Below are 72,089 nucleotides of genomic sequence, written 5' to 3'. Positions count from 1 at the left end.
CAAACGGACCGGTGCAGATCGTCTGGACCAGTTGATCAACGTACGTTGGTCCAGTCAACGGAAGTGCGGGTCGGGTCGACGGAGGCAGAGCGGGCGCGTGGGTCGCGAGCAGGTGGGAGACGTGTGGGCAGCTTCGAACTGGGTCGCGCGTGGGTGCTCGGGTCGGATCCGGCCGGGCAGGCTTGCGAAGCCAAGCGTGCGTGCGGGAGAATCCAGGTCGGAGCGTTCGGGCTGGCGGGTCGGGTCTGGGAGCTGAACTCTCGGGTCTGTGGCCAAATTCCGGTCTGTAAACATTTTTCTTCAACCTTTGATGTTGTCCTCTCTCCCGGAATCAATAATTACAATCTAATTTCAACTCTAATGACTCCAACAAATTTACAGACCCTTTTTCACACATTAACGCTCATAAACATGTGAGCAATTACAAATTTCCACTAGAAATTTAAAGAAAAACAACGCCAAAATCATAATAAACCCACTTTAGTCCATATTTCATTCAACACTTGAATAGAAAGGAAAAAAACACCCACCAAACGTATTTGAGCGTAATTAAAGCATGCTCTAATACCACATGATGGAACATGAGACATACGCAGCGGAATTAGGATCTAATTACACTCTAATTTCTTTTAATTTAAAGGAAATTATGCATGCAATTGAAGGAAAAACAATAATTAAAAATTACCTTTGAAGCTCTCGAAACGCTTTTCCTCATTGAATCTCAACCCGAACTCTTCCGAACTACCACTAGAATTAACCTACTATCCTTTGGACTCAGAACCGAGTTGTGGGACCCGGTGGATGAAGAAAACCGAGAGAGAGAAAGAGATGGAAATTTGGGTTAGGTTTGGGTTTTGGACTTCTATGAAACCCGGATTTCTATTTTCCTTACTTAAGCAAGTGATAAAAGGAATTAACTAAGTGAAAGTTAAATCCTAAGTTAAGGGGAAGGAAATTTCTAAGTGTTAAGTAGATTTTCCTTGAATAATTTAAGTTGAGCTTTAATTGATAAAACTGTAATGAAATTTGTATAATAAATAGGTTGTTGAAAACAGTTAGTGTGATTGGTGAAAGAAGGAATGGAGATTTGAAAGGAGAAAATAATATTGTAAAAGTTGGGGGAAAATATTAAGTGGGAATAAATATAGAAATTAAGTATGTGGAATTAATGTAGAATAATATGAAGATTGAGTTTGGAAAATTTGGGGAAGAATACGACTAAGTATGAAAAATTAGGTGAAGTACGGAGTAAGGAATTAAGGAAAAATATAAAAAATATTATTTTGGAATTATCTTGGAAGATCCGTATAAAAATATCATTAAGTGGAGAGTAAACGGGTAAAAAAAAATACGGGGAACATTTGTCACAATAGCTAAAGATTAGAGAGAAAAGTTGGAGAGAAAGATGGAGAGAGTAAGATCATTGAGATCGAGACCAGCGAGATTGGAGAGGAAATGGGAAAGAGCGAGATTGGATAGAAGATGGGAGAAAGCGAGACCAGCGTGAAAGCTGGAGAGAGCGAGAGTGGAGAGAAAAGTTGGAGAGAAAGCTGGAGAGAGCGAGAGAGAGAGAGCGAGATTGGAGAGAACTGACCAACGAGATTGCTGGAGAGAGCGAGAGTGAAGAGAGCGAAACCAGCGAGAAAGTGGGAGAGAGCAACATTGCCGAGAGTGGAAAGAGCGAGAGCGCCTATGCGTTAACCTTGCTTTGTCCGATTCGAACGTCACGCCCACGCCTCGCTTATGCATTGAACAGCCGAGCAAGTTTCTGGGAGATGTATTTGGATGCGTTGGGGTGGATTATGCATGTAAAAACCCTAATTTGAATACAAACAAAGCTTGAAGACGTAAGAGCAAACGTCAATTAAAATCTAGGTATTCAATTAAGAGAAATTCTTAAACCCTAAGAAATTGTGTTGGATGCGTTTGGGAAGAACACATTGAACTAAGGTGAAGTCAGCTTACGTTGATAAAGGGAGGATTAAACATTTGGTCATGCAGCCAAGTAGGTGTTGTCAATCCCACGAGCAATTTGAACGCCTATAAATAGAGAGTTGGGATTTCATTTTCAAATCACACAAAAATCATAAATTTCGTAGAGAAAGTAGAGGGCAATGAGGGTTCAGAGGAGTGTGTCAATTTTGGACGAGAAGATCTTCCAATCTACTCGTGTGTTTGGAGTGATTCCAAAGCCATCTGAAAGCTCTGGAAATCTAGTTTTCAGAGTAGGGCTGCCAGAGGAAAAAGCTCAAAGGAACTGGGCTAGAGGTTGAGAAGAAGGCAGAAGGGTCAGACTGTCGAATCAGTCTGGGCCAGTCTTGAAGATTTTAAGATTCTGGCAACAGATTTCTAAGACATTTTAGAATAAGTTTGTAGAAGGAAGTATTTCTAAATAAGGTTTGGAACTATGAGTAATCTAAGTTGTAAGTTGAATCTGGATTCTAGGGGTGAAAAAGGGACCCGAGGAGCTACTAGAGTGAAAAGTTCCTAAGAATTCGAGGTGAGTGGCTAAAATGTTTTCGAATTAAAACGTTTTTAAACTGTTTTGATTACAAACGTTTTACAGAAAGCATGTTTGCGAAAATAATTCTCATGCCTACTAGTTTTCTAAAGTGGTTTCCAAGCAAGTTTGAATTAGGATTTGAATGCATGCATATTGTTGAAAAACTATTTACATATGTATATGTATTGATTTTATCCAGCATGCGTTACCATCTTTAAAGCCATGTTGTATATGTGTTATACTGTACATGCTTTAAAGAGAAAAGTTGTTTATAAATAGTTTTGGTAAAATGCGATGCCGAAGTACAAGGAGAAGGCATCCACCCAACTAGATACTGAAGTACAAGGAGAAGGTATCTATTGGTACTGAAGTACGTTTGAGAAGGTACCAAGCCAACGGGATACTGAAGTACGTTGGAGAAGGTATCCTAGTAGCTCGATACTGAAGTACAAGGAGAAGGTATCTGAGCAGTAGTACCTAATGTGGCCACAGGTGAATAAAGTCAGAGATTGAGCAAAAGGGTTCTCTCTGGACTAGTAGTTGGTGTTGGGATTATTTTACCAGTTATACAGTACTTTGATTTGAGAAATGATTTTACTGTTTTATGTTTAAAACAGTTTTATATACATTACGCTTGGAAATTGTTTATGCTGCATTAAATTATATTTCAGATAAAACTATCTTCTAGAATTATGCATGAGAATTTACTATGTTTTCTCGGTCACTCACTGGGCGTAAGCTCACCTCGTTTTTGTTTCCCCCCCTCCCCCAGGTAGCGGTCAAATCCTCTGAAGATAACTCAGTATCTGCTCTGCCACTAAAGGACAAAAAGACTTGTAATCGTTTGCTAGGTGGTTACTGTTAATATTGTACACATGTTACTATTGTTCATATAGGGACTAGGGTTTGTGGGTTTTGCGACTTGTAAATCTAATGTTGTAAATACTCTAAACATATTATGTTTCTAAGTTAATAAATTGTGGGCCTACAGTCGTCCCATTGCATATAATTTGTATTTGGTATCAGGGTTATTCTGCAAGAGTTTTTAGGCTGTAAGTGTCAGCCTAAGGGTTGATAATTGCCGCAGTCACGCCCTTCTCTAGGCTAAAAGTGTGATCTGGGGCAGGGTATGACAACTTCACTCAAGAAAATGATTTTTCCAGCCCAAATTTAGAAAAAAAAATTTGGCAAAATTAGCAAAACCTTTTCAACTAAATTGAAAAGCCCAATTTATAGAAAAAAAAACCATGCAACAATTGCATGAACCAAATCCATAAAAACCCAACAACTATAATCCACTATCTTAGTGGGCTTAATGTCTCCATTATAAGCCAACACCTAGCTCACTATTTTGTTAGTGGAATTATCCAATAAAATTTTGGATTTTCCCACTAACTTTAGTCAAAGGGCAAAATAGTCATTTGGTCAAAGTCAAACTTTGACCAAAAAGTCAACATTTTGAATTTTTATGATTTTTTCCGTGTTGACTATTTTGATCTCCCGAGCATGAATCCGCATTCATTTTCTCGAAATTCAAATCACATTTGAATATAAGGTTGGTCAAAGTTTGACTTTTCAATGTCAAAAGTCAACTCTTTGACTTTTTACATCTTTGACCATTTCCATTATTTTCGAGCTTTCGAATATGAAGGTATTCATATTCTTGATATTTAAATCACATTTAAATATTAAAGCTGTATCTTTAAACTGAAAACTCGACCATTATATCACATATACTTGCCAGTTTCTCTCTCTTCACCTAATTCCAACAATTCGAATTATTCTATCATACTGTTCTAAGTTTATTTCATATGAGCTAGTAGGGGAACCTAATGAACCTATAGATCATGGGCTCTAACGATTCGAGATTAGCTAGCTAAACTCTTTAGACGGAGCTAATCAACATTCGTTAACTAACGGGTCATTCCACTATAGTCCCGTAGTTGCACTCCCCTCACTATAGATATATTTGTGTCCATTTGATATAACCATGATTAGTAAGCTAATCCTTCACAGGTTGTTCGTAATCTTGGCTGGGTCATAAAAATCGTTTTACCCCTGAGACTACATCTTATTCCTTAAGTTCCACTGATCCTCTAATGAACAATTGGTTTAAGGTCCAACCTATAAACCAAATCCCTCTCGGGCCAAGGAGAGGGTGAGGCTCCTTATTCAAGACCTGGATTCAGTACTAAAGGGAACAACCTATCTACTATCCCTATAACGGGTAGGAGTGAATACTATCTTGCACCCTATGTTCCCAGATATCCACCCGATCTTACCCTTGAAATGGGAGGCTTATTGGGCCAGCGATGATGAGCTGCCCTCACCTATGCAGATCTAAGGATAATTCTGAGTTAACAGGAGTTCATAGTTAGCTCATGATTAAGATTAAATTACCTAGGTCATCATGTAACGAAATAGTCAGTCTTACACATAAAACGGCATTTAGAACGTAAAAAGTGTCTATTTCATGGTTCAGTCTTATGCAAACTTTTTACATAGGATGCCCCCACTCACATATCTCTATATGAACGATTTAGGATCACATCGTTTGTACTAACTATAAAGTGGGTCGCATTCTTAGTGTCTCCAAAATAAGGTGCCCAACCTTATTCATATACTACAGACCATTTTGGCTATATATTTGAACTTGATCCACCTTTATGTCAGTACATAAAGTTCAAACTACATTAAATAGCCTCAGGACCTTAGTTTATTGGATTCAAGATTACAATTTCATAACAACTTTATTGAAAAACAAAACAAAATATGTTTATTAATTTACAAACTACGAGTTTTAGGACATAAAATCCAACAGTTCTCTTTATCGACCTTCCTTTTCATGTAACTCTGATTGAATTTAGAGGAACGACTTCGATCCGCCTATGTGGTCAAATGGTAGTTTCTCTTTATTCTTCCTGTTCGTCTCCGAAATTTCTACATTCGAACTAAAAAAAATAAATAGATATTCTATAGTAATTGAAGTAAATAATACACGCCTTAAATTATTCTAACCTGAAACTCTTTACTTTCGAAGCGGTCACACAAAAAATATCAATCTTCTGGTCTATTCTTAAGCCAGCTAGGTAAGTTGGCACATGCTTGCTGAAGATTGCTACATTTCCCATAATGTCTATGCAAATATTCTTTGAATTCTTTGAAGGAGTTTTGCATTTGATGTTCTGTAAAATGATTAAGTGGTTGACTGGAAAAATCAAGCACAAAATGAGACTACAAAAGAATTAAGTAATAATTAGTGTATATGATGTTCATGACAATATAAAAGAACAAACTTATAAACTTACCAACAAGTGACTATTAGCCAATTCTACAAATTTGTTTGGAACATCAGCAAAAGTATGACATCGTACTGAAAATGTAGATCTGACGACGACACTAATCACATTACTAAATCGTACAGAATGTTGAGAAATCGGCTTTGTCTCCCCCTCATTTATCACGATTGGAATTCTCCCATGTTTTTTTACGTATTTTTCCAACTCGATGTTTCGGGGACGTTCGTGTTTCCTCCGAATGGATGAAGAGCTACTATCTAAGGAATAAAAAATTTAAAACATTTTAGGATGTATTTCAGTCAATTGAAGATGTATACGAATACTAACTTGAAGTGTCACCCACAAAAGATCCCCCTGTTGCCTAGATATATACCTTGCTCCTGGAATTCTTCATCGTCTTCCTGTTGCCTATTAGGGGTTGACATCGTATCTATATAAACATCAAAAAGAAAAATAGTATAAAATTAATATGAACTATGTGTAAACAGAGAAAGAGAATTGAGTAGATACATGATTACTCATCATCATCATCTAAATCAAATTATTCATCAGCACTTCAACTATTATTTGGAGATAATTGTTCTTCATCATTGTTTATGAAGTCATAATCGCCATGTCGAATAATTGGTCATTCCACAACTACATGATCAATGTCAACTCTTCATAAAGTAACCTCCTCAATGGTTTCATCCACTCGAACTTCAGTTACATAAAGACAACCAGGGATTTTAGTTTATTGGTTTGTGGTAAAGCAAATAAATTATCCAGATGAGCAAAATCAAGAAGTGAAGTAAATATCATATATTATACATCACAAGCGTTCGTACAAAATGTTTACAAACTAAGGACACTAGGGCATCAACCCTAACATGGTAGATTTGCAGATTTTCTAACTAAGGATGGTTATACTCAAGGGGAAATAGATTAGACCTTGTTCATAAAGAGGGTTGCTAAACAATCCATTATTGCTCAAATTTATGTTGATGACATCATCTTTGGAGGAATGCCCTAAAGCATGGTAGATATCTTCGGTGATCAAATTAAGGGTGAGTTTGAGATGAGTATGGTGGGAAAGCTTACATACTTTCTCGGTTTACAAATGAAACAAATGGAAGAAGGTATTTTTCTATCTCAAGAGAAGTATGCTAAAAATCTGGTGAGAGAAATTCGTCTTGATAAAGCTCAACCCAAGTGTACTATAGCTACCACCCATGCCAAACTTACATAGGATTCTGATGTTGAACGCGTTGATGAGAGTCTCTATAGGAGTATGATTTTAAGCTTACTATATCTTATAGCGAGTTAGCCTGATATAGCCTTTGTCGTGGGTGTTTGTGCACGGTATCAATCCAACCCTAGAACTAACCATGTGACCATTGTGAAAAGAATTCTTAAATATAGGCATGGGACAAATGACTATGGTCTTCTATATACTTTCAATATAAATCTTGTTCTAGTAGGTTATTGAGGTTGTTTCTTCTTGGGAAATAACCTTATATCATTGTTTATAAAAAGAAAAACTGTGTATCTTAATCTACTGTGATAATATGAGTGGCATCAGCATATCAAAAAATCTAGTTGAACATAGTCTCACCAAGCATATTAACATCAGACATCACTTTATCTGAGAACTGGTTGGAAAAAAAGTCATCTCACTTGAACATGTTCAAACGAATAATCAGATTGCTGATATTCTTACCAAACCCCTTGATACCGTTACATTTGAATCCTTGAGGGCTGCTTTGGATTGTGTAAATTAAATTTGTAGCAATTAAGGTCAGTTATGACATATTGGAGAACGTGTGCCAATGGTTGGACTTCAGCCCATGATTGATGTCCTCTTTATTATGGTTTTTAAAGTGCTTGGTTTCTCTCCTTTAAATTGGTTGAAGGTTTCTCGGCTCCTTCATGTTGTTCCTCACGCTAGTTCTTCTGGGTTAATCAGTTTGGACTCTGACTCCCTCTGTATTGTGATTTCTCATTTGTGTTTCCTTGCTTTAATCATGGTGAACCCAAGAAGCCATGCTCGTAATGCCCATGATCCCCCATTGAATCCTCGCAAATTGACAAAACGGCCTCACAGTATTTTGTCTGATGCTTCATCATCTAGAGTTAATGCTTATGGGCTTCGAATGAGAGGTCCTTATTCCTCTTCCCCAAAATGAGCGTATGCGACTTCTTCCTACTCTTCTACTCCAACTAATCTGCATGTTGATCAAGGTATTGTTTTTTATGTTCCTAATTATATCGAGAACCCTGTGCATGTGACTGATTCGAGTGAAACTGTTGAAATTGGACCATTTTCTATTGTGCCATATGTTGGTTGTTTGAATTTGCTTAAGTTCGATCATGTCGATAATCCTCTGTATGTGAATGTGTCTTGGGCAAAATTTGTTGAGCATGATGCCTCTCAAACTTCTGTGTATGTATCTCCTAGATATAATATTACCTCTAATCTTCCTGGTTCTTCGACTTCCGTTGCTCTTAATTGTGGTATGTCTAGCTCTCTAGAACCTTGTCTGTTTACTGTGGTCGCACAAAATGATACTCAAGATACAAATGTTGTTGAGGATTTTACTGTAGTATTACCTCAGACGGTTCAAGATTCTACTGGTTGTGTGAATGATGTTGATCCTATTGTGAACAATATGAGTGCCCTCGATATAGTTACTCAAAATCCTTTTGTTGATGATCCTATTGTGAATCCTTCTACCATCGAAGCTGCCAACTCTTTGGACCCCGATGTTGATGTTGGTTTGGATTGTGATGATGTTAATGAGATTGGCCCAGACTCATCTGATGATAATGTTGTGCTTGCTCAATTAGGTAATCGTAAAAAGAAAAAGAAAATTTCTCTATCTCAGAATCCTGATCCTCCAACTCGGACTCGTTCTAGACAATCACATTTCCCTGAAAATACTACTTGTCCTGACTCAAGTGTACCTTCTCCTTCAATCTTTAATGAAAAAGATACTGTAGTGGCCCCAACAAGGGTTACTACTAGAACTGGTCGTCGTAAGATTCCTCAAAATGTTCCCTCTGTTTCAATCGATGGGGTCTCCTTCCATTGTGAGGAAAATGTGCACAAATGGAAATATGTTGTTCGATGAAGAATTGTTCATGAACAAAATATCTCTGATAAAATTCAGTCTTGTCTGGCTATAATGGAGCTTATTGACCAAGCTGACTTGCTGAAGACTGTCACTCAACTTGGTCTTTTCTATCCTCGTCTTATCCATGATGGAATGTATAAATATACAACGGAAGCAATCAAACTCAAATAAACACTCTAATTACATTTAATTTGAGTTCTAAAAGCATGCGTGAAAATAATTTTAAAGAAAAGGATTTCAAGAACTAATACCTTTGAAGAATTCCACTAAATCCAAGCTGCTCTCCACGAATTTGAGCTTCAAATTAACAATAGATCATCATGAGTGTCTTCTCTACTATTCTCAAACATGGATTTAGAGTGGTGGAACTCACAATTGAGTTCAATTGGGTGGAAGAGGTGAGGGTTTCTGGAGAGTTTTCAGAATTTCAGTAAGTTCTTCAGCAAAATCAAAATTCACCCTACAATTTCTGATAAATTGAAGTATTTAAGCATTTGATACATGCAAGCACCACTTCTTCAACCACTTTGACACTTCAAAGAGCACTCACATGAAGAGCTTAGGTGTTCAAAGGTGGAGAAATCCATTAAATGCTAAAAAATGTGGATTTCTCCACCAAGTCAAATTAAATCTCAAGATTTAATTTTCAATTTATATTGATTTAATTCAAAATTAATCAAATACAAATTTCAATTTCTAAAAAATTGAATTTGAAAATTGAAAATTAATTTGATTTCTATAATTAATTAAACAAATTTAATTAATTAATTAATTAATAATTTAATATCAAATATTAAATTCATTAAACACTTATATCATACATGAATCATATTCATGTAATTAATATTTAAATCAACATTTAAATATTTTTAATTCTTCGATTACATTTAATTTTGATAAATTAAATGTTAACTACATCGAATATAATTATCCAAACCCTAATTTGAAATTGAACCATTCAAATTCAAATCCTAATTTAAAATTTGAACACCTGAAATTAAAATCCTAATTTTGATAATGAATATTTCAAAAAAGCCCTTAATATACCAATCCAAGATTTATGAGTTAGTAGAGGGATCTTATGGACCTACAGATCATGAGCTCCAACGATTTTAGATTAATTGGTTAAACTCTTTAAACCGAATTAATCAATATTCATTAACTACCGAGACACACTACTATAGCTTCGTAGCTGCACTCTCCTCATTGTAGATATATTTCTGTCCACTTGATTTAACCATAATTAGTAAGTCGACCCTTCACAGGTTGTTCGTAATATCGGTTAGGTCAAATATTGTTCTACCCCCGAAGTTACATCTTGCTCCTTAAGTCCTATTGATCCTCTAATGAACAATTGGTTTGTGATCCAATCACTAAGTCGAGTACCCTCTCGGGCCAATAAGAGGGTGGGGCCCTTTGTTCAAGACTTAGATTCAGTACTTAAGAGGATAACCTTCCCACTAACTCTAAATCGGGTAAACGTGAATTCCGTCTTACACCCTATGTCCCCGCTATCTACCCGATCTTACCCCTGAAATGGGAGACTTATTGAGCCAACGCTATTGAGTCAACCCTTACTTATGCAAATCTAAGAATAATCCTGAATAAACAGGAGTTCATAGTTAGCTCAGGATTAAGGTCGAGTTATCTAAGTCATCGTTTTGAAATAGTCAGTCTTAAAAGTAAACAATGTTATAAAGTAAGAGTGACTTATTTCTTGGTCCGATATTATGCAAACTCATCGCATAGGATGCCCCTGCTGCTCATGTCACTACATGAATGAATCAGGATCACTTCGTTTGTAACACTTTACAACAAATTGTAACAACTACAGACTTGGCCGCATCCAATAGTGTTACCAGAATAAGGCACCCAACCTTATTCATATACTAAAGACTGTTTTGGCTATATACTTGAACTTGATCCATCTTTATGTCACCAATTAAAGTTCAAGTATTCATATAATAGTCATGGATCTTTAGTTTATTGAATTCAGTTTTTATAAATGCAATTTACATATGCAACAACAGTTTTATTTAATAAACATCAACAACATCTTTATTAATAATAGAAAATGTTTAACATTACAAACTGCGAGTTTTAGGACATATAACCCAACAATCTGTGTTTCTTGTTAATCTCCCTACTTTATTTGATGATCCAAGCAGTGATGAGTACAAGAATGTGCATGATCGAGGTGTTTGCTTTACTATTTCCCTACCATTATCAATGCTTTTCTGAATCGTGAAGATGGTGCTACTCTCGGTGAGTCTGACCCGTCTATCGAGGATCTGGTGTCTAAATTGACCAGAGGAACTTGCTCTACTTGGCCGCAAGCTAGTCAATTGCCCGTTGATGCCTTAAGTGTGAAGTATGCTATTCTCTATAAGATCAACATTGCCAATTGGTGCCCTTCTACTCATAGCTTTTGAGTGTCACCTTCTCTTGCTAGCTCGCTATATCAGATTAGGACTGGTTCACAGTTTAACTTTGGTGTGTTTGTGTACAACCAGTTGTTGCGCCACATTGATTCATATGTCATCAAGCTCCTCATCTATTTTCCTCGTTTCTTATGTGGTATTATGTTGTCCCAGTGTCCCACAATTCTATCCACTAATAATGCTCCTATTCCTACTGCTCGCTGCATAAATCTAAGTTACAAGCTTTTTCAAGGGTCTCATTTGCTTGACATTATTCACAACATTCGACCTCCTAAGGCTAATGACATATTTCTCCATATTTCTAAGGGAGGTCTTCTGATTTCGCCTGATCTTAGGAATCACATTCTACAAGTTCTCTCTTTTGAATTGAGGACCTTGAGTAGAATTATTCACTCTCTTATTGATTTTCATGCCATCGTGAACTTTGTAGTACATTTGTTGAGCATATCCTTGCCCACAGCTGATGTTTCCTTTACCTCTTGGGGGTCTACTTCTTCTTCTTCATAATTTTCTTTTCTTAGAAATCAAGAGGGAGTTGGTTTGAATGTTGTCTCCCTTGTGGTTGTCCATTGGGTTTTGGGTTTGTGGTTGGTTGCTGCTGTTGTATGATGGTTTTTGTTACTACTGTTGTTTGCTGGGTTTTGGTTTGAATATGGTTAATTGCTTCTCTTGCAGTCTTTGTTGCTTGCCAATAAAAGAAAATGTTTCTACCAAAGGGGGAACATGTTATTGTAGCTGGTTGGCTTGTAAATTTTCTTTTATTGAATTGTGGTCTTCTTCTTTATGACTTTTGTGTTTGGTTGTTTGGTGTGCTTTTGGAATGCCTTTATTTTTACCCTTTTGATTTAGGCATTAGTTCCCTTATCCCCCCCTTACCTTTTTGGGTTGTGTTATAAAAGGAAGTGATCGAAGTTTGCTGTCGTAGATTTTTTTTTTGGAAAGGTTGTTCCTTTTTTTTTTTTTTTTTTTTTTGTGCTGCACTGTATCAAGTATCATGTTGTGAAAAAAGAGAAAAGTGTCGTCATCCTATTTTTATATTGTCTTCTAGACTCTTGAGAAGGAGCATTGAGTTTAGGGGAAGCCTAAATTCACAAGATCTAACAAGCAAGAAGCCTCGTGTTCAAGGGGAGCTTGACGTGGGTCAGATCTTGTGACTAGCAAAAAAAAAAAGTCTAAGGGGAGCCTAGATAGAATACTTATCCTCGATTTATTATAACACATGATAGTGCACCTTTTAGATAAGTAGTTAACTTGTAACCTTTGAATATTATTGGTACTCCTTTTCAATTAGGTTTTTAGTCCCCCAGATGTAGGTGAAGTTACACCGAACTGAGTTAACATTTTTTGTGTTATTTCTCTCCCTTTAACTCTCTGTGTTGGTTCTTTTGTCAACATCTTCACGACTGGTATTGTGGTTTTATAGTTTAAGTGTCTGTGTTTTTTCACTCGCAAACTTTCTGCCATCGTCAACTAAACTTTCTTATCGCCACACGATCATCAAACCGCAGATAAAATAAAATCAAATAAACTTTAGAGGATTCACCATTTCGAGAACAAGAAAAAAAGAACCTTTGATGATGAAGAAGAAGGCAGGTTTAAAAGAATGAAAAAAAATGTAAAGGAGTTTTTGTAGTGAGTTTTTGTGGTGTCATTTTTCTCTTTCTTTTTCTTTTTTTATTTTTCCCAGTGTTAGTTCTTGGTTATTTTTCCTTTTCTCAACAACGACTTTAAGTTGGAAAAAGTCCATTTTTTAGAGAGTAGAATTTTGATTGGATCTCAGCCATGTATTGTGGTTAATGAGATTTTTAATTAAAAGAAGAGGGTTACTTCCTCGAGAGAATCTTCTCCATATAAAGACATGAAAGAAGGACGCATCTTCTCCTTCATTCTTCACCCTACGAAGCACAATGGCAGTGGAAAAGGGGCAGAGGCGAGAACGAAAGGTTAATCGAAATAGAGTTGAAGGAGATGATCATGGAAAAGAGAGAGATGGCCACATCGTTAAAAATATTAATATTAATAATTTTTTCCAAATCAGCTAGTTACCTTATAATTTAACAGTCACGAACCCCCCATCTCTAAGATGGAATGTCATGTTATTTACCGTTGAGCTAAACTCACATTCACTATTTTTCCATTAGCTAACTAATGGTCTAAGTAGCCTCAAGAACCATTTAAAACCATTTTTAAACCCTTAGGGACAAAAATGTTTGCCTTGAACAAAACATATAGGTGGAAGTGTTCCAAGATTATTTCAGAAATAAAGTGGTAATAAGAATGTAAATGAAACTCACATTGCGCTCATTGCAAAGAAAGAGAAGTGTTGTGAGGTAGCTGACTGACAAATCAGCCTAACTACCTCCTTTTATAAGATCTCGTCTAAAACTCTGACTGAAAGACTGAAGTAGACAAATCATGGATGCTATCCTGATGGCTTAATGAGGCAACTGACTTTCGGAGATGCAAAAAGGAGTATGGTTTTGAGATAAAGCTTAACATTGAAAAAGGATTTTTGCCTCTTTAAGATCAATTGGAAATTTGTGGATTTCTTGCTTCTTTAAAAGGATTACCCCTTGAAATGGAGAGAATGGATTTTTGCCTGCATGTCAACAGTTCAATATTCAATTATCATCAATAATAGGGGAATTTGATAAGGTGACCCTCTTTCACTTTTATTTTTGTCCTCGCTATGGATTACCTTAGTAGACTGTTGCAGAAACTGGGGGAACAAAACAGTATCAAGGGTGTATCCTTCAACCAAGATTGTTCCATCATGCACTTGCTGTTTGCATATGACATTTTACTTTTCGTGGAGGACAATGTCATCAAAATGTTATAGCCTTGGCCAAGGAATTGAGCCAAAATTCGACGAAAGAATCTACAAAAACCTCTAGAAATCCTCCATCTCCTAAAAATGCAAAATTTCCCTATGGACGCTCACGCCATCAAAGCATAAACACCAACTGCCCTTCCACTAAAGCCCTATGGAACAAACTTGAGTCAGCTGGAATGATTAATCAACAGTGTCACTTTAAAAGACCTAAGTAAGAACCTCTGTTGTCTACAACAAAATTCTAGGAGAAATATTATTCTCCACAACACTACACTGGCAGTTCTTTGGAGCATATGGAACGAAAGGAACAAACGCACCATCAAGGACATGTTGGTCACACAGAACAACCCTCCTCAAAGATTACAACGCCTCATCTGTTGCTATAAACTTAGCTGCTATATGTAACTCTTCAGACCACCTGCTTTTCTTCGTTTTCTTTCCTGGGCTTCTCTCTAGCCCCTACTTGCAGAGCTCTTTTGTTTGTACTTCTTGGACTTTAATGAATATATCCACTATGCGTGGGAGATGATGAAAGTGCTAAGAATGTGTCAATTTAGTTGAAATATTCCGGTGCATCTACTGGCTTACACTAATGTGTAATTTTTTTAAAAAAAAAAATGTTTGCCTTGAAACTTCAGTAACCAAATAGACATCAACTTCAAACTTCAATGACTAAAAATCCATTTTGGCCTAATATTTTTCAATTGAAATTGGTAACAAATATATGGAACAAAAATCAAGACACTCAATATGTAACTGTTAACTGTTTCTTTTAATTGGAGACGTGAAAATAACATATTGGTTGAAATTGAAATAGAAATCCAGATAATTTTAAAAATATAAATAAGAACAATATCTCTATTCTAAAGAAATTATTTCGATTTTTACTTCTTCCCTCCCTTTTTTCATTTTTTCATTTTCTTTTCTTTCTCCAGATTTTTCTTCTTCCCCTTTTTGTTTTTTTTATTATTTCCTCTATCGGATTTTTTTTTCTTGCCTTTATTTTTTATTTTCTTTCATTTCCTTCTTTTTCCCTTTCTTTTTCTTCCCTTTATTTTTTAATTTTCTTTTCTTTCTTTGGTTTCTACTTATTCATTTTTTTTATTTTCTTTTCTTTCTCCAATTTTTGCTTCTTTCCTTTTCTTTTTTTATTATTTTCTTTTCTTTTCTTTCTCCAATTTTTTACTTCTTCTCTTTCTTTTTCTTTTTTAATTTTTCTTTCTTTTCTCTAGTTTTTGCTTCCCTTTTTTCTATTTAATTTTCTTTCCTTTCTTTAGATTTTTCTTCTTCTCGTTCTCTTATTTTAAAATTTTTTCTTTCCTTTATTTGAATTTTTTCTTCTTCCCCCTTTTTCTTCACAAGAATTATGAGACTGAGTTTCATATCCAAGACTTGAAAGTAAGTGACTTAACACCAACAAGCTAATCATCAAGTTTGATTATTATAACAAATAATAAATATAAATAGCAAATGAAAGTCTATCAATAATAGCCACTAATGTTTTCTATCATTGATAGCTTAATCTTTTATTATATTTTCATAGTTAATAGCCACTTATAGAAATATATCATTGATAGCCAACTTAGTGAATTTAATTAATAAAGTTGAATCTCGAACTAAAATGTAAGTGGAATGCCTAAAAGTTATCACTAATAGCATGTTTATTAGTGATAGAAGCTATAATTGAAAAGAAAAAGGGACTTATAAATGTTTGGGAAGGACAAGAAAGGGGCAAAAAGGTGTTCAGTAGCTATGATTAATAGAAGCTACTACTGATAGCATGTTACCAGTGATAGAAGCTAATACTAATAGTATGTTATCAATGATAGAAGCTACCCAATAGCACATTATCGGTGATAAAAGCTACCACTGATAACACATTATCAGTGAAGAACTATCACTGATAGCAGGATATTAGTGAGATCATTGATAACATCTTATCAATGATGTTATCAGTGAAAGAAGCTGTCACTGATAACTACAATATGAATGATGTTAGTGATATTGGTGATAGAACTTAGGTGATATCTATATATCGAGTTTCTTTCAAAGATGATAACCAGTTATAGAAGTCTATAATTGATAGCCTTAAGTGTTAATATTTCAAGGTTGATTCTAATTGATGAAAGTCTATCAGTGATAGCGACTAATAGCTACTATCAGTAATAGACATGATAAAAGATTATTAGTGATAGGTACTATGGTAATCAAAGTTGTTGGTCTTCTTTCAAAGTTAATCACTATTTATAAATCTAGCATTGATAGCCACTGATAGCTTTAAGTAATGATATTTCAAGGTTGATTCTAATTGATGAAACTGAATCAATGATAGCTATTGATAATTGATAACAAATTAAAAACTAATATTTCAATATTGTACTAATTTTTCTCAAATTGAAAGTTATCGCTGATAGCAACTATCATCGATAACAATTAATATTTTAATTAATTGTTATCGATGATAGTTGCTATCAGCGATAGTAACTGATAGCAGCTATCAGTGGTATTTGAGAAAAGTGGGAAGAAGTAAGCAAAATGGTGGCTAGGCATGGGTTTTTTAGTCTTTTACCATTTTTTGATCTATATATGCAATTATTTTATATTTGTACTACATATTCTATTATTTTGGGTTTGAATTCTATTTATGCAACTAGCCCTAAATTAAAGAATCACATCCTATTTTTTTTGTTGAGTTGGTTCTATTTTGGCCGCTAAATTTCCAACGTTATTAAGTATATGCATGAAAACACATAAAACAAACAAAGCCTAATAGATGAATTAGTTTTGGGTTTAGTTTCTATTTAGTCTCTAGGTTTCAAAATGTTATACATTTAGTCCTTAAGCTTTGAGTTTGGTTTCAATTTAGTTCTTAAGTTTTAAAAAGTTACACTTTTACCTTTGAGATTCGAGTTTTGTTTCAATTTGGATCATAGGTTTAAAGATTAATACTTTTAACCTCTAAATTTTCGCTCAATACTCACTTTCCGTCTTTAGTATTAATGTTTATAAATTAATTTAAAAGGTTTATAATAAAGTAAGTTTCACTATTTTTCATCATTATTAAAATTAAACTTAAAATTTTGCCTCATATTTATTATATTTATTTAAATAAATTAATAGACATTAACGTCAATGATTAAAAGTGGGTATTTAATAAAAAAATCAATATGTAAAAGTGTACAAATTGAAATAAAACTCAAATCTCAATGGTAAAATTGTAACATTTTGAAACTTAAGTACTAAATTGAAACAAACTCAAGGCTCAAAGACTAAAGGTGTAACATTTTCAAAACTATGAATCAAATAGAAACTGGACCTGAGATCAGGAGACAAAAAGGTATTTTTCCCTAAATTTGAAACTTGATAGGGACCTATAAGACTCAACTCATCGGAGTGCCTTTTGCACGTAGCACCAAAAAGAGGTACTTTTACAAGAAATGTCTCTCCGTAGTTGACATTTGATGAACCACACAACATTGAATTCAGAGCAAGCAAGTTTTAGGGAGGAGATGCGTTGCAAAATCCTCGATTCTCATTAAGTGGTCGAACAAAATTGATAATTTAGAGATTTATTAGATCATTTTAAAGTTAAAGAACCAAATAAATACAAATCAAACTCAATTTTTTAAGTTAAATTTATAATTTGACCTTTTTAATTAATTTATTAATTTTCATAATTTTCCATGAAATTTCTTTTTAATTATTGATATTTATATTTTGAACCTTTCTCTAACTGCCAACGCGCTGAAGCTTCCCACGCCTTCTGACTTTTTTTATTTTATTTTTCCAAAAATATATAAATATGACAATTTCTTCCCTTTCCCTCTTCATTTATTTTTCCCTTGAGATTTTTTTTCTCTCCCTCTTTCCTTTTTCGTCTTCTTACAGTTCTAAACTCCCAATCTCGCATGCTCAAGGAATTTTAAGGTAATAATTTTCTGCATGAATTAATTTCTTTTTCCGATCTAGTGTTACTTGATGATTATTGTAATTAGAATCTAGAGAGAATTAGTAAAAAATAACGCAAAGTCAAACAAAATACGGTGATGGCAATGATGATGATGATCTTTATTTTTCTTTTCTTTCAGTTGCTAGAATTCGATGTCCGATTTCGAATATCTTCTGAGAAATTTGAATTACTATGCTAGAATTGGTTATTATCTATTTTTAATCGATATTTTCACTGAAGGATGAATTTGTTACTAATTCTCAAAAGAATTTTATGACATTCCCAGTTATCTCTATGATTGATGAATTATGTATAAGTAATTGAACGATGGAAGATAGTTAGAATATTGTTTTGAAATGGGTTTTCATTCACAGGCTTGTTCTGCAAAATGGAGAAGAACCAGGAGCTGGAGTGGGTAAAAGCACAACAGATTGAAATAAGTGTTGATTTGGTAGCTGCAGCTAAACGTCAGCTTCAGTTTCTCGCCACCGTCGACCAGAATCGATTCCTTTATGAAGGCCCTTGCCTTGAAAGGGCTATTTATAGGTAAGAAATCCAGAGGTTAATTTTTGTTTCACCTGTTTTTAATGTGTCAATGTAGAGGCTAAAGTGAGTTTAGCTCAATGGTAATTGGTTTGGCCCTTTTCTGGCCAAAAGTTCGATCCTCAATCCTTGCAGTTGTACTCAAAAGAAAGAAAAAAAAGTGTCCATGCAGAGAAGACAGTCTATTCATGATTTATGTGCACAATGCTTTTGGCTAAAAGCTTTATTCATACAGCTTTGTAAATTTATGGAACTGTATTCTCTTGGTTTCTGAAGGGTAAAAATTTGATTTGTAGGTACAACGCTTACTGGCTTCCATTGCTTGCCAAACATTCTGAATCCCCACTATTTGATGGACCTTTAGTTGTCCCCTTTGACTGTGAATGGATTTGGCATTGTCACAGATTGAATCCTGTACATTCTAGACTTCGATGTATAGAGTTCATTGATAAGACTGGTTTATTGGTTGAGTGGCTAACAAAGATTTTCTTAATTTCTGTAGCTGCGGTACAAATCTGATTGCCAGGAACTTTATGGAAAGATACTTGACAATGCCAATGTTATATCGACAATTGGAAGTTCTTGTCTAAGAGAAACTGAAGAAGTTTGGAACGAATTATATCCTGAAGAGCCCTTCAACTTCAACCCAACCGGGGAGTATCAAGAAGATGCTTCAAAAGTGCTCTCAGGACTTGATAAATACACCAAATATGATTTAGTTTCAGCTGTTAAAAGACAAAGTCCCTTCTTTTATCAGGTACTGATACTAAACTTTGATAAATTTTGTTGCAAGTGAGCCTAATGAACATGACTTTGTGCTTAAAATGTCTTAGTATCCCAAAAAAGAAGGTTATTTAAAAAATAGAAATCTTCTCAAAAAAAATTTTATGCGTTGTAAGCGACAGCGTTGGTCTTACAAGTTCAAACCTTTTCTGTATGATCTTTCTTTTAGTTTTCCTCTAGGGCCCAACTTCTTGGGTTCTTTTTGCAATTTCAGCATCTTTCTCAATGATAACATTTGCATTTCATTATAGTTTAAAAAAAAATGTAACCTTTATACAGATAGTATTTAGAAAATACAAGTGCATTAGATGTTGAAACATCCAATCCTTCGTCATATGTTTTGTCCTTAAATTGATGTGGACAGGTGTCCCGACCTCACATGGACAATGAAATTTTCCTTCAAGAAGCTGTGGCTAGATACAAAGGATTTCTATATTTAATCAAAAGTAACAGGGAGAAGTCCATAAAACGCTTTTGTGTTCCAACATATGATATTGATCTAATTTGGCATTCTCATCAATTGCACCCGCTTTCCTATTGTAAAGATTTAGAAAAAATAATTGGTATGGTATTGGAACATGATGATATGGATTCAGACCGAACCAAAGGGAAGAAATTGGATAATGGGTTCTCTGGAACTACTAAACAGTGGGAAGATACATTCGGTACTAGGTACTGGAAGGCAGGGGCAATGTATAGAGGCAATGGCCCATCTCCTCTCATGCTAAATTCGTATTCAGCTTCAACTAACATGATTAAAGATGATGTGGTTTCATCCCAAGAGTGTCAAAATATAGTTCATCTTCCAGAATTAAAGACAGTTGAGGTAGCTCCTTTGTCTTAATTTATTCTCATATTCCATTTCCATTTTTCCCATGAAATTTTATTGAAAATTTTAAGGTCAGTGACACATTTATACACTTGGAAATGAACTTATCCTACTACCGATTGTTATCATGTTTCTAATTTCAGGTCCTATTGGAGTTTGTGGAAGTTAAAAACATACCAGAAGGGTTGAAAGGAAATCTTTTTGTACAATTTATGAAAAGTAAACCAGATGCTATATTCAATTCCAAATGGAAACTAAGTATATTATCTGAGACAGGGGTGAAACAGGTAGCATCTTTCCAGTGTGAACCTAAAGGAGATCTGCAATTTGAGCTCATATGCTGTAGGTCTTCCAACATACCTATAACACGGACCACCTTAACATTGGGTTCAATTTTTCTCCCTCTACATGATATTCTTGTTCCAGCCTCTAAGCTCTCAATGGAGAGATGGTTGGAGCTGAAACCAGTTTCAGACCATGTAAGCTCAAAACCAATTTCCCTCCGAGTGGCTATCTCATTCACCGTTCCCCACCCTGCACCACGGGAATTTCATATGTTTAGTTCTCGAGAACTGTCCCGATGGACTTCTTTTCTCCCTTCCTGCACAAGGATGCAACGCTCAAAGGGTTGGACGCAAGTCACTGATGAAGCAGGAAATGAGGTCATCAACCTCCAATTGAGGTAAAGCGATTCATCCTTTCTAGTATCCCGGGAATTGATGCTATATTTATGGTTACATCATCTAAGAAGTACGCATATGGGTACAATTCACATATATTAGATGATGCTGACCTGGTGACCTTTCCTCTTTTGAAAATCTAGGACATGGACACGGAAATCACACATTAATAAAATACACGCTTTTATACCAGAAGGAAATTCAAAATCAATAAGTTTATGCATTTATATGTTGGAAAAAAATTAGTTTGATGTATATCCTAACAAAATTTATTATATGTCCTATATTATTGTGTCTATTTATACTTAACAATGGTGCAAGAAGTGTCTAACAAATGTTGGACCTAGATTATATTGATTTTATACAACTAGTGTCTAACACATATCTGTTGTCCTAACAAGTTTTAGATATACATCCAACTAATGTCAAAGTGTCCAAGTTCACATATGGCAAACTAAAGTGTTTGTGCTTCTCAGTGTGTGTCCTATCATGTGTGCGCACTTATAATAATAATCTTGCGATTGGAAGTGATATTGAAAGTGTGGTTGTTGTAGATTAAATGTCTTTGTAGACAATTATCCAAAGTCTTCTATGTACAATCTTTGAAATGGTTTGACATCCCATTTACAAATGTTATCATATAATTACACTGCAGTTAATGCAGCTCTCAATTTTCTTTGTTTGGCTCTTTTTTTGTCAAGGGATTCACTGAATGCAAAGGTGGGGAAAAATTCCATTCCACCAAGTAAGGAGGTTATTGGCATTAAAATATCCGGTGAATCATGCCATCTTGCTGAGTATGTAAAGACAGGGTGGTCTCTGATTGATGGTCAATGGTTCCTTGATTTTCAACAAAAATCCAGTGAAGATGGTCATCTTTTCAAGCTTGTGGGCAAGAGACTGGTATGTATGGTCCCTTTTGCAGAAATTTGATTATTATTATCCCATGATGCTGGAGCTCTTAACAGTAAAACACTCGGGTTGTCTATTATCATATCGAAAAACTAGAAATTATATTGATATTCTCCTTATTGGCCAGAAAAACTAGACATAGTTACACACTGAAATTTTCATATCATATACAAGTCAATATAGTTATTTCAATATGCAATGTATTCATCTATTAAATTCCTCCTTCTAGAAGCCCTTTTGGATTAAGTTTCCAGCTTGTAACTTTTCATCTTGATGACTTTAAAATTTTCCTATTTTCTGTCAAATACTTGCTTGTATAGGTGAAATTTTTCCAGGGCAGGAAGTTGGATTATGAGCCCAAAAATTGTGAGAAACATAACCGTGAACATGATTTTGTGTCTGCCATCGAGTTCTCTGCAGAATATCGGTATGGAAGAGCAGTGGCATTGTTCGACTTGAAATTTGGAGTTATCAAGGTACTACTACCATGCAATTTTGTCTATTTTGCAAATTGAATGTTTGAGAATGATACTGACCGACTCTCTATATTGTAATAAAAAGATAAAGGAAGAATGGATGGTGGTGCCTGGAATCATGACAGCTTTTATTCTCCTTCACACACAGAAGAAAAAAGGGTATAATGGCCTAACTATAAGTGAAGAAAAATTGGAGGTTGACCCTGTTCCTGAAAGAGTACAAACGTCTGGCAAGGAAGAAAAGAATATGAATCTGACCAATTTATCCTTTTCAACTACAGATCTAAAAGTCAATGTTTCTGAAGGAATTGCAGTTGTGCCAGTAAAAGAAGAAGAGCTATTTAGCAGTGACAATATAACAATGCCATTGAAAGAGGATAAGCTTAACAGTCATTGTGGTCGAAACACGGTGAAGAGTGGTGGATGTGGTGGATGCGGTGCTGGTAGTTGCGGTGCAGGGTGTGGAAACATGGTGAAGAGCTGTGGATGTGGTGGATGTGGTGCTGGTGGTTGTGGTGGTGGGTGCGGAAATATTGTAAACAGTGGTGGTTGTGGTGGATGTGGTGGGGGAGGATGCGGTGGTGGTGAGTGCGGAAACATGGTAGAGAACAGTGGTTGCGGAGGGTGTGGTGGAGGGTGCGGTGGTGGGTGCGGTGGATGTGGTGGTGGAATCCTAGCAAAGAGTGGCGGCTGTGGTGGCTGTGGTGGCTGTGGTGGCTGTGGTGGATGTGGCAGTTTTGGCTCTAAAACTGCCCAACCAAACGAAGGTAACCAGAGTGAAGAAAGTATTGCTGGAAAAGAGTTGTAAACAGCTTGAGCAATGGAATGTGCCTAATGAACAAAGTTTGTGTTACTTTCCCTTTAAAAAATGTATAGGCAAAGTCCAAAACCTACTCAATAAACATATGAAAGTCATGTTGTGTTTACCACTTTGTGTGTGTAATGCCTGTGTCAAAATCATGGTTTGTGTACAAGTCTCATGATTTGTAAAATGGGTTTGGCTGTATATATTCACAAATAAATGTGTAGCCACGTCAGTGTGAGAATTTGAACCACTTTCATCTCTATTACATAGAAAATAGAGAGAAAATTTCCTTTGCCAATATCTGCATAGAATTCTTAGACGTATTATTGTGTGTGTGTGTATATATATGTATTGAGGTACCAGGGTTTTGACCGTGGAACTGTGATGTCCCAAAGTATATATCTATATATAAATATATTTAAAACTTTAAAAAAAAATTATTTTTTTTATACATTATAATTGAATTTGGAAATCAAACCAAATCCTAATCATCTCCCCATTTCACCACCATCACATTAATTCTAACCCCATACCGATTTCGAGATCCAAATTTGCAACATATAGGAATGGCTACATGATAAATGAAGTAATTGCATTGATGACAATTATGTACAATAACATTTTTAAGGAATTACAAATATAACAAAATTTATTTGTGGTAGATTTTGCCATTGATAGACTACTACCATATGGTCCATCAATAATAGATTTCGAAAGTAAAATCTAAATTTGTTATATCTACAAATTCTTTTGGATTTTGCTATATTTACAAATACTTTGAGCTTAATTACTATATTTGCAACCATTCCTCATAAATGAAACAATGAACTAAGGATACGAGTTACTCTCAGTATTTAGTAACGATGGAGATATTTCGAGGTTTAGTAAACAAACCAAAGACCTATACTACGCCAGGTTTAGTTTAGCTAAGGACATGTCTTACTTCAGTGATTCACTTGAAATTTTAATAATTTTAAAGACAATTCTCAACTCCACCATGGCTTATTTTACACTTTTAGTTCAAACTTTAAAAAAAAATGCTCAATAATCATCAACTACTTCTCAATGATCATCTCATAAATCAAGGATGCATAAAAAACTCTCATTCATCCCTCAACAAACCACAAGAACCATAGATTTGATGTCACACAATGATTACATAACAATAGTGAAAAAAACATAGATATATACAAATCAAATTAACATTCTATTTCTTCCCCCAAATCATACCTTCAGCAACAAATGAACCATTCAATATTGAACTCTCTGCAAAGCCCCCAAGAAAAAAGCTCCAAGTTAAAGGAAAAATGCAAGTCGAAAGAAATCACATGGGTTTTTTTTCCCCCCCTTCATGGGAAACTCGAAAGTTTCCAAAACATAAAAATTCAATGATTAAATAGAGCAAAAAGCAAGAAGCTGAGGAACAAACAGTGAGAGCTGAGAGATCAAAATGAATCCGACGAGAAATGGGTGTCCTCTAATGTACACATCTTGTTTTATAGGCGTCACTTGCGGGGATTTAACCACGTCGATACTCGACCAAAATGTGCAGTGGTTTCCCACTTAATTTCTCTCGACCCTGCCAAAAAAGTTTGTTCACTTTTTAAAACCAAGTGAATATGATAATCTTCCTTATCAAGTAGAGAATCAGAGATTTCAACACCTTTTTATTGATATCATGTCAATGTTCTTTATGTTCTTAGCAAAACTTAATTTTAACTGTATGTATCCAATCTAAACATAGTTGTTAACAAACATATATACCAAAATGTATGTTCAATTTTTATTCTAAAAAAAATAAAAAGAGACTAATGTTTCAAAGTTCAAAGTAAAAAGTTTTATAAAATATAAGAAATAGATGCAAAATGTCATAAAAGTCATAAAAGGTACAAAACAAGATAAAACAACGAAAGAAACTTCCAATTCACAAAAATAACACTTGAAACATTCAAATAAACAGCACTAAATACTTAATTTCATTTTTAGATGTTGATATCTATTAGTTGATTAAACAAATTAAATTAATTTCACTAATTTTTCATTACTATTAAAACTAGTTAAAAGAAATAACATCATAATATAATTAAATTAATTAACTAATAAATTAATGTTAAAGATCAAATGTGAGCATTTAAGAAAACTTTGGCCTAAAAGTGTAAATGACCGTCATCTAAAGACTAAATGAAAACAAAATTCCAACCTCAAATAATAATAATAACACTTGTAAACCTAAAGATCAAATGAAAACCAAATTTAAAATCTCAAAGTAAAAGTGTAATATTTTGAAATTTAAGGACCCAATAGAAAAATTAGACTAAAAACTTAAAGACTAAAACTGTATTTTTTTAAAAAAAAAATATTAATTTTCAAAAAGACAATAAAAATCTTAAGTTTATTATTTAACAATTTTTATTTTTCAAAACATATTGGTAACTTTTTAAAAGAAAATAAAAATCTTGACACTTCATACTTTTTCTAAACCATTAAGTTTTTTTTTAAACTACAAAAATTAAAAAAAAATTAATTAATAAAAATTAAGCATACAAATAGTACTGGTACCTATTGATTTCTTTGTTGTATTGTTTACTTTTTATAAATGTGTTCAAAATTTAACCAAGTTTTGAAAACTAAAATAAAATAAATTTTAAAATCTTATTTTTCTTTTCAGAATTTAGCTATAAATTCAAATATTTATCTAAATTATATGAAAATCATGGTAAATTTGTGAAAAATAAGCACAATTTTTTTTTAAAAAAATCATAAATTCATAAAGTTTTCAATGGATAACTACATGGAAAAGGGTGGGAACCAAAATGAGCACTTACCACCTCAACCAATATATAATCCAATCTACACCCTTACTCCTTCACTTCGAAATCCACCTCCCAACTTTGAAAAAAAAATTATGAATTGTTTATATATATATATATATATATAAAAGAAAGTTTATATTAAATTTTACTCGCAGAAAATACTAAATCAAAATACAAGATGGATTGAATTTGATTAAAGAGAAAAATGAAAGAAACATATACAAATCAAACTAAAATTACATTAAATTGTAAAACTTTTTTAAATTTATAAGCAATTTATGAAAAAAAAATACAATTTTAATCTTTGAGATTGAAGTTTGGTACCATTTCTATTATTCAATTTTCAAACTCGATATTTTAACCTATTAATTTGAGTTAACCTTATGATCCCTATCGTCAATGCAATTAACAATCACGATACTTTTTTTTATTAGTTTTTTAAAATAACAAATATTATAAATATTGCTTTTTTTCTTCTTCTTTTTCCTTCCTTTCCTCATTTTAATTCTTCTCAACGTTATAATGTTTAAACTAATTGAGTTATGTTAAGTTTAATTTGTTTCAGTTATGTTAACTTGAAATATTATCAAATAATCGGATTTGGGTTTAAAAATATTTTATTGGTGTAATAGTAAAAAAAAAAAAAAAAAAAATATTGGAAATGAAAGGCCACTTGAATTGATTTAAAAAAGTGTTTTCGAAAAAAAACTCATTTTTATATTTAAACTCTTTTGATAAAAATTATTAAAGACAGATCTTCAAAATCTATTTTTAATGTTTGTCAAATACTCCAATTTTTTTTATAATGACTTGTCTTTTAAATTAAATACTTTGAAAATATATTTCAAACATATCTGAAGTATGGACTTACCTTTAAATCCGGTAATTCAATTATGCAAGCACATTCAACCACTTCAGCTCCAGCTCGTTCTACAAAACATTTGTTGAGAAATTATAGTTATAAACATAAAAAAGCCAGAATAAAAAAGAGAAATTATTAGTATTTTAAATAGTCGAATTTTTTTCAATAAGAAAAAGAGAGAGAACGGTCGATAAATTAGTATTTTAAGAAGTCTTTCACTACTTTTTTAACTTAAGTTTAAGTATAGATTAGATTCCAAATTTTTTGAAGTTAGTTTGTCAACTAGGGTCTATAAGTTAATATTGTCAAAGAGATCCCATGAACTATTTTTAAAAATTTCAAACAAGCCAAGAACTCAATGGCCAATTCAGTGACTTATTATTTACAAAATTGAAAGTTTAGAGATTTATTATATATACTTGCCCAAATATCATTTACACCCTTCAACTTTGAGAGTTGCATCAATTAAAAGCCTAGATTAATAATTGTATCAATTTAAATTCTGAACTTTCATAAGCGTATCTATTTATATTCTCCAAATTTCTTCGACCAATATCGTTTAGATCTTATAGTTTGAGACAATTAAAATCCTAAAACTTCATAAGCCAATCAATCTAGACCTTTCATAATGAGTACTTTTGAAAATCATCCATGTTTTAATTCTCAACTGTGTGTAGACTTTTTCAAATGTCAACTTTCTAATGTAGATAATTAGGATAAATGCATGGACAATTCTCAAAAGAAATTCGGACTAAGTTTAAATTAATTTATTTATGAAAGTAAAAGGACTTCATTGATACAACTAAAAGTTTCTCATGAAGTTTGCCCAAACAAAAAGTACTAGAGGGTGTAAATTGATACATTTATAAAAGTTTAAGGTTTAAATTAATACAACTATTAGTTTAGAGTTTAAATTGATAAAAAGCTACCTAAAGTTTACAAGTATAAATTGGGAAAATTAAAAATATATTGTACTTTTAAAAACAATTTAGAAAAATAGGGTACTTTTCAAACTATTTAGAAAAATATTGTTATTTTTTTCTTTTTAATTATTTAGACATTCGACCTTCTTCTTTCTTTCTTTTTAAAATTTTTCATTTATAAAAAAAACTTCTAAAAATATTTTATTTAAACTCTAAAAAGAATAAATTAAAAAAATAATATCTCATAAAAATAAAAAATTGTAAATTAGAATATCTCATTTATATCAAAATAATTACAAAAATCAATGTGTCCCATAAGACAGACGTCATCGATTTCGAGCTGATTGTTGTCGTCGACTTCGAACTTGAGGTTGCTCGGGTTCTTCTTGTTGTTGCTCTGGTACCTCTGCAGGCACTTCATAATATAAATATTCATTATGCTCTTCATGACCTCGACCATGTCTGTGCACGTATGAAGACGAAGGACCAGCCTCTGAGTCATAATGTCCTGAACCAAATGTTGGCATCATCATCATCGGACTAACATAATCTGTTTGACTCTGCGTCTGCATCATAAGGGGCAACTCTTCTACATTATAGGCAACCTCATCAAACTCATCTCTTTCCGAACAGGTCCTCTACGTTTAAGAGCTGATGGAGGAACAATGGGTATATCGTACATATAATGTATTTCCTCCATATAGCTTTGGTTGTCTCTACATATAGCAAGAACCTGGTTCGGATCATTCGCAACCTCACGGAGTCTACTATTGTTCGATCTCTGTAAATTATAAAACAATCAGATAATATTTAAAATAAATTTAAATTAAAAATAATTAGATAATATTCATTCATTTACTAGATGACCCACAGCTGCTCTCGGACGAGTGACGTAGCACCTTGTGATATTTTTATACCAATGAATATATTCTTGAGTGACATCCCTGTCAAACTGTTCAAGAAAAACCCATGCAATAAACCTTGCACGATAATGCCATCACATTACCAAATATGCAACTTTTTCAGACCAATCTCCAGTCTTTAAGTCAATATCATGCAGTACGGGTTCAGTATTACAAGACGATGGGACACCCTGCTGAAAATCGGGTTGTCTCATTACCCTGTCAGGAATATGTCACTCACCAATGTGAAAACATATGAGAGGACTCATCGTCCGCCATATGTTCACCTATGTTTTGACCATTCGTACAAAAATTAGGCAAAGTATGTATAATAATTTTGTACGGCTCCTAAATAACCTGAAACACAAAATATTATATTAGAGAACATTAAAGACAAATACAATAAAAATGTGTATAAAATAATCAATTAGATTCAGTGTAATGTACCTGATCAAGTTGAAGCAGATCAAACATGTATAGAAAATGGGGTTTAAGAAGAAGAGAAATGGAAACGGAAAGCAAATGGGAGGAGAGAGATGATTTCAAAGGGCAGTGAGCAATTAGTAGAGGAAGAAGCATATGATTTCAAAGCAGTGAGCTCGATGATTTCGAAGGTAGGCAATGAACAAGGGAAGCAATGAAGCAGTGAGCAAATGAATGAAAAATGGGGTTTAAAAGCACATAGGTCGAGTGTTGAACGCTCGACCCACAGGTTGGCAAAATTAAAGTGATGGTTGAGGGCAGACATGCATGTTTAAAGCTGTGGTTGAGGGCAGGCATGCATGCTGCGGGAATCTTGGTCAACAGCGGCAAAAATGGTCAGGCACAGCAACGTCAGCGGCAACGGGTGACAGAGGATGGGACGCGTCATGGTGCTTGTCGAGGGTTGAACTTTCGACCTACATAAGATGAAAGTTCAATGTTCGACATACCTAGTTCAACTTTCGACAACCCTCCATGCAAAACTATTTCTCCACTTTCTCCTTGCTTATCGAGTTCTCAACCTTCGACCTCCATATTCATCAAATCCTCAACCTTCGACTTCTAGCCTCGAATAGACAAAACAACCACATTTCTCTAACTAGTTTCAAAACCACCCTATTTTTCTAATAAGTTTGCAAAACTACAATATTATAATAAAAGATCTGATTTTGTGGGGTGAAAATGGTAATTTGTGAGGTTTTAGCGACCATAATGGTAACTAACCTAATAGATAAACCTATTTTTTTTTTCTAAACAATAAACTTTCTAAATTTTAAAAACTATATTGAAAAAAATATTAATTTATATAGATCTTTTATTATAATATTGTAGTTTTGCAAACTTATTAGAAAAGTAGGGTGATTTTGAAACTAATTAGAGAAATGCGGTTGTTTTGTCTATTCGGGGCTAGAAGTCAAGGGTTGGGGATTCGACGAATATGGAGGTCGAAGGTTGAGAACCCGATAAGCAAGGAGAAAGTAGAGGAATAGTTTTTCATGGAGGGTTGTCGAAAGTTGAACTTTCGGCCTACATAAGTCGAAAGTTCAACCCTCGACAAGCACCATGACGCGTCCCATCCCCTGCCACCCGCTTCCACTGACGTTACGTGTCTGACCATTTCTGCCGCTTTTGACCAAGATTCACGCAACATGCATGTTTGCCCTCAACCACAGCTTTAAACATGCATGCCTACCCTCAACCACCACTTTAATTTTGCCAACTCGTGGGTCGAGTGTTCAACACTCGACCTATGTGCTTTTAAACCCCATTTTCCATTCATTTGCTCACTATCTCATTGCTTCCCTTGCTCACTGCCTCACTGCCTTCGAAAATCAGCTCACTACTTGCCTTAGAAATCCTCGAGCTCACTACCTTGAAATCATTTGTTTCTTCCTCTACTAATTGTTCACTGTCCTTCGAAATCATCTCCCTCTCCTCCCATTTGTTTTCCATTTCCATTTTTCTTCTTCTTAAACCTCATTTTCCATACATGTTTGATCTGCTTCAACCTGATCAGGTATATTACACTGAACCTAATTGATTATTTTGTACACATTTTTATTGTATTTGTTTTAAATGTTATCTAATATAATATTTTGTGTTTCAGGTTATTTGGGAGCCGTACAAAATTATTATGCATACTTTGCCTAATTTTTGTACGAATGATCAAAACATATGGCGAACGATGAGTCCTCTCATATGCTTTTACATTACTGAGTGGCATCTTCCTGACAGGGTGATAAGACAATTTGGTTTTCAGCAGGATATCTTATCCCCTTGTAATACTGAACCCGTACTGCATGATATTGTCTTAAGGACTAAAGATTGGTCTGAAAAACTTGCACATTTGATAGTGTGATGACACTATCGTGCAAGGTTTATTGCAGTGAGAGTTTCTCTTGAACAGTTTGACAAGGATGTCACTCAAGAATATATTCATTGGTATAATAATATCACAAGGCGCTACGTCACTCGTTCAAGAGCTGTTGTGAGTCATCTGGTAAATGAATGAATATTAGCTAATTATTTTTAATTTAAATTTATTTTAAAATATTATCTAATTATTTTATAATTCACAAAGATCGAACAGTAGACTCCGTGAAGTTACGAATGATCCAAACCAGATTTTTGTTATATGTAGTGACAACCAAAGCTATATGGAGGAAATACATTATATGTACAATACCTATTGTTCCTTCCTAGACGTAGAGGACCTGTTCGAGAAGAGGATGAGTTTGATGAGGTTGCCCATAATGTGGAAGAGTTGCCCTCTATGAAGTCAAACTGATTATGTTAGTCCGATGATGATGATGCCAACATTTGGTTCAGGACATTATGACTCAGAGGCTGATCCTTCGTCTTCATATGTGCACGGACATGGTCGGGATCGTGGAGAACATAATGAATATTTATATTATGAAGTGTCTGCAGAGTTACCAGAGCAACATCAAGAAGAACACGAGCAACCTCAAGTTCGAAGTCGACAATAACAACCAGCTCGAAATCGTCGACGACGTCCGCCTTGTGGGACACATTGATTTTTGTAATTATTTTTATATAAATGAGATATTTTAATTTACACTTTTATTTTTATGAGATGTTATTTTTTTAATTTATTCTTTTTAGAGTTTAAATAAAATAATAAAATAATAAAATATTTTTAGAAATTATTTTTATAAAATGAAAAATTAAAAAAAAAAAAAAGGTCGAATGTCTAAATAATTAAAAAGAAAAAAAATATAATGGCAAGATCGATAGGTCGAATTTTGAACCCTCGATCTATTAAAAAAAACAAAAATATTTTTCTAAATAGTTTGAAAAGTATCATATTTTTATTGTTTTTAAAAGTATGATATATTTTTAATTTTTCCCACAAAATCCCGCCCATTTTTCTTATTTCTTTTACTCAACTTTCACCCCAATACAATCAACTAACACAATCAATTCAAAAGAAAACACCAAAACATTCTTTAAAAAAAATGGATTCAATTTTCTCAAGGAAAAAAAAAAACAAGGATTCAATTCCAAAAACTAAAATAAAACCATTTAAATTACAGAAACAAAATTGTAATCAAGCTCAAACACAACAACCAAATTAAAAATGTTAGCCCACTCAATAAAAGTATTTTGATTAAATTATAAGTTTAATCTCTGAACCTTGAAATTTATGTTTATTAAGTCTTTTAATTTTCAAAAGTGTAGTAGATCTATAAACTTTCATTTTCGCATCTAATAGGCTTAATGAATTAAAAAATTTATAAAAAATTTATTTATTTATTAGGTATAAATTGAATTTTAATTTATAGACATGGAAGCCTAATTTAGTGTTTAGTTAAGTCGTATATTTTAAAATCTAAAAATTCAAAGATTAAATTGTATAGTGAAAGTTTAATGACCAAATAAGCATAGGCCTCATTGACTGAATTTATAATTTAACCTTAGTAATGTAGTTTTTTATGGTTATTAATTTTGAAACTAAGAATGTTTTTACTTTTCTTAAAGAAAAGGCAAATTCTAAAATTCTATGTATATTTTTACAATGAGGGTAAACATTTAACAAATCAAAATGGTATCTTTTACAATAAGACCAAGGATGAAAAAATTCCGATATAACGTCAAAATATCATTAAAATGGATATACCAATAGAGAAATCAAGGATCAACACAGTTTTTACGTAAAATCGGCTATATATCGAAAATATCAGCGATATTTTGATTTATCGCTGATATTTTGAATTTTTTTTTTAATTCTGCAGCGCATCTGTACCCATATTTGAATGATGCAGAAGCAATTAGAGCTGATGAAAATGACACTTGGAAAAAGAAGTCATAGGTACTTGCAAATGCAAACAATCAGTGAGAATTTAAAAAATAAAAATAATAATAAAAAAAAAAGTGAACCCACTTCATTACGATGGTTAGTGTTCAACCAAATTTTATAATTGAAATGAATGGTAAGCTTCAAAGCAAATCTGTAATCTCGATTTGTAATTCTGTTCGATTAATGAGTAATCAATCCGATTAGCATTGATTATCATGAATTGAGATTATAGATTAGACTCTACAATTCATTCAAATCATAGAATTTGGTAACCAAAGATCGCTAATTTTAATGAAGTGTGTACCACATTTTTTTGTTTTTTTAATTCTCCTTTGATGGTTTACACAAGTGCATATAAACATAGCCTTAATGAAATTGTGGCCTGGTTTCAACTATTGGCATTATCTTCATGAATACAAGTTGGAAAGCCCCAAGTAAATATATTAAAAAAAAAAAAAGAATCCTGCCTTAGCTACGTGTGTTTTTTTGTTTCTTTCCAAGCATGCCATGTACAAGAAAACAGAGCATTTTATAGAAATAAAATCTATTTATTTTGAGGCGGAGAACAGGAATTAAAAAGACAAAATAAAAGGGATTGGAAGGAAAAATACCAAGTAAATTGATGGCTGCACAGAGGGTGCCACCAGTGGCAATCAAGTCATCGACAACCAAAGCACGTTCGCCAGCCTCCACAGCCCCAACATGCATTTCCAGGCAATCCCTTCCATATTCCAACACGTACTCTTCATATATAACTTCACCTGCAACAACCATCAATAATGGCAATTAGCTCTTATTAAATTTTCATCGATATGTCCACATTTTACTTGATATTTTTTTATAACAGATTCATCATGGACATGAACGATAAATCGATATTTCTATTACTTCAACATAGAAAAATTAATAAACAATAAAATGTCAACACTCGAAAATTCTACATTTGGAAAGCACATACACCTAATGGCTAAAATCGTCACTATATCACTTTGCTGACCTACAAATACTTTTGGCCTATCTTATTAAGTCAAAAGTGGATGGATCACCCACTTTTGATGGTGTTGGTCCTACAAAACACGAGTGAACAACCGATCTTACGTAATCGATTTGGCAGGCTGGCTGGGTTGGAAACTGTACCAAACAAGGGATAGACATAAATTCGTAAGTCGTGATGATTGACTCAATCTTAACTGATAAATAAAGAAGAATTACCACCATGCGAATACAATAGAGACCCTCATTAGTTGTATTTTTTGATTATGCTAAGTCCTAGAAGAAAGGTCAAGGTTCTTCGATCAAAGCTTATCAACAGGGAAAATTTCTACACTCATAACTCCAATTCCAATAATCATTTATTTGATACTTTCGAAGGAGCAAGAATCGCCTTTCTCGAGAAATTCTATCTCCAAATGCAAAGTTTATGACAAATAAAAAAGATCTGATCTTGAGACTCTAAGTCGGAAAAGTAAGGTTAATATTATATATAAATAATTAATATTTTAGCTTGTTTAAAGATCTCTAAGATATTTATTTATTAATTTAAACATTTTTTTAAAAAAATTATTTTTATAATTTTTCAAGATATAACCATCGACCTTGACACTATACCCGATATTTTCATCGACAAAACATTGTACTAATACCCAACACACAGTTCTCTATTTTATAAGCATAAAAAACACACCACAATCTCAAATTTATTATTTCACTGTTCTTAGGGCATGCATCATGTCACATGATCTGCCTCTTCTACTAAGTTACAAAAGCAACCAATGTGATATTGCACTTGGGTTGTAGTCTTTCCTTTTACATTTTTGAAAATGGAGTGTCTTGTCTTCGAATTAGACAATGTTGCTGTTCCTTGAAACGTTTTTTTTTAGATATATATATATATATCGCGTATATAATGTAATTGCCTTAGTAAATCAATTTTAACGGTAAAGTTTAAACCTTCATCAAAATTAACCTTCCACTCAGAAATTAGGAATATAGTCGTCCAATCTATACAATATGTCTTTTCTAAATTCATCTAAATCAATATTTTACTTGAAATAAGTTGTAAAATTTGCCTTAGTAAATTCGTCCAATCTATCTCCAAAGGGTTAAATTTTTCTGATTTGATGCTTTTACATTGGATCGACAAGAGTGTCGTTTTAATGTTAAGTTTTTGCGTGCCGATTTTGCAGTTAGGTTCGAGTATTTTTATAATTGAGTCATTCTCCACCAAAGTTGACTTGGCTGAAAACTTGTTGTGACATGATCTAGGAGTTCCTGTCTCTTCCACTTTTTGTTAAAATAGTAGATTGTTGTGGTTAACATGTCTTTATTCTATTGTTAGGGGAGTTTGGAAGGGAAAGAAACCATGAATTTTTTAAGAGAAGTGGAGCATTCTGTGAGTGAGGTATAGTTCAATTAGATTTTTCATTTATCCTCGATGAAAGTTTTGTGAGAAAAAATGATATCTGAAAGTAGTTTATTTTCAAGCAAAGCGTTGAATAAACATTTACATACATGTATCAATTTTCATTCAGAAAACTCTACAACCAAATAACCTAATCAATGAAAATTTTTAAGGATTATTTAGTTGGAGAGTTTTTTGCATGCGAATTGATACAGCCCCTAGTATCCTCGTCTTCCATAGACAAGGATTTTATCGTGGGTTTTCTCTTTTCTCTTCTCCAACTGTTTTTCATTTTATATATAATTTAACTTTGAATATAGTTAATTACTTAACTAATTAATATTAATTTAATAAAATTAATCTAAACATTTATTTTAATAAATCAATAATAATCTATGAAAATATTTACTACACTTATTTTTGCAATAAAAATTTATTAAATTAATTACTTTTTAACAAAAAAATTAATTAATATTTAACATCATCTTAAATATATTTAATTAATAAACTAGTATTAATTAAATTTTGTTAGTTCAAAATTTTATTTTCAATAATAATAATTGATTATTTATTATTTTCTTATAATCAAGTAATTATTTATTAAGATTAATTTTAATTTGATTTTTCTAATTAAATATATAAAACTTCTTCAGGATTCTATATTAGTATTCCTTATTAACATATCCTATTTCGTTTCATTTTTCACTTTTTATATAATATATTATTTATTAAAAAATATTTTTTTTATATATTATTTAATTAAGATAAAAATTGCCAATATTGGACTTAATTATTCATAAAAATATTAAGAATTAGTTGTTATTAATATGACATTTATTCAATATATTAATTGAATAATTTTAATTATAAATTACTCAATTTTAAAATATTTATAATTAAAAATATTATTGATTCTTAATCAATTAATTTTTACCAATATATTGAATGATATTTATTTTTAATAAATTAATCTATTATAGTTATACAAGATTGTCATACTTAATTTCATAAATTAAATAAAAATATAATTTTTTTTCATAGAATTCTAATAATATTTTCTATGCATCATCTTCGATTCTCAAATATCCTCTACGTACAGTATCTATAAAAGTTTAAATCAAATGGCCCTGTTTTTGTTGGGTGGAGTCCCTTTTTAATGTAGCTGGACACATTTTTTTTTTTTTTTTTGGAAGTGTTTATGTTTTTAATTTTCTAAGTATTCTTTGCTTTATTCTCAAAGAAAGTAGCAAGGTTTTTTTAAGTAATTTTCGATGTTGGCTAAAAGAGAGATTTGGCCTTTTGCATGAGAGAAGGGAAATAAAGGAATGGGCAGAGTGTTGCATGTAGGAGAGAGAGAGAAGAGAAGAGAGTGGTATACTAATAGGGCCTTTGCTTATTAAGAGAGAGAATGGGAAAGGGTGGGATCAAGAATCAAGATCATGCATGTTAGAGAGAGAATATGTGGGGTCTTTGCATGTTAGAGAGGAGAAAATATGGCATGGCATGTTAGAGAGAGAATTAGAATAAAGAAAAAAAATGCAAGGGAGATGGTAAGAACAGAAGAACAAGAGGAAAAATAGGGAAAAAAAAACCTATACTTCACTTGTAAAAAAAAAATTTAAAAACTAAGGAAAAGTATTTTTTCTATAAATTTTGGATCTAATTTCTATTTAAGTTTTTATGTTCCAAAATGTTACACATCTAGTCTTTACGTTTTGGGTTAATTTTAATTTAAGTCCGATTTTGTAACCATTTGGTTTTTTGTTTCGGTTTTTGAAAATTAAGCATATTTTATCTATATTTCTTAAAATGATTTAATTGTTGAACAAAAATAACTTTTTGAAAGCTACTTTTTTTAGTTCTCAAATTTAGCTTGATTTTTTAAATTATCGGTGAAATGTAAATAACAAAGGAAAAATATGGAAATGAAAGTAGTGTCTATAAACTTAATTTTCAAAAACAAAAACAAAAAACAAAATGGTTACCAAACGGGCCATTAGTTTTTATGTTTCAAAATGTTACAATTTTACGCTCAAAATTTAAGTTCTATTCCAATTTGATTCATAAGTTTCAAGATTTACATTTTTAATCTCGATTTTCCATTCTTGTTTAATAATTAATGTAAAATAATTATGAAATGAAATTTTAAATTTAATTTTAATAGTGATGAAAAATAATGAAACTTAATTGATTATAATCCTTTTAAAATAATTGATAAACATGAACACTAAAGATGAAAAGTAAATAATTATTGAAAAATTGAGATAAAAAATATAAATCTTGAAACCTAAAGATAGATTTGTAATAAAATTCAATTCAAAGGTAAACCTATAATATTTTAAGATTTAGGAACTGAATTCCAACCAAACTCAAAATTTAGTGACTAAAAGTATAACCTTTTGTTGGGAATGCCACCAAAGTGGATCATTAGAAGTAGTCATGGTGTGATCCGTGATTGAACTTTATCGGATAGGTGGTATGTTCGGGCGAAAAGGAGTTAGCCTAGATATAAGTTAGACGGATTAATGACTGGAGGCTTGGTGGTCCTTTGTTCGAGGAGAGGATTGTTGGGAATGCAACCAAAGTCCCACATTGGTTAGATAAGAGGAGGATCATGGGCATATAAGTAAGGATGACTATCCCATTGATATGAGGCCTTTTGGGGTGAAACCAAAAACAAAGCGACAATGTCGTATCATTGTGTAGATAGTTTGAGAGTAGTTGACCCTAACACACTCCAGCTCGAAACGAAAAAAATGGAGTATACCAATTATTTTCGAAAAAATATGTTGTTAGATAGAAATAATGTATTAAATTTCTGTCGATATTTTCACTTAATTTAGAATATGCAAAATGAATTATCATTTATGGGTCTTAATAATTTAGAATATGTATTATCATTTTATAGGATTGAAGATATTACCGGGCAATTTCTTTGGTTTTCTCAGTGGCACAAACTTGGCTCCAATAGCCAACGCAATTGGAGGACCAAAAATAAATCCTCGGGCCTCAATTCCTGAAAATTTCAACCACACTATCGATGAGAAACAAAAGCTTGACTAATTACACTATTTAATTAAAAAGAAACAAGAAAACAATTATTTTGACTTTCAAGCCTGTCCTATACAGTACCATACCCATATGTTGATTAAATCCAACAGTCCTGGGTCAATAAAATAAGCTGTTCAATCATAATCATACATCACATTTGATTTCAACTATACAGAGAACAATCTTATCCCATTTAACACTCTAAATTAGGAAATTCAATCCATAGTTACTTAACCTAAATTCCACATTATTAGAGTCAAGAGCGACCTAATTATTCAAGACTAAATATAGTGTTAGAAAATGCAAGTCAATGGATACCTATAAACACTATTTTTAATTAAAGTCTCTTTATTTTATCATCTAATTTTAAAAAATTTATTTTTGTTTTCATTCAAATATTTCAAAAGATGAAAACGGTGGTAAAAAGTTGTTTGGTTAAACTATCGATTAACCCAAAAGCTTAAACTAATGGGTGAAGGTAAATTTGGAGTGTGTTTGAAATACATTTTCAAGTGTTTAATTTAAAAAAATAAGTCATTTTGAAAGAAAGAAATCGGAGTGTCTGGTAATCACTCAAAATAGCTTTATGTACTTTAATCAATTTTTATCAAAAGTATTTATATAAAAATGAGTTTCTTGAAAAACACTTTTTTTTAAGTCAACCCAAACAGGCTCTTAATATAATACTAAAAAAGTATTAATACAGTACTTCTTGAACCACATGCTTTGATACCATATTAAATCATCGACTTCAAAAGTTTAAACTAATGGATAGAGATAAATTTAATATTGCATCATCCAATAGAAAACAAACAACATTTTAAAAATTCAAATGATTTTCAAACCGGAGGTAAAAGATATAACTTTTTCACTTAAAAAAGTTTAGGTCAATGTTGGAAAACCCAACAACTTTAGACCAAGCATGAGGAAGTGGAAATTCTAATAAGCCATCAAAAGAAAAATTGTCCTGAGTTTTGGTGAAGTGGAAATTATAAGACACATAACAAACTTGCTTCAGCTTTAATAAAAATGAAGTTGTCTTATAATGAATCACTATTATTCAACAGCTTTGAACAGATGCAATGTTCATATATTATGATGGGGAAAATAATAGAACTGGATTGAAAAGTTTGTGGTTGGTTTTAAGTAGGTAAGTTTATAATTTCAATATGTTGAGAAAAGAAAACTAATCATAAAAGCAGAAGAAAAAGATCAAAGAGTGGTGAATTAGGTGAATGACATAATTGACCAAATTTGTCTGAAATATTAATGAAAAAACTGGAATATCATAGAAATGTAAAAATTTTGTTTATGTAAAAGCAATTAGGAGAATTTTATGTTCATGTATATATAATAAAAGTGCCTCTTTTCCTCCTTCATAAGCATAGAAGTTGATTTCAAATTAATCAATGTAATTATTTACTTTTTAAGGTTACTGGAAACTGAAAAATGATGATTCCTTTTTAATTTTATATTTTTTTTATCATAATCTATTTCAACATAATTTCTTCAATTGCAGATAATTTTGAAATTTTAATATATGTATATTTTCTTTTCACTCGTATTGAAATATAAAATTTTACAAAAATATATTTTCAAAATGGAAAAAGATTAAATATATATATATATATATGGTAAATTACTAAGGTTATTATTATTTTTGAAGATTTAATAAGGTTAATTTGTCATTGGCCCTTTCCATAATGATTTTTGTTTTGCAAAAATTTAGGTCATATCTTATCTTATAGACAAAAAATTTAAACAATTTTATATATCAAAAATTAGTTTTCAGAATGCCGATAAAATAAAAATTAGTTTTCAGAACAAAAACAATAACAAAATGAAAAAAAAAAATCATTATTGATAATAATTTTAAATAAATGGAAAATTCTTATAAACAGTAAAATCCAAAAAATATTTATATTTTATAATAAAAATATTTAAAAAGTGCTCTATTTTTATATATTTATAAAGCCCCCATTTGACACGTAAGAAAAATAAATAAATACACAATAATTGGGGGGAGGGGGGTTGAATTCCGCCTAACTATTCTAATAAATTTTAAAACAATAGAAAATAAAACCTTTTAAAGAGATTGAATATAAAAGGAAACTTCCAGAAAATATACCAAAAAAGAAAAAACTTATCACAGCTTTTTCTGTTTTGTTTCTCTATCTTCCGGTTAAAATACCAATTTAGATTTTTATTTCCAAATTTCTAATTTTAGTAATCTACTTTGGATAATTCTTAAAATTAGTCTTTCAATTAGTTTATTTATTGTTAACTTTTTTAAAAAAGAAATATCATTGCTAACATTTTCTTAATAAATTGTGTTTTTGAAAATTATTATGATTATTTTAAAATTTTCAATAAAAAATAACTTTAAATGACTGAATTTAAAATTTATTTTAAATACAAATACTAAAATTAACCCAGAATAAATGCAAAAAATTGCTGCACTTTACTCCATTCATTTCCTCCGGTAACAAGAGAAAACAATATAAAAAAGTTATTTATTCTAAATGAAAAAAATTGTCATGTAATAATTTGTGATTGGATATGAGCATAGTTCGAATATACTCAAATAATTTTTAAAAAAACTTAAGTACATCCTAACCTACCCTCATCTTTATCTATCTTACTAAATTATTCCATCATAGTTTGTATGTAAAAAATTCTTTTTACATATTTTTTGAATTTTTAGTCAAATTTCATTAAGAAAACAAATTTGAATTTACAAAATAAAACAACTTTTTAGTGTAAAATAAAATAAAAATTTACAACCAAAATAAACATACTTTTTCAAAAGGTAGAATTTCAAAAAATGAAACACAACGTAAACTATTTATATAAAATAGCAAAATTTAATATTCTTTGACAGATATTGATAGAAGTTTATCAATATCTATTAGTGATAAAAACTAATAAAAGTCTATCATCGATACTATACCTATTAACGTCTATTTATTCTTTTTTTTTGTTATTTCTGTTTGACATTTCTTCTATTGATCAGAAAATTCTTAAAAAAAAAAAAGCCGAAAGAAACCTAAACAATAACTTTCTTAAATCTTAAATATAAATTAATTTTCCAAAAAAGAAAAAAAAAATCAACATCTTGATCATTGGACACAAGTAGGAAGAAATAGACAAGGCATAGAAACGGCATCCGTTATTTTAGGCGTGAAAATCCACATTTTGCAATGAGCGATGAACACAACCAACGCTCTAACGGCCCCATCATATCCATGCAAATCCCATCTCTCGCACACACACAAACACAATTTACTCTCCGTTCATCATTATCAAACGCTCTTCACAAAAACTACTTCCGCAACAATCCATCAATCAAACAATCAACCAATCCGTAACCAAGCTTCTCTAAGTTCAGATTAAACTCACATACTAATCGAAAAACGAAATTGCAGAAGGAAATTTCAAAGAAATCAGAGAATCTCTGTACGATTTTGATCTTTACCTGCAACGACGGTGATGTTTTTCCCTTTGTATCGCTCAACGAACATATCAATCGCATCCTTGAACGCTTTCGGTTCGAGCAACAGAGTCGTAATGTCTTGGAACATGATGCCTAAAATTTGCGAATCGGAAATCGATTAAAGCAATGGAAATCAACGGAATCGGAAAAGGAGAGAGGAAGAAATTAAACCTGGTTTTGGAAAATCAGGAACGACTCGGATTTTGGTTCGGATGCCGTGGATGCGAGGATCTTCGTCTTCAATGGCCGACATTGCTTTGTAATCGGAGACTTGAAGAAACGAAATGAAACGAAAAGAAATTTCTCTTTCCCTGTTTCTCTGTCTCTCTCTCCCTCTCTGGGAAGAGAGATTTATATAGTGGAAGAGAGGGGAAAAGGTGATAGTGATGGATGAGAGAGAAGAGGGAAATGGAAGTGAAGACTGAAGAGAGAGGGAAGAGAGATCTCTGCACTAGAATTTAAAACACAACAACTTCTCTTTCCTCCTTTCTTACATTCACTCTATATCTCCCTCATGATAATTTTTATATAAAAAATTGAACTTTTTTTCTACTATGTATAAAAAACCATATGGGATTAGGTGTACTCTTATTATCCAAAAACTTATTAACGTTAATTGGTTATTACAATTGGTGATATAATAGTTTATAAGTTATAACAATCAATTTGTAAGTTATAGTAATCTGTCTTTATGGCTAGATCATTTTAGTTTGATAGAAAATAGTAAACACTATAACAAAAAGAAAAAAAGGTGATGAGTAGCAAATTGTAAATATAAATACTGTAACAAAAGAATAAGTAGTAGTGTTGTACTCAATTGTAGGTTACAATAATTGAAAATGTCAAGTAGTATAATTGGAGTCTCTAACATAGAGTGGCCTATAGTAACCCACTCCACCCACTTGAAATTTGGGGCCCAAACACCCCTTTATAGTTTAGGGTAAGAAGAGCTTTGAGTCCGAAAAATTGTGAACTTGAATTAATATGACGGGCATAAAATTGATGGTTTTTAGTCATGAGACTCACAAACTCCTTAAATCAAACACTCTCTAAAAAAAACCACCACAATATGATGTTGATTATAGTTTTACGATGTTGAATGTTTGAAAAAAATTATATAAAAGTTGAAAATGTTACTTGTGAACATTCATAAATATATTAAAAAATTATTAGAGTATAATTTTAGATGAAAATTGGGATCTGAAACGGGTGTATCAGTGAAATACAATGGTATAGTAGTGTTTTTTTTTAATTTGAGGTATTTTAGATCTTAATTTTCGCCCAATATTTTATTGATGTATTTTAGATCGATGGTAGTTTTGAAGTTTCGATAAAAGGATAAGGGTAATGAGTATTTTTTTTAATGGAGGATAAAATTTAGAGGTATTTATGAGAGACCAAGCTAATTTCAAAATAACTATTATTGGAGTATAGGTGGCATCTCATAATAAATCTTCCAATTTGACATATTGATATGTTTAATATATCTACACAATTTAGAATCATTATTCATATCATTGTCTCAAATAATTTTTAGAGGAAGAGAAGGGAAACTGATTAATGTAGTAGGTACTCTTTACCTCTAACTAGTTAACAAGAATCTCCTAGAGATTTTTTTTTTTTTTTTTTTTTTTTTTTTTTTGAGATGAGTTGTAAAATTTTGAGTCAAAGTTTTGAAGAATTTTTTTCAGAGAGATATGGAAGGGAGAGAATTGAAATAATCTAATGTAGTCACCAAAAACTTTTTAATAATTATAGAGATCTTTTGTTCTATGAAACAGAGATACACAAATCGGAAGAGGTACCACGTCAAACCACAACACCTCACTTCCCTTCCATAATAAGAAAGAAGAAAAAATTTGAATAGACGTCTTTTCAAACCAAATAAGACCCTGTAGAAGAAGTCAAAGATGCAAGATAATGAGCAGTTTTGTTGTCCTAACCTTATAAAAATTATAGATATTTACAGATCCAACAAGATTAAGAGTCTCTTTCACAAAAAAATATTAACTTCAGAAAAATTAGTGTCCACAAAATTAGATTCAACCCCCACCAGAGGATTTTGACCATGCCAATGTCTTGCGACCTCGATCAAGCCGTCCGCCACAGCTTTTGCCTCTAGCACCTTGACCCCCCAATTATGATTGATAGGTTTACAGCCTCCTAAAATTGGTGACCCGAGATGAACTTTTAAAATCCAGACCAAACTCGTGCAATGCTTGGAGTCTGACCAAGTTGCACCAACATTAAGCTTTCAGAGGTCCTCTTTAGGAGCTTTCCAACCACCCCTTCCCGAGCAACCTCAAAAGGAACATGAGTGAAAGGGAATGAGAGAGAGACCTTCCTGAGAAGGCTTAAAACATAGCTTCAATAACTAAGATAAATATCTCTTTCATTTAAGACCCTTGGTTAAACAAATAACATTCCTTTGATTCTAGATACACTAAAGTATAGTGAAAATTTGACCCCTCTGCTCTTTATGATTAATCTCCTTTAAACATTCCTACTAAACACAAGTGGTCTAACAACTCCCGCCTACGGAAAACATACTATCATTAAAGTGGAAGATATTCTAAATTTTCTTTTCCCACGTTAGGTGACAAGTTGTTTCCCTATGAGCCTTGCAAAACAAACAAGAAAGGATAATAACAATCTTTTTTCAAAGGTTAATAACAATCTTTTTTCTTAGAAAGATTACAAGCTTAGAAGTGATATCATTAATAATTTTCCATCCAACAATTTTTATCTTTGGCAGGGCGTTTGAGTTCCACACCGTCTTCCAAAAACAATCAAGTTTTCCTTTAGACGACTGAAAAAGCCAAAGGAGACTCGAATAATTGAATTCTTTGATGGTAAGTGCTTTTTACAAAGAATTTTTCTTTCTTATCCTAGTTCCAAATTATTTCGTCCTTGCTAAATTGAACGTTTAGAAGAATATTAAGAATAACCTCTGCATCATGAGGAAGGAACACCTCATTGATTAAACCAACATTCCAATCGCCTTTAGGAGTAATTAGGTCGGCCACACACTTCTACTGAAAAACTTTTTTAACTGCACACGACTTATAGTTACCACAATTTGGAAGTCAAGGATCGTCAACAATAAATATATGTCTATCATTTCCCATTCTCCATTTGTACCCTTTGAGAAACAAATCCTTCCCTAAAAGAATGCTTTTCCAAGTGAGGGAGGAATTGGCGCCAGACCTCACATTTAAAAAGTTACCACTTTGAAAATAACAACTCCTTTAAAATTTTAAACAATAGACTATTAGAGTTTCTCACGATATTCCAATTATGTTTTGCCAACATAACTTGGTTAAAAATTCTAAAATCTATGAACCTCATTCCACCTTTCTATTTGCACTTACAAAGATGATACCAATTTCTCTAATGAATTTTCTTCTTTTCTTTAGACGAGCTCCATCGAAATCAACTGCACATAGTATTCAGTTCCTGACACAGACTCATCGAAAGCTTGAAACAACTCATACAATAGATAGGGATGGCCTGTATGATATTTTCCACCAATCGAAAACATATTACTTTTTCAGTTCTGGACTGCCCTTCACACTATATTCTTGCCAACACTGAAGACGTAACTCTTGTTTCTGTTGTGTGTAGGATGGAAGCTTGAAATAAGTCTCAAAAGATTCTATATAATTGATATCTAAACCAAGCGATGATCCCCTAGTGTATATTCGATCAACATTTATACTGGCTATGAATGTTGACTTGTTCTTGTTAATGCTTTGCCCTGCTACCTTTTCATAATTGTGCATAATTTCTTTTATAGCCAGACACTCCTGCAATGAATCATTAAAAAAGAACACACTATGATCAACAAAGAAGAGATGAGATAAAAAAGGATAACTTTTATTTAATTGAATTCTAGAGATGATATAGTTAGCAACTTCCATACCTTGACGCGTCAAAAGCTCTTTAGCACAAAGAAGAAAGAGGCATGAGGAGAAGGGTCCCCTTGCCTCAACCCTTTGAGAGTCCCGAACCTCCCTCTATGGACTTCATTAAGAAGAACCTCAAAATTTATAGTTTCAACACATTTTATGAAAAGGGAAATTCGATCTTGATTAAACATTAAACTCCTCATAACCTCCTTGAAATACCATTCAACTCGGTCATATGCTTTCCTGATGTCAGTTTCTATGAGAAACCTATTTTCCTTTCCTTTTGGTGGTAAAGGCATGGAAATACTCAAAACCAATTGGCGCCTTGTCAATATTGTGATGGTTAGGTACGAAAGCTGACTGAGAGGGGGGAGATAATTGAGTTTAATACATGTTTAAAATGATTTGGAAGAACCTTTGCAATGATCTTGTATATCACATTACACAAGTTGATAGGCCAAAATTTGTCATAGATTTTGGGTAGCATTAATAATTTCTAATCCATGCCTTTGTTATTGAGAATATTTAAGCAAAGCTCCATTGTATCTGATCTCGTTACCTCTCAATACTTCTGATAAAAGAGAGCATGCATCCCATCACGACCAGGGATTTTCATAAGGTGCATCCCTTTCAAAGCCACCTCCACCTCACACCTCATAAATTTCTTGCACAAATCCAAATGTTGGCCTTTCGTCACTTTGCAATGAAGTTAGTGAATTTTGAAATGTCCTCCACATTCGGATTTGTCGATGTAAACATATCTTTGAAGAATTTTGTAGCTAACCTACCCAATTCTGCATCTTCCTCAATCCAAGACAATTGATATATGTTAGAAATACAATTCTTAAAGAGGAAAATATACTTTCTTGAGATTTGAAATAGATGTCTATTTGGCCTCTAAAATTTTTGTTCTTTCCCATTTTTTATAATATTTCAAATATAGATACAAATTTCACCTTGAAAATTAATTTTCAAAAATAAACTATCTCGAAGTTGTATAAAATAAATATAACATATAATGTACTAAAAAACTCCAAATACTTTATGGCTTATATATAAACACATTTCTCGTTTGACCTCTTTTTGCATCAAAATTTTTTCAATATTATTATGGTCGTACGAAAATATTTTCATCTACCTCTCATTTATTTCATGTCACATCAGTATATTTTTTAAAAATAATGTGGAGTCCATTAACATTAAAAAAAATATTTATGAAAACAAATTTTTGGTATAAACAAATAAAGTATGGTATTTCTATAATATTATAAATTTCTCTTTTCATATCGATAAAAAAGAAAGAGGAATAATAATAATAATTACATTTTAAATTGACCACATTAACGAGGTGTGTTTTCGAATATAGAAAAATGAACCAATTTATTTACAAATATAGTAAAAATCACTGTCATGATAGACGTCTATCACTGTCTATCAATAATAGACAATGACATTTTGCTATATTTGAAAATATTTCTAATAGTTTCATTATTTAAAATAATTACTCTATGAACAATAACAAGTTATTGTTCAACTTGTCTAGGGAAATTTTTTAAGTACCATTAATCATAAAACGACAATTTGAAGAATTCATTTTTTCAAATTCATCTTCATTTTCATTCTAGAAATAAAAGATTTTAGAGTAGTGTAAGAGATAACTTGAACTCTAATCACTAGGAAGAGACAATTTATTTATTTCCATTAGAAACATTTTAAATTAATTGATGTGATGTAATGATAGATAATGCACATGATACGTAACTACGTAAATATTAAGGAGGAATATGAAGTAAGGAGTTAGTTATTATAGTCTTAAGTTATTATAGTTGGGATATAATAGTTTGTGTTTGGATGTAGATTATTTTAATTTGGGTTATAATAATATGTATTTGAGGCGTAAACTATTTTAGTTCGATAAAAAAATAATAAACACTTTAATAAATAAAAAATTTTTTGATGAATGTAAAAACTATAGTAAATAGTAAATACCATAGCAAATGAGGGTTTTAAAATAGTGTTGATGGTAGTTAATTGAAGATTTTAAAATAGTATTTACGGTAGTAAGAGGTGGTTACTATAGTTTTAAGATTATCCTTGTCCCAAACAATCTATAAATATTAAACTCAAACGTTAAATAAAGAATTAAAAAAAAAAAAAGACAACTTTTTAGAATTCTATAGCTAGATTAAATAGATGCTATGTTCAAGATTAAATAAATGCAATATTCTTAATATTAAAAGACCAAGTTATAAGTTATCATATTCTTTTTCAGTAGTGGGGAATAACTATTGGATATCAGAATATAGGATAAATTAAAGGGGTTTTTTTTTTTTAAAAAAAAAAAAAAAAAAAAAAAAATTAACGACGAAACAACCAACATTAAAATAAAAGTAAAGGAAGAAGGAAAGTTTAACTCTCTCAAGAGCCACCACCTGGTTGAACGACATATAAGTCTATGTAACATCAATTGTGGACATTGACACTTCTATTTGAATTAACAACGCTTTTGTCTGGAAAGCTCATTAAACAGCTTCATGAGCCAATTGACTAGCTTGACATAGCAAGTGACAAAAAACAACCTGACGCAAAACACACGTCCGAAAATAGTGAGCTTGCATCTTTGCTTCACTAAGGATCAGACTGGCTACATCCAAGATTTCACCAATTTAGTTTTTTAACTGTAAAAAGTATCTAATATGTTCTTAAGTTTTCAATTATGTGTCCAATAGACTCTTAAAATTTTAATTTATATTTAAATAGACCATTATGTTATTCAACATCCTTTAAAATTTACAAGCCTACTAATCACTAATCACTAAAATTGAAAGATTAGAGTTTAATTCAATATAAAATTTAAAATTTAAATATATTAGAAAAACGTATTAGGAAGTTAAATAATATTTTTATACAATATTTTGATGGTTCCTAGACCTATAAAAATATTTTTAAAATTTAAAAACCTTTTAGACAGAGGGTTAATAAACTTATAATTTATTATACCAAAAAGAATTCACATTAAAATAAATATAGGAAGAGAGTTGGTGCATTGAAATAATTAAAGCCCAATTTTCCAAAATTTCTTGTGGAAATCAAAGCACATAAATTGGTATTCTTTTATTAGCTGTTATTGCCAAGATCTTTTGGCAGCTTTGTTAGCTAAGTGGTCCAATCAATCTATTTAATAAATGGAAGTTTGAAAATCTAGTTGCATTTCTTATACTCTATGCTTTCCCCCATGCCAACCAATTCTTCAAAATTCTCTCCCTTTTCTAACTTATAATATAAAGTTAAAATGATGAGTTGTTTTAGGTAGTTGATAGATCAAGTTAAATTGATTAGTTGTTATATATAGTTCTTTAGATCTTTCTCTCAAGTCAACAGTTAATTATGATAATGCTATTTGCACAATTCAGACATAAAATGATATTGTTATTTTGGTTATGGAATATTTTATACACATTTTAGTTAAAATTCAACTTTATGATTAGTTATTGTAGTTATCATATCAAAATTAGTTTTCGTGTAATATGTTAGGACTATTTTACAACTATTTTAAAGGAAAAGTATATAATCTTGTGAGTATTGTTATGGATGATTTTGGATCAAATGATATAATCGACATCAAACATAAACATTAGGGACAAGTTAAGGTCAAGAAAATAACATCTTTTCTTAGTAAAAAATAGCGCCTCTAAAACTAAAATGGGCTTAGAGGGAGTGTAGAAGGTCGAGATCGAGCCTAACAAAATACCCAATGGGACATTCTCCGTGCATGCTCTAACCAAAACTAGCAATTAGCATTCTATGAAAAAAAAGAGACTTAAGAAGAAGAAGAAGGTGTTCAACATAACCTCTATCAAGGTCAAGTTTGAGTCAAGCAAAATGTTCAATAGGGCATGTCCCTCGCATGCTCCAATTTGGTGAATTGAAGGGTTATAATGATTTGACTCTAAAACTTTGGGGTAACATAGGTCACATCTACTGCTGTATAAATAAATCATTATGGCTTTAAGAGAGGTAAGTCAATTCTCACTCACAAATCCAAAAACTTTCATACACTTTCCCTCTTTGTCTTAACCATGGGAATGTGTGGCAAGCACCACACACCAGCATATGCGTTTTCCTTTCTTTTCTCAATCACGTTTATTCTCTCTAAACAAATTTACAGATGTTTTATGTGAAAGTTAAGCTCTTTTCCTACCCAAATTTTGACGCATTGAAAGTATTCTCGATATTTGTGCTCTTTTTTTACTTAAATTTCATCCTTAATATTTTTGTTTAGGATAATAGGGGTGTGAATGAACCACAAACCTCTTGATTGCTAACACATGTATATGTGAGTTGAACTATGCTCGCTTTGGTCGTCCTTAATATTTTTGAAGTGTCCAATTTTATTTTCTTCAGTTAATTTTATCTTCAACTTAATTGTTGTATTATTATTAAATTTTAAATTTAATTTACAAAGTGGTAATCTCAAATTGAATTACATTTATTTTATTAATATAAAAATACTCCATGTTGTATAATTTAATGAATTATAAAGTTGATAACATAAAAAATGTACTATCTTGTTCTGCTTTAGTTCAAGATTGTTCCTGGTTTTATATGTTTATTTAGTGACTTTATAAGTATCGAGTAGCCCAAACAAGATGTCCAAATAAGAACATCCACATCCATATTGATAAACTATTCATACCAAAAGGATTATCTCCATTGATAATTTGTGAAGAGTTTCACCATAGACAATCTCTTCCTATCAAGTATCAGAAGAGAGAATTATTTTGTATGATTATAATATTTTTTCACATAGTGATTTTTTTTTTTTGTCCATATATTTTTTTTTCTATTTAGTGTTTTTCCACGTTAATTCTTGTGTTTCTAATTTTATTCTTTCTTTTTTAAAACTTCTATGTTATTTTTGTACATATTCCTGTGTGGTAGTAATGAAAGGTTTTACCTAACATAGGTCCATTAGAAAGGTTGATGTGTCACTAATTAACACCTCAATATAATTTACATTCTTTTTTCATAATCCTTGGTTTTAACATTTACTCACTATAATTGATCTTACCTTTCAAAATTTGGATTGGAAAAAACATAACAAAAATATTGTTTTCAAAACTTTCTATAAACGAATTACAAGATTTGAAAACAAATTTTAAAAATGCATTTACCAAACACATATTCGTTGAATTTGAATTAAAAAAAAAAAAAAAAACTTTTAACTATACATGTTTTCAAAAGTTATAACTTGACTACAAATTCAAGTGATCCTCTAAGATTATTATGGAATGAGTATCTTGATTACTCTGCTTGTTAATAATAATGTCCGAATATCTTAGGATACCCATACCAAGACATCTAACCAAATTTTTTATGTCATTTTGAATCATGAGTTTCTATGATTTTTTATGTTGAGGACATCTTCTAATTACAATTTTTGTCCTTATTTTTCTTTTATTGACTTTTTTTTAAAAATCAAATTTCTTTATTTCAGATTTTTATTTTTATTAAAAATAAATAAAAGACCATCAATTATATTAATTGTCTTCTTTTGACAAATATTAAGTTAAAAATGAATTAATATTTAATATTTACTATATTTAAAAACTGCAAACTAATATATAAATTAACTTATGGTACGAAATATTGTAAACTAAAATTGATATACAATTATAACAATAAATTAATAAAGATCAAAATGCATGTAATATATAAATGTAAATTACATATTAGACTGCTAAGTAAAATACATACAGATGGTAAATGTTGGAAAAAATGAAAACCTACTACTGTTAGCGGCAAGAATAAATAGAAAAATAATTAAGAAATTAAAAAAAATAACAAAATTAGAATCATACAATTAGAATTGTTCCTTTAAAACAAACACAGTTATTTAAAAATTAGAAACTTATATTTTTTTTTTTAGTATGTATGATTTTAGACATTAAAGTAATTTCTCTTTTTTATCTAGATTTCCAAAAGAAAACAAACATCTCTAAACGATAAGGAGAGTAAAAACTTCAAAATAAGTGTAAAGTGAGAGAGAGATCTATGTATGCTAGTAGCCAACTTGAATTGGGCATCTTCCAAAAATAAATAAATAAATAAACTCATGAGTTATAGCCAAGTGGACAATATATGGTTAGTCATGAAATTGATGGTTGCAAATTAGTTGATGACTTCTCAATTTTCAAGTAGAAGATTGTTAAAATTGTGTGAAGTTTAATCATTAAAAAGAAATGACAGTTGTAAATATAGATATTAGACCTAAAGTATTAACAAATATAACATAATGTAAAAAAAATTACAAATATGACCAAATTTAAATAATTTATCAGTGATAGACTATATTATTGGTAGGAGTCTAGTCGTGATAGACCATATTATTGGTAGGAGTCTAACCGTGATAGACCATATCACTAGTAAAAGTCTATCAACGATAGAAGTCTGATAGACTTGTCTATATTTGCAACTTTTTTTAGATGATGTTATACATTTGGTTATTATTCCTAAAAATGCTACTAATTGCAATTTCCCTAAAAAGAATTGATGGAAGAGTAATACAGTCAGGAGTGCAAATAAAGTCCCAGATTGATTAAGAATGAGAGTGGTTATGGGTATATGAGTGTGGACAATTATCTTTATTAATATAAGATCTTTTGGGTGAAACTAAAAGTAAAACCATGACGGTTTATGCCAAGGTTATTTTTTAGTTTGCACAATTTTACCAAATATAATGATTGTTTGGGAATACATCTAAAGGCTAGTTTGATAATGTTATCATTTTTAATTTTTAATTTCTTGTTTTCTTTCCCTAACAATTAGAAACATAAATATATATAATAGCTTTTCTTGTTTCTTTATTCTTAAAAAAATGATAGAATAAAAATGATTCAATACATATAGGTAAGTGTAATAAAATATATAATTTGCATTAAAATTACAAATATAAAATGATTATAAAGTGTTTATAGTATTTAATACAATTTCTTCAAACTCAAAGCAAAGATAGCAGTAATAGTAACAAATTTTATCCTTCGAATGTTGTATAAGTTTGATTTGTAATGTTATCTCTCACTCCAATAAATTTACGTTAAATGATGTCATGAACTCACATGAATTAATTCAATTTAAACTAATTTATAAATTGTGACAAATTTTATAAATTAAATATTCAACATTTATTTATTGTTTACACAACATGATATAGTTTACCATGTTCCTACCCTATCTTGTTCACCTCACTTCCTATTTGAACAAAATGCTATTCACTCTCACCTATGTGATGATTTTCAAAGAACACCAACACAAACATTAGTACATAAATATATATTTACGATTATATAATATATTGTCTTAATCTTGTACAACCTTGCTATATATATATATATATATGACACAAATACGTCCTCTCTCACACGTCTTTACACACACAAAAAAAAGTTAAATATGTATTTGCAAATAAATAAAATAAATCACATCAATAATGTCAATAATATACTAGTATTTTTATGGTCATTAAGATATATAAAATCATATATTAACTTCTTAAGTTTCAATTTAAAATTTACATCAACAATAGAAATTAACTAATCAATGCAAAACAAAGTGGATAAGGTATCACTAACCCTAAAGTTTTGAAAAGCTTTATTTTAGTTTCGAACTTTAAAAAATTTATTTGAAAAATTAATATCTCCGAATGGTTTTTTTTCAATCAAAATAAGATATGAAAACTAGGTGACAACTAATATGTAAAATAGGAATTCACACGTGAGATCATTTATAAAATCACTTAAATAAATTCAACATGACAGCTACTAAGTAAAATTAGATTGTGTACATGATTTTAACGATATTGTTCAAGATAATATAAATTACGATAACAATCTTAATCTTCTTGTTTAGTTGTCGAAGCCCTTCAAATCTTAAATGAAGAATAATATTAAAAAATATTTAATCTAAACTTTAGATACTTAATCTAATCCTTAAAATGAATTTAGATTCGTAGCCCAAATCTTATTTGAGTTTAGAATAATAATTCAATTCTTAATTTGAATCTAGAATCTCAATCCACACTTTAAAGAAATCTTTCCAAAATTCATCCATCCAAAGAAGGATATATGCTTTTGTTAGCTCCAAATATTCATTCCCTAAAAAACAAACAAATAAAGTAGAACATAAAAATAACCAAACTAACGCCACTAAATAAAAACTATAAACAACATATTTTAGGTGCGATTACTTCTACATATAATAATATCAAGTACACTTCATTTATTTATGAATAGAAAATATATTTTTCGGGCGCAACTTCAATGTTGAAAGAATATATAATTTTGGTACAAATAGAGTTGTTATCAAATATAAAAAAATTAATCAAAAGCATCAAAGATTACGGATATTTTAGATGTATAATTAATTTTTTAAAGAGAAAATACTATAATTTAACCATCTAAAAATATGAAAAAAGGGGGAAAAAGAGAATGTAGAAGAAGGCCAAAACTGAATAGGGGTCAGAGACAAAAACCTATTGCATCCATCTCTTTCTATGTAAACATATGAGGTTGCTTTCAAATCTCCAAAGTAATATTCTGTGCCCAACTCTCATCCTTTTCATATGGAACCAAAGGTCCAAAACTATTGTGACTCTTTTTTTGTTTCTTCCAATTCAATTTAACTTATTTCAATAATTTAAATAGATTTTTTTTTTTTTTTTTTGCTAATTCTATATAAATATTAATATTAATATGTGTAGGATTAATAATAAGAATTTGTAACTTATTTGAAAGTGTGAAGTACTTATTTATTAGGTTAACTATAAAATGTAAACTTTAAAAAGATTCTAATAGGTCTCAACATCCAATAATTTGAACAAGTTTTTATTAAGGTTTTAAAGTGGGTAATAAGTCCTAAAATTTTAAGTTGTTTATAATATCATTGACTTATTTGATAATGGTTAAAAAAATTAATGGATCTCTATATGATATAAAATAGAATTTTGTCTCCAATAAAATCTTAAATTTTCAATTTTTTTGTCTAGCGCATTAGTAACAGATTTTTTTTTTTCTTTTTAAAGAAAACATTTAATCGATCCATGAACCTATTAAATAGAAAATGAAAGTTTAGGCCCATTTGATAATCATTTTTTTTTTTAAATTAAGTATATAGGCACTACTTCCATCTCCAAATTTATTTCTTTGTTATATACTTTTTTACTAATGGTTTAAAAAACAAGTCAAATTTAGAAATTTAGAAAAGTAACTTTTAAAACTTGTTTTTGTTTTTGAAATTTGGCTAAGAATTCAACCATTGTACTTAAGAAACATGCAAATAATTGTAAGTAATGGGAAGAATATAGGTTTAACTTTAAAAAACAAAAACAAAAAACGAAATGGTCATTAAACGTGTTAGCCAGAAAATTGAAAGATGGATGATTTATTAGACATAATTTTAGAAGTATAAATGCTAAACTTTTAATTTAATTTTTTATTAATCATTTTTTTCAAAAAAAAAAATTGCATGATAATTACACTATTGATCTTTGATCTTTGAGATTTGTGTTAAATTTATCCATAAATTTTAAAATTGAACAATTGAATCCCCAATATTTAAGGGGGGTTTGGTATGCAAGTTTGGAATCTTAAGTCTGAAAATGTTAAGCTTAGGGTGGGAGGTTTAGGTAGCCTGAGTTTAAGAAGATTGTGTTTGGAGTGGAGACTTTGGAAATCCGAATTTAAGAAGTCTATGTTTGGAGTGTAGACTTAAATAGCCTGGGAATGAAGTGAAAATTTATAAATTTTTAGTTTGTGAAATATTTTCTTGTATTTATCTCTGGTTAGATTTTATATTAGTTTAAAATTTTCATCTTAATTATTTTAATATAGTTAAGTTTAAAATAAACCAAAAAAACTTAGAAGAATATTTTTTAATTTTTTTTTGAGATTTTGACTAAAATTATAATTTTATTTGTTTTAATAATTTGATATTTTAATTTTATTACATTTTAAAATTTTTATAGATTTTTGTCACTTCGACTAATTTGAAAATGATCAATTTTTTGTAGCATAATATATTAACTTAAAATTTAAATAAGCTAGTATTTTAATATTAAATTCTATTGAAAAACTATATTTTTTTTTTTATCAAATTACATTTGAGGAATAAAAAAATCATAAATTTTGAGTTTTAGTTTTTATTTAGTCGCTAAGTTATTTTAAACATTTTAAACCTTTACATTTAGAAAATGATTCTAAGTTTTCGAGCTAGTTAAATTTGATCAACGGAAAAAAATGAAAATATTATTAATTAAATTAGGCTTTCTACACATATAGCCTAAATAAAAATACCTATACAATTGCAGGCTAATGACGTGTTTGGAATGACTTAAAAAAAAATATCTTTCAAAATTCATTTTTATTGAAACACTTTTGATAAACACTCATTCAAATAAAAAACAAACATGTATTGCAATTCTTTCTTAAAAGTGTTTTTATATACAAATTTGTCTAGTTTGTTGTATACTAAGAGTGCTTTTATTAATGTTTTCCAAGGTTGGTTGGTGGCGGTCGCCGGAGGTGGTAGTCGGAGCTTTGGCGACGGAATTGGTGGTTGAAATTTCACCAGTGTGGGGGGAAGGGGGTTGCTAGAGGTTGGTCGATGGTGGTCAAAATTGTCGGTGGCATCCGAAGGTTGGCCGATGACGATCACCTAGGTGGCGCCCAGAGTTGGCCGACGGCGATCACCGAGGTGGCGATCGGAGTTGGCCGGCGGCGGTCGCCAAGGTGGTGGCCAGAGTTGACCAATGGCAATCGCCGGAGGGTAGCAGCCGGAGTTAGTCGGTGGCAGTCGCCAAAGGGTAGTGGCCGATGGTGGTCGCCAAAGGTGGTGTCCAGAAGTTGGCCGACGATGGTTGTCAAAGGTAGTATTCAAAAGTTAACCGACGTACTTCCTATGTTAAATTAGAAAGAAAAAAAAAAAAAGAAGATCATTCATGAATTTGAATAGTGTTTATTATTCAAATCCATGAAAAACGGATGTAGGAAACCAAGGATTTGAATAATGTTTACTATTCAAACATCAATACTGATTGCAATTAACCATTCTTAAAACTATCCATCAATACATCATTGTACCAACATTTCCATTTACATTTTAAAAAGAGAAAACAATGTTGTTGTGTGAGTATTTTTATAGTTTCATGAAATAAATAAGTTATGGTTGGTCATGAATATAGCTTAGTAGATAAAACATCAATTATCATCTAAAAATTGATAGTTCAAATTCTCACTATACAAGTCAAACCGAACATAACTAATTGATAATTAATATATCTTACTTCTCTTGAAATCAAAGAGTCAAATTTCTTCTACCTTGTACTAAAAGAAATTACCTTGAGAATGGTTCAATATAAACATTGAAGACAGCCTTGCGAAAGGCAATTAACATTAGGTTGAAAATTGAGACTAAATTGTTACTAATTTTAAAATACAAAGACTACATTGTTTATATACTAATGTTCAAAGACTAAATTACTAGAAAATTGAAAGTACATATATTAAATCATTACAAACCAAAATTTAGAAATTAAATTGTTACTGACATGAAAGTTTAGAGACCAAAAGTTATTTTTAACCTAAAAATCACTTTTAATCCCTAAACTTTAACAAAAATAACAATTTAGTCATTGAACTTTGGTTTGTAACAATTTAGTCCCTCAAATTTTCATTTTATAACAATTTAGTCCTTATACTTTACTATATAACAATTTAGTCTTCGTATTTTAAAATTTGTAACAATTTAGTCTCTATAGTAGAAATTAATGTTAAGATTTAATGAGATTTCTTGCATAAATAAACCGATAAACTAATTAGAGACTAAATTTTTTTATAAAATACAAAGTCTACCTTATAAAATAATAAAAGTTGACATCAATTTTTGATATTTTTCTTATATTAGGGACTAAATTGTTACAAATTTGAAAGTACAAGGACTAATATGTTACATACTAAAATTGAAATACTAAATTGTTACTCAGTTAAAAATACATTGACTAAATCGTTATATACAAAATTTGGAGATTAAATTATTACTTTAACCAAAATTATTTTTTAATCTTAATATTATATTGTTACGCTGATACGTTGATGAAGTTTTTTCTTTCTTTTTCCAACCCCAAAAACAAATATAAATAAATAAATAAAAACGTAAACATATTCCAATCGAACTGATATTTTCCCCCGAAATTTCCCCCCGAAATTTTCCCCCCTTTTCTTACCTTAATTTCTCGAAAATGACCTCTCTTCCTTCGCACATTTTGGTTTTACTTCTTGCGCTGTCTTCTTTATTATTATTCCTTTTTGGGCAGAAAATTTTTTGGGCTTTCTAATAAATAAATAAATAATTTTTTTTGAAATTCAAACTCAAATTTCTATTTGGAATTTGAATTTACAAAATTAATCATTTTGATCATTAAAATTAAATTTTAATTTCTATTTGATGATTAAAATTTCAAAATGACGTGTTTGATTCTTAAAGATTTAAAATTAAATTATAATTACTATTGGAAGTCTATAATTGTTTTCAACTAGTCGCTAAGTATGAATAATAACAAGCTATGAGATTGAGTATTGTGAAAATATAGTACATAAAATGATAATAGATGATAAGGTAAATGATTTGAACATATATGTGTCTATGTGAATATGATTGTATATGGTTTATTTATGTGAATATGATTGTATATAGTTTATTAATATCTAAAATTAATCCATTCTAGAATAATTAATGATTAAATTGTTTTCTTTCTTTAAAATATATCATCACAATAGGATGAACAAATTCAAATCCACAACTTTGAGAAAAAGATAGTGATGCATTAACCAATTAATTATACTCAATCAATTATTGAAACAAAGGATAATTATCACCTTAAAGTAAAAAGAATTTACCCGGAATATTAATAAAAAAAAAAGAAAGAAAATTGCCTTTAATTATTTTTGGCTCGGGGGTTTTGATTCGAGGAAGACACAATAACCACCTTGTAGTTACTATCAATCTTGCATGAATGATTCTAAAAATAAATCTTTATTAAAATAAAATATAAAGAATTTTATCTAACATCGATTTCTCGTAATATGTTCAAACTCAGTCTCTCTCTTCCAAAAAAAAAATAGGAACACACTACTCTCTCATTTGCAACTTGAAGACCAAGAAAACCTAGAGGTATTAAACTTTATATGCATTTTTGCTCTCAATCCTAGAACTTCCCATGAATTTCTTACTTTCTTCATTTTCAATCCCTATATTAAAATCCTCTGTCTATCGTCTCTTTGCCATTCAGATTCCACATCGACACTAACTATTAATTTAATTTTTGGATCATATCACAAGGATTCAACTATGGTTATCCACAATCTAAACACCATCAACAAATCCATCAAAATTTATGAAGTTTGGGCTTCTAATCTTAATTGATCTTGCTCTCACACCAATTCTACTATGTGGTCAAAACCAGAAATACTAGGTACTTCTCATTCTAGTTTAAGATTGTAGAAGCAAGATTATTGTATGAAACAAAAAAATTACAATCAAATAAAAATTTGAATTAAATTAGCCAAACTTAAAATAATCACTATTTCTTTTTTAAACTCCTACATTTTTTGGTTTTAGTATTAAATTTTGTAAAATATACCGTTTTAATTACTAGATAAAAAAAAAATAAGTATACAAAATAAATAGGGCTTTATGAAATTAATTAAAAATAAAAAAGGACATTACAGTAATCATTTAAATTTCATTCCCATTACAAACAAAAGTAAATACTACCAATGGGTTTTTTTTTTATTACAAATCACCTCATTTCCATTACACGTTAGTAAACATCATTAGAGATTATTTGATTACCATTAAAATCCATTTCTTTTACAATACAATCTAATTGTGATTGTATCCTAGATTCCAAACGAGTAGGTAAACACACCTTTAATGTAAGTCAAAGCCTTGAGATATTCATGTAGTAAGTTTATTATTCTTCTCTCTCTTTCTTCCTTTTTATCGGTATATATTTACTTCCATCTAAACTATCAAAATCATTTTTTTGGAAAAAATTTACTTTTTGATCCCTAGATTTATTTATTTATTTTTAGTTTTCATTTTAGAAACTCACAAGACTACAAGTTACAAATTACAGATTACAACCTTCAACACAAGACAAACTTCAACCAATAACTAAAAGATGAAGCCGGTAACATCAACAATAAAAAACCAATGGTCCCGTGAGATGAAGATCCGCCAATTCAAACTGATGTCTTGAACGGAGTCCACAAAAGCCTTTAATTGAGAGCACCACAAGGACTGTACTAACTTAAAATGAACAAATCCAAGAGTTTCCCTGTCACGAAATACTCTTTAGTTTCTTTCAAAGCATAAATCAGCAAGCACGGCTTTCATTGCATTGTTCCACAAAATTTTTGGAATTTTCTTGAGTTTTGGCCCAACTAAAATTTGCAGAACGTTTTCTCTAAAGTTCTTTCCAAAAACCCAACTAATGTTGGAAAATGTAAAACGAGATTGCCAACAATTACTAGCATAGTAGCAGTCAAAAAATAGATGTTGAAGATCTTCCCAATCAACTTTTCAAAGAGTACATCTGTTTGGAGATAAGCTGTGTGAAGGCAATTTCATTTGCAAAACAGAGTAGCAGATTAGGAGGCCAAAAAACATGATCAGACTGTAATATGTTAGGCATATTTAAATAATAATATATTTAATTAAAGTATAGACTATGTACGTGGATTAATAATTTATCACATTGGGTTATTAGATTGGGTCATCAATCTAATAATTAGGACCATAGATTCCTAATTGAGTATGAACTTAGCGGATAGAAGCTCATTTTTAGTTAATTAGGATTTAATGGGAACTATAATTGAACTAATATATAAGAGAGCTTAGGGTTATGGTCTCCAATATACCAAAACATTACGCACTCAAGTCTTTCTTGAATCCCATCTAGAGAGAGATCTCACTTAAGACATTCGGAGTTTTGGTTGAGGAAGACAATAGCCGCCTTATAATTGCCATCAATTTTGCAATGGAATCCGGTATGTTATTCTTGACAATTTGGCATAAATAATCCTAGGGTTTATCTATTTAGTATAGATCTAAAGTAATTATGCTAACAAATGGTATCAGAGCATGAATTTCATGTTGGATTGTTGGTGTTATGCGTTTACCATTGGTATTGTTGATTAAATTTCAGTTTCTGTAAAGAATTTAAAGAATTAAAAAAAAAAACGGTCAGCTTATTATAGCGTCATTGTAAATCTCACATGCGATAGGTTAGAAATCTCTAAAGTCATTTTTTTGGGCAATATGTGTTCTTGCAATCTGTGTTCTTGTCAGTGGTATTTGACATATCTATCGCCGATTATGAATGATGTTTTGGTGGTAGATTAAAGTGGATTGTTTTTAGTAGATTTGGCAATAGTGGAAGATTGTTTATATCACAAGTTCAGTGGGAGTAAATCTGTCTTTCTAGTATTATATGTCGATGACATACTCATAGCAAGTAATGATTTAGGTTCATTGCATGACACTAAGAGGTTTCTCAAAAAGAATTTTGAGATGAAGGATCTTGGTGATGCTTCTTTTATATTAGGAATTGAAATACTGCGAGATCGTTCTCAAGGTATTTTGAAATTGTCACAAAAGAACTACATTGAAAATATTTTGAGTAGATTTAACATGAAAGATTGTATACCAGGAGATACCCCTGTCGCTAAAGGTGATAAATTTCATTTATGTCAATGTCCCAAGATTGTACTCGAGACTAAGGAGATGCAAAAGGTTCCCTATGCATCGGTCGTTGGAAGTCTAATGTATGCTTAAGTATGTACGCGTCCAGATATTGTGTTCATAGTTGGAGTGTTAGGCAGATATTTGAGCAACTCGGGATGGATAATTGAAAAGCAGCCAAACAGGTTATGAGGTATTTATAGAGAACACAAGATTATATGCTCACTTATCGGAGATCAAAAGTTTTAGGGATTATTGGGTATTCTAATTCCGATTATGCAGGATGCTAAGACACTTTGCGATCCACTTCGTGCTATATCTTCATGTTGGCTAGAGGAGCTGCATTCTGGAAAAATATTAAACAAACACTTATGGCTTTTTCTACTATGGTTGCAGAGTTTATAACATGTTGTGAGGCATCTAATCATGGAATATGGTTGCGAAATTTTATCACTAGGTTGCGAATAGTGATTGGCATAGAAAGACCACTAGAATTATTTTGTGACAATAAGTCAGTAGTAATGTATTCCAACAACAACAGAAGCAATACAAAGTCAAAGCATGTAGACGTGAAGTTTCTGGTTGTTAAAGAAAGAGTTCAGAATGGTCAAATTTTGATAGAACATATAGGAGCAAACTTTATGGTGGTAGATCCATTGACAAAAAGTTTACCACCTAAAGTTTTTTATGAGTATGTTGCTCACATGGGTGTCAGTCACTATTCTGAGCATGTTTCTCACATGGGTGTCAGTCACTATTCTGATTCCATGGTTTAGTGGGAGTTTATTAAGGATGTCCTTTGACCTTAATTTGTTTATTTTCTATATAGAATAAAGTTGATGGTTTAAATTTTATTATATGAACTTGTTTATCATGCATGCGGTTTTGCAAATGCTGTTTAGCATAAAATTTTAAGAATGATCTCACTAAGGAATTAGGACTAGTTGGAAACAGACATGACCTAGATCACTTTGCACGTAGTTTCCATACTATCCATCCATGTTTGATCTATGTCATTGAATGTATTGGAATTAATGATCAAGGAAGGTTTAGTTATGAGGGTAGTGACAAAAGCCGCTTTGATTCCGTGCTAATACAAGAGATAGACCATATTGAACTAAAGGGGAATTCCATTATTGAAATAACCTGTTTATGTACGCTTAAAGTTTATGTGATTTAATTATATCAGGTACATAGACATAGCTCAAGTGGAAGATTGTTAGACATATTTAAATAATAATATGTTTAATTAATAATTTATCACATTGGGTTATTAGATTGGGTCATATTATGTGATCTAATTAATTAGGGTCCTAGATTCCTAATTGAGTATGAACTTAATGGATAGAAGCCAGTTCCCAATTATTAGGGTTTAATGAGAACCATAATTGAACTAATATATAAAGAGAACTTAGGACTATGATCTCCAAATATACCAAAACAATACGCACTCAAGCCTTTCTTGAATCCCGTCTAAAGAGAGATCTCACTTAAGGCATTCAGAGTTTTGGTTGAGGAAGACAATAGCTGCCTTATAATTACCATCAATTTTGCAATGGAATCCGGTATGTTATTTTTTACAATTTGGCATGAATGATCCTAGGGTTTACTTATTCAATATAGATCAAAAGTAATTATGCTAACATAATATTGACTCTTCGAGGACTCTTGGACTTTCACAATGAATTCTTTAAGTGATGATCTAGAGGAGAGGCCAAAGAGAGATGAGTAAATAGTGATTTAACTAAAAAAAATTTATTTGCTTCAAGAGACCATGAACATTTATCTCGGCAGTCCCGTATTTTGTTCTCAAAACAATACTCAACAAATTTTAAAATTTAATAATATCATTTTCTTCTAAGAGTCTTCTGAATGTGATTGACCAAGAGAAAATGCAGTAATCCCAATGATCCAAAGCTGGTCCATTAGGATTGAGAGCTCTTTGAAATAAATTTGGGAAGCTACTTTTTAATGGAAGATTGTCTATTCAAGGATTTAACCAAAAAGCTATTCGACTTCCATTTCATAGCTTAAATACCGCTAATGCTTCCACTTTCAACCGCGATCTTGAGACGCTTATCCAAGGGCTACAAAGGCCAAGGCTTGCCTTGCCCTAAGTGTGCCAATTGAACAAACTATTCCCATGAATGATCTTAACTACTTGACTCCAAAGAGAAGTTTCTTCATTCATAAATTGTCACCCCTGTTTGGCTTGTAAGGCCAAAATTCTTGCTTTTAATCCTCGTAGGCCAAGCCCTTCATTCTTTTGAGCTTTAGAAACAAGCTCCTACTTTACCAAGTGATTAATCTTTGCCCCTTTGTATCCTTCTCGAAAGAAATTCTTTATAATTCTTTCTATGATACCAATTAACACCTTATCTGGCATAAAATAAGACATAGTAAATTGGTAAATTAGAAAGAATTGGCTTACAACGAGTTTCTCTTTCTCCTCTTATAGTTTGTATCTTCTCCATTTGTCAAAATTTCCTTGTAATTTATCTATGATTGGTTGCCAAAACGACACTTTCTTAAGGTAGCCTACCAAATGGTAGTCCAAGATACATTAGAGAAAGTTGCTCTACTTCACAATGTAACTTTACATCCATTGAAAACAATTTGTGCTCTTCAACATTTATTTCACAAAGAGAAAATTTCTCCCAATTAAATTTTTTACCGAAGCATCATTCAAAAAGATCAAGATTATTTCTTAGATTATCCATCATTCCATCATTATATTTACAAAATAGTAAGTATCATCCACTATTGTAGAATAGAGACATGAACCTTGTCCTTTCCCACAATAAAGCCTTCATATTTCACTTTTCATGAATTCTAGTAATTAGTGCACTTAGAACTTCTCTAACTAAGAGGAATAGAAAAGGAGAAAGGGGGTCCCCTTGCCTAATACCTCTAGTATCGAGAATTCTACCTCTTGGTCTATCTTGATAAAAATTGAGAACTTTGGATTAGATATACAACCCATAATCCATTAGATCCAATGAGCATCGAAATGTTTCCCATGTAGAACTTTCTCAAGAAACTCCCAGTTCACTCTATCAAAGGCCTTTTCTAAATCAAGCTTTAAAAGCCATTTTTTTTTTCTTCTTGGATTGGTAATTCTCCACAGCTTTATTGGCAATGAGGATAGGGTCAAGGATTTGTCTTCCTTCAAATAAATGCACTTTGTGTAGGAGCAATTGTGCTCGGCATAATTACTTTGAGTCTTTTAGCAAACACGTTGACTATTATTTTATATACAATAACGGTTAAGCTGATAGGCTGAAAATCCTTTACCAACACTACATCCTCCTTTTTTTGTATCAAGAAAATGATGTTTTCTTTGACACAAGAGTTTAACTTCCCATTGATATAAAATCCCTCAAATAAATTCATAAGTTGACCTTTAATAAGTCTCAAAATTTAAGGATAAATTTTGAGGTATAGCCATCTTGTCTAGGAGCTTTATTCTTTCCCAATTCTTTTACTGCCATTCTGATCAGCATGCAATATTGATAGGATACACTAGCATACAACAGAAGCAAACAGAATCAATAAGCACTCTAATTGCATTTAATTTGAGTTTTAAAGCATGCATTTTCAGAAGAAAAAAAACAAGTAGGTTTCATGTTACATACCTCTTGATGAATTCTTCAAATTCCGCCATTCTTCACTCCAATTTAGCTTCAAATCAATTGTGAACCACCAACAATTTTTCTCTACTATTCTCAGCCTTGAATTTAGTGGTGGAACTCAGATTTGAGTGAATTTGTTGAAGGTTTTTTTTGGTGGGTTTCAAGAGGAAGAAGAAGAAGTAGTAGAAAATAGTTTAAGAAGTAGTAGAAAATAGTTTTTCGAGCTCTTTTTTCCCAGCATTCTTCTTCAATTACATTTCTTTTATTCACAAGCAGCATGCAAGCTCTTCTCAAAGCTCAAAGCCAACAACAACTATCATGAATTTAGTGGATTAGGTGGGGAACTTCATGAGGAGCACCTCATGCTTGAAGAGATTATGTGAAAATCCCACATTCTCCAATTTCTCCCTAGTTTCCACATTTTTTTTCTTTAATTTTAAATTAATTCATAATTAATTAAAATTTGATTTAACTAATTCATAATTAATTAAATCTTAAAAATTCAATTTCCTAAATTGAATTAAAATTGGAAATTAATTTTATTTTTAATTAATTAAACAAATTTAATTAATTAAATTTAATTTAATATCAAATATTAAATTAATTACACACCTAATTTTAATCATGAATACTATTCATGTAATTAATATTTAAATCAACATTTAAATATTATACATTCTCCAATTTCGTTTAATTTCTATAAATTAAATGTTAATTATATCGGATATAATCAAACAAACCCTATTTGATTTTGAACTAATTCAAATTCAGAAAACCATAATTTCAAATTTGAACATTTTCAAATTGAAAAATTGAAATTCAATTTGAACAATTCAAAGTGATATCATTTCAAATTCACTCAATTTAATAGTTCAACATGTTCATGTTTTACGAGCTAGTAGAGGGATCTTATGGACCTACAGATCATGAGCTCCAACGATTAAGATTAATTGGCTAAACTCTTTAGACCGAATTAATCAGTATTCGTTAACTATCGAGTCACACCACTATAGTGAGAAGAGTACAACTATCGAACTGTTGTACTCTTCTCACTATAGATATATTTGTGTCTACACAATATAACCATAACTAGTAAGTCGACCTTTCACAGGTTATTCGTAATACCAACTGGGTCAATGTGTTGTTTTATCCTCGATATTATGTCTTGTTCCTTAAATTCCAACTGATCCTCTAATGAACAATTTATTTATGATCCAATCACTAAACCAGATTCCTCTCGAGCCAGTGAAAGGGTAGGGCCCCTTGTTCAAGACATGGATTCAGTAATTAAGAGAACAAATTTTCTCCTATTCCTAAACCGAGTAGGCATGAATTCCATCTTGCACCCTATGTCCCCAGCTATCTACCTGGTCTTACCCTTGAAATGGGAGGTTTATTGAGCCAACCCCTACCTATGTAAATTTAAGGATAATCCCGAATAAACAGGAGTTCATAGTTAGCTCAGGATTAAGATCGAGTTACCTAGTTTATCTAAACGATATAGTCAGTTTTAAACAGTAAACAACATTAAAAGGTAAGAGTGACTTATTTCTTGGTCTGATCTTATACAAAACTGCTTCCAAATTGCTTGATACTGCTTCTAAATTGCTTAGGAACTTCCTGAGCCAAACTGCTTCACGAGTAGTTACATATTTAGCCTACATAGTGGAATCTGCAATGCATCCTTGCTTGATACTCTTCCATACTACAGCTCCCCATTATGGGTAAACACTAGTCTTGACGTTGATTTCCTAGAATCCTTATCAGTTTGAAAATCAGAGTCGATGTATCCCGTAATGATCAAATCCTTAGTTCCCTATACCAGCTTGTAGTCCATTGTTTTCCTAAGATACTTGATGATGTTCTTAACCGCAGTCCAGTCATTTAACCCTGGATTGGACTAGTACCTACTAACTACTCCCAATGTGAAGGAATGATATATCATACAACGAAAGACTACAGAATCAATAAGCACTTAAACTACATTTAATTTGAGTTTTAAGAATATTGTTCATATGATATTCTGAAGAAGGTTTGAAACACATATTACCTTTGAAGATTTTCTTCACATATTCAGCTGAAATCCACCAAGATAGAGCTTGAAACTTCAAGAGGACTACCACCGAGATCTTTTCTACTATACTCAAGCTGGAACGTGTAGTGAAAATACTAAATCAAGTTGAACTGATGAAGAACAAGTGAGGGGTAAGTAGGGTTTTCAGGTTATCACTTCAGCAAGTATAACTCAGAATCCTTATTTTTTCTTCATGCATGGAGCTTCTTTATATAGGTAGAATTCATGAAAATGTATAGGATTGCATGAAGAGCAACTCCAGCTTGAAGATCATCATCAACTACAAATGGAATGTGGTGACTATCTATCATAATGTGGTTAGTGGATTTTTCCCAAAAATTGGAAAAATCCACTAACCTAAAAATCATTTTTATTTAAAATTTTAAATTAGTTTTATAAAATTAATTAAATGATACTAATTTTAATTGATTTTTCATTAAACTTTTTAATTAGAATAATATTAATTTAATATCTAAATATTAAATTAATAAAATATCAATATCACCAATAAATCAATTTTATATTTAAATCATAATTTAAATATTAATTGATTTTTCAATTTCATTTAATTTCAATTAAATTAAACGTTTATAATTGTATCATATACAATCAATCGAAAAACCCCTAAAAATGATTTTGAACATCTAATTTCATACATCAATACTCAATTTATTATTCCAATTTAATGAGCTAGTAGAGAGATCTAATGGATCTACAGATCATGAGCTCCAACGATCTGTAATTAATTCGTTAAAACTATTCATTAAAACTCTTTAATCAAATTAATTACTATTTGTTAACTATCAAGACACAGCACTATAGCTTGATAGTTGCACTCTCTTCACTGTAGATATATTTCTGTCCATATAAATCATAATTAGTAAGTCAATCATTCACAGGTCGTTCGTAATCACAACTGGGTCAAAATTATCGTTTTACCTCTGTAAATACATCTTGTCCCTTAAGTACCCACTGACCCTCTAGTGAACAATTCGATTCATAATACTATTCGTGAATCATGTCCTTCTTTACCATGAGAAGGCGGGGCCCCGACTGTTCAAGATCTAGAATCAGCACTTAAGAGAACAACCTATCTACTAACCCTAAAATGAGTAGAAGTAAATTTCATCTTGCAGGGCTATGTCCCCAACTATCCATCCGGTCTTATCCCCAAAATGGGAGGCTTATTAAGCCGTGTTGTTGGACTACTCTTATCCATGCAGATCGAAGGATAATCCCGAATAAACAGAAGTTCATAGCTAGCTCAGGATTAAGATTGAGTTATCCTAGGTTACTTAAGTATGAAATAGTCAGTTTTAACAGTAGACAATCGTTATAAAGAAAAGTGACTATTTTGTGGTCCAGTCTATATGTAAACTCATTGCATAGGATGCCCCCACTCACATGTCTCTACATGAATGACCTGTGGATCACATCATTTGTATTATCTATATAAAATGGGCTGCATCCAATAGTGTTACCAGGATGAGATACCCAAATTCATCCATATACTTATAAACCATTTAGGGTATATGCTATTAACTTGATCCTGTTTATATAACCACATAAAGTTAAAGTATTCATACTATAGCCATGGATATGTTTATTGGATTTTCATAATAGAATGCAAAATCAACAACTTTATTGAATAAGATACTTAATAATATTTTATTGATAAATAGAATGTTTAACACAAAATTTATGAACTGCGAGTTCTAGGACATTTTCAACACAATGATAACAAATGTCTGGCCTAGTTCAGAGCATAGCATACATTAAGCTGCCTACAGTTGAGACATAGAGAATAAGTCTCATATCCTCAACTTCTTGAGGTGTCTTGAGACACTATTTCTTAGATAAGTGAACCACATGCTTGAAAGGTAATAAACCATTCTTAGAGTTCTTCATCGAATATCGAGTCAACATTTTTTCAATTTAAGTTGCTTGAGCAGAGCCGATGTTCTATTTTTGCGATCTCTAATGATTTAGATCCCAAGTACATACTAAGCCTCTCCTAAATCATTCATTTGGAACTAGGTTGCCAACCATTTTTTGATATCAGTAAGGTACCCTACATCATTCCCAATGAGTAGGATATCGTCCACATAAAGTATTAAGAAAGCTATTTTATCCTTGATGATTTTCTTGTACAAGGTTCATCAACATTTTGGCCAAAACCAAAAGATTTGATCACTGTATCAAACCTAATGTTCCAAGATTTGAATGCTTGCTTCAACCCATAAATAGATTGATTTAACTTACAAACTATTTGCTCTTGACCTTGGGCTATGAACCCTTCAGTCTGAGACATAAAGATGCTCTTTTCAAGATTGTTATTCAGAAAAGTAGTCTTGACATCCATTTTTCATATCTCACAGTCATAATATGTGGCTATAGACAAAAGAATCCTTATAGACTTAAGCATAGCAACAGAGAAAAAAGTTTTCTCATAGTCAACCCCTTCCCTCTAGGTATAACCATTTACTATAAGTCTAGTTTTGAAGGTCTGTACCTTTCCAGCTACATCCCACTTTCTTTTGTAGATCCATTTACACCCTATGGGTTTAACTCCTTTAGGTGGATCTACAAACTCTCATACTAAATTGGAGTATATAGACTCCATTTCAAGGTCCATGGCTTTAACCCATTGATTCATGTCTACATCATTCATTGCTTGTTTATAGGACAATGATGTTGGAGTTGATGCCCTAAATCTCGTAGGGTCCTATAATTTATAATTGTAATGTTCAAACATGTTATTTATGTAATAAAATATTTGATGTTTTATTTCAAAATTAATTGCACTAACCATTAACCAATAAACTAACATCCAAGGTTATCTTGTAGCTTAAAGATGCATGTAGAGACATAGGAATGGATTATGTTTAAGTGATAACCTAAATGGTCTGTAATAGATGGATAAGGTTGGATACCTTATCTTGGTGATACTATGAGTATGGTCCGCTTTGTAGGTATTATAATTGTTGTAAAGTGCTACAAATGATTTGATCCTGATCATTCATGTGAAGACATGTGAGCAGAGATATTCTATACAAAAGAGTTTGTATTGTTGGGAATGTCCTAAAAAATCGCAGTTCGTAAATATTGTTAACATATTCTATTTATCAATAAAAAGAATTATTGAGTATTTTATTCAATAAATTGTTATTGATATTGCATTCTATTATAAAAATCCAATAAACAAATCCATGACTATAATATGTATACTTTAACTTTATTTTGTGACATAAAAATGAATCAAGTGTTAGTGTATAGCCAAAATGGTCTATAAGTAAATGAATGAGATTGGGTATCTCATTTTGATGACACTATTGGATACGACCCATTTTGTATACTGATACAAATGATGTGATCCCAAAATCATTCATGTGGAGACATGTGAGTGGTGGCATCTTATGCAATAAGTTTGCATAAGACCGGACCTCGAAATAGTGACTTTTCTTTATAACGATCGTTTACTATTAAAACTGACTATTTCAAATTCAACAACCTAGTGTAACTTGATCTTAATCCTAAAGTAACTATGAACTCTTGTTTATTCGAGATTATCTTTTGATCTGCATAGGTTAGAGTAGTCTAATAACACTGCTCGATAAGCCTCCCATTTTGGGGATAAAATCAGATAGATCGCTGGGGACATAGCTCTGTAAGATGGAATTCACTTCTATCCGACTTAGGGTTAGTGGATAGGTTATTCTCTTAAGCGCTGATTCCTGGTCTTGAACAATGGTGCCCCGCCCTCTCATGATCGAGAGGGTCATGGTTTATGTTGGACTATAAACCAATTGTTCAATAAAAGGATTAGTGTAAGATTAAGGAGCAAGATGTATTTACAGGGGTAAAATAGTATTTTTGACCTAGCTGTAAATACGAACGACCTGTGAAGGATCGACTTACTGATTATGCTTAAAGTGGACAGAAATATATCTACAGTGTGGAAAGTACAACTATCGAACTATAGTGGTGTGTCTCGATAATTAACAATATTGATTAATTTGGTCTAAAGAGTTTAGCCAATTAATCTCAAATCGTTGGAGCTCATGAACAGTAGGTTCATAAAGTCCTTCTATTAGCTCGAAAATTATATTTTGGATTAGTGAATTGAGCCGATTTGAAATGTTCAAATTCAAAATTAGGGTTTTTAATTTTTCGTGGGCATGGAGTAGTTTTTAATTTTTCTGAAATTCTACTATTCTCTCTAATAGCCCTTCCTCATCTCTTAACAAATTGACCTCAATTTAAAATTCTACCTCTTAATCTAAGTTAGAGAATAATATTTTATTTTATATATATGTCATATAGTATACCATATAGTATAAAATCCCACCATAGGTTATGCATTTAATTTCATGCATCATTTTATATTATAAGTGTTATAATATATGTATATGCATGATTTAATTATATAGCATGCTCATGCATATAGTATAAATGTTACATATATGCATGCATGTGATATGAATCATTTATATTATAACTATTATAATATATAGTTCAATGTATGTATGGATGTATACTATTATAGGTTTCACTACTTTATTATATAAATGTTATATGTTAGTAATGAAACATAATTGGATGAAGCATAACACTACTTTAGGTTAATTTATAAATGTTATAATTTACTAAAGTTTGTCAAAGCATGCAATGTATGGTTTTAATTTATTTATTTTGTTTGTAATTGTTATAAAAAAAAATGAAATTAGAAATTAAAATTTATAATTAAGAGTTGCATGCAGACC

At 31.2% G+C, this 72,089-nt stretch overlaps 2 protein-coding genes across 2 annotated transcripts; one reads left to right on the top strand and one right to left on the bottom strand.

The window, feature by feature from the left end:
* Positions 1 to 17,930: 17,930 nt before the first annotated feature.
* LOC120090975 (glycine-rich domain-containing protein 2-like) lies at positions 17,931 to 23,464 on the top strand. The gene is made up of 9 exons (XM_039048716.2): positions 17,931 to 18,116; positions 18,513 to 18,684; positions 18,978 to 19,095; positions 19,184 to 19,438; positions 19,829 to 20,290; positions 20,437 to 20,975; positions 21,675 to 21,876; positions 22,206 to 22,361; positions 22,447 to 23,464. The coding sequence occupies exons 2-9, from the start codon at positions 18,527 to 18,529 to the stop codon at positions 23,167 to 23,169; spliced, it is 2,613 nt and encodes an 870-aa protein (XP_038904644.1). The 5' UTR covers positions 17,931 to 18,116; positions 18,513 to 18,526; the 3' UTR covers positions 23,170 to 23,464.
* A 790-nt stretch (positions 23,465 to 24,254) lies between these two features.
* Positions 24,255 to 42,416, bottom strand: LOC120091481 (adenine phosphoribosyltransferase 3-like). The gene is made up of 6 exons (XM_039049534.2): positions 42,086 to 42,416; positions 41,897 to 42,007; positions 38,294 to 38,386; positions 33,581 to 33,730; positions 26,851 to 26,909; positions 24,255 to 24,745 (listed from the first exon to the last, which is right to left on the bottom strand). Exons 1-6 carry the CDS (start codon positions 42,165 to 42,167, stop codon positions 24,686 to 24,688), a joined length of 555 nt encoding a protein of 184 aa, XP_038905462.1. The 5' UTR covers positions 42,168 to 42,416; the 3' UTR covers positions 24,255 to 24,685.
* Between the last annotated feature and the right edge of the window lie 29,673 nt (positions 42,417 to 72,089).

The sequence above is a fragment of the Benincasa hispida genome, chromosome 11 (genome assembly GCF_027475165.1).
Source record: "Benincasa hispida cultivar pf3 chromosome 11, pf3_genome.v1.1, whole genome shotgun sequence".
Classification (NCBI taxonomy): Eukaryota; Viridiplantae; Streptophyta; class Magnoliopsida; order Cucurbitales; family Cucurbitaceae; genus Benincasa; species Benincasa hispida.
Note: the sequence above shows the minus strand (reverse complement) of the source record. Positions and strands in the feature narration are given on the sequence as shown.

Coding starts and splice junctions, on each gene's coding strand:
- LOC120091481 (XM_039049534.2), bottom strand. CDS start 42,167: ATGTCGGCCATTGAAGACGAAGATCCTCGCATCCACGGCATCCGAACC. Junction 38,387..41,896: donor AAACATCACCGTCGTTGCAG/GTAAAGATCAAA, acceptor TGAAATTTTCAG/GAATTGAGGCCCGAGGATTT. Junction 24,746..26,850: donor TTGAATTACCGGATTTAAAG/GTAAGTCCATAC, acceptor CTTTTTTGGCAG/GGTCGAGAGAAATTAAGTGG.
- LOC120090975 (XM_039048716.2), top strand. CDS start 18,527: ATGGAGAAGAACCAGGAGCTGGAGTGGGTAAAAGCACAACAGATTGAA. Junction 18,685..18,977: donor CTTGAAAGGGCTATTTATAG/GTAAGAAATCCA, acceptor TTTGATTTGTAG/GTACAACGCTTACTGGCTTC. Junction 21,877..22,205: donor AGCTTGTGGGCAAGAGACTG/GTATGTATGGTC, acceptor TTGCTTGTATAG/GTGAAATTTTTCCAGGGCAG.